Below are 67189 nucleotides of genomic sequence, written 5' to 3' on the forward strand. Positions count from 1 at the left end.
AGAACTTTAGCGGCTGTTTTCATACCACTAAAATGGCCACCACACTCTTTGTCATGGTAGAACGATATAACTTCATTATATTTCCACCGGGAATGCAACGATGAATAATCGATCCGCCAATACTTAAAAAGGTAGGGCTCATCCCAAGGTATAGGCTTAACTCGCCAAGAACTTCTTACGTTCATTTCTTGACCAATTATAAGGCATAACATCAGCCGCTAAATAATTTACAATGTCGGCATACCATGGTCTTTGAAAAAATAGCATCTGATGCTCATCGGGGAAAGGAGTCGGTATGGACTCGGAATCACTATTATCGCCGGATTTTGTAAGTCTAGATAAGTGGTCGGCAACTTCGTTTTCGACCCTCTTTTTATCCTTTATTTCTAATGTGAACTCTTGCGGGAGAAGGATCCATCGGATTAATCTCACATTTAGCATCCTTCTTTGCAAGAAGGTACTTAAGAATTGCATGGTCCGTAATAAACTAAAGTTTTAGAACCAACCAAATAAAGGCTTAAACTTATCTAAAGCATAAATGACAATTTAGAATTCTTTTTCAAAGTTGAATAATTCCGTTGAGCATCGTTTAAGGTTTTACTAGCATAATAAATAACAATGGACTTATTATCTAGTTTTACGTCCCCCAAGACGGCACCAACCGCATAATCACTAGCATCACACATGAGTTCGAAAGGTTTAGACCAATCGGGAGGTCAGATAATTGGTGCAGAGAGATTAGGCGGCTTAAAAGTTTCAAAAGCACCTGCTTCAGTTAAAATTAAAATCAAAGATTGTATCTTTTAAAAGCAGATTAGTTAAAGGCCTAGCTATTTTCGAGAAATCTTTAATAAATCACCTATAAAAACCTGCATGGCCTAGAAAGGCTCTAATATCACGGACAGTCCGTGGTTTGGCCTTATCTACTTCGATGCCATTGCTAGATACAATGTGACCCAGTACAATGCCCTTTTTCACCATGAAATGACACTTTTCCCAGTTTAAAACGAGGCTCTTTTCTTCACACCGTGTCAAAACCTTAGACAGGTTAGATAAGCAGTCTATAAAGGAATCTCCATAAATAGAAAAATCATCCATGAAAACTTCCATAAAGCGCTTTACCATGTCACTAAATATATGAAGCATACACCGCTGCAAGGTACCAGGAGCATTATAAAGGCCAAAAGGCATTCGTTTATAGGCATACGTTCCAAAGGGACATGTGAAGGTAGTTTTTTCTTGGTCATCAATATCAATAATAATCTGAAAATAGCCGAGTAGCTATCCGTAAAACAATAAAAACATGACCCGACTAGGCGTTCGAGCATCCGATCTAGAAAAGGTAACGGAAAGTGATCTTTTTCAGTGTCATAGCATTTAAACGTCATGTAATCAATCTGATTCTCCATTTCATAGGACCTTGTGTGACAACATAGTCACCCTTTTAGATTCACGCACCATGGTAACTCCCGATTTCTTAGGAACTACATGAATGGGGCTTACCTATTCGCCATCGAGAGATTGGGTATATGATACCGCGATCGAGTAATCGTAAAACTTCTTCCCTAACCACCTCTTTCATGGCGGGGTTCGACGATGACGAGGTTCGCGAGAAGTCTTCGTGTTATCCTCCAAATGGATGCGATGAGTGCAAACATTAGGGTCAATTCCCTTAATGTCGGCTAGGGACCAACCAATCGCAGACCGATGTTCCCTAATCACCCGGATTAAACGTGTCTCTTCACCCTTAGTTAACTGAGAAGATATAATTACCGGATGACTACCATCCGGATCAAGTTGAATATATTTTAACTCCGGGGGAAGAGGTTTAAGCACTGGGGTGGAAGGAAAATCAATAGATGTTTCACCAGGGTCCCCATTTTGCATAATGAATACTTGCTTAGGTAGCAAGTCTTCATACTCAGTATATGGAGCAACCGAAGGGTCTACAATTGGTGTGGACTCAAGGATGGTGTTGACTTCCTCTAAGTAGGAGTCATTTATAAAATCTGAAGTTCTGAAAGAAAGGAATTTATACATATTGTTTTTGGGAAAAGTGTTGTTAAAATAATCTTGAGCTAAGCTCTCAATCATGCTAACCTCCCCATCTATAGGCGATTAAGTAGCTTTTTCATCATTTTAAAAATATTTACTTCAATGAAAAAGATGGCCAAAAGATAAGGACATCTTACCATCGCGCAATTTATAAGCGTTTGCGGTTGCCAAGAAGGGCGCTTCTAAGATGATCGGTGCAGAGTCGTTAGCGACTTTCGTATCGAGGATAACAAAATCGGAAGGATAGTAAAATCCTGAACCTTAACAAGCACGTTTTCCACTACACCCTTAGGATACTTAATTGACTCGTCCGCTAACCGCAATGTTATTCTTGTAGGTTGCATTTCCTGTAGACCTATTTGCTTATACAAATAATACGGAGTAAGTTAACACTAAGCCCCCATGTCTAATAAAGCCGCCGTCAAAGGGAATCTCCTAAGGTGCATTTTACTGATGGGATCGACCGAGGTCCTTGTACTTAACAATTCCATTATTTTCGGATAAAGTTAGGAACTGCTCGGTTAGAAAGGCGCCTTTAGGTATGTTGGTCTTACGCCTAGTAGTGCACAACTCTTTAAGAAACTTAAGCGTGGTTAGGTAGCTTTTAATAGCTTCGAAAAAGGAAGGCTTATCGTTAGATTCTTGAAAACATTCCTAATCTCCTCAAAGTTTGTATCCCCGTTTAGCATGGCTAATTTCTAAGGAACGGTGGTTTAGCTTCATATTTAAGCGTGATGGCTCGACTTGATGTGTAACCCGCTTTTTCGTTTCTTAGTTTGTTGTTTAACCGGGTACCTCTACAAATTGGTAGGCTCTTCAATTTCTATTTCAAGATCTAGTTCGATATCCGGTGTAGGAGTATCATGGGGTAACTATAGGCATAGTTACTTTGTTATCAACCACTCTTCTAGAACGGAGAGTGATTATGGCATTTAGGTCACCTACTTATCATTGTAGTTTTCGTTTCTAGTATTACCGCTTACCTCAAAGGCCGTGTTTGCTATTTTAGGATTTGGTATCGCTTGTCCGGAAACACGCCTTTTGGTTGGAGCTTTCTCTTGGGCTAACGTTGTATGCCCTGATTTATGGATTGTAAGATCTGTCGGTTTGATTGAGTCATTGATTGGAAAAGTTGTTGGGTAACCTGGATAAAGGCGTCGATACGATCCGGTTGTGTAAGTGTAGTAGTCACAGGTGGTGCGACTGGAACTATCTCACGTTGATTATTTATGGGTAGGTTGTGATAGTTACTATTGTTAACCGGAACGATACCTCTATTGGTATTATAACTATTATAATTACCCTGACCTTGTGTTAGACCTTGTCGTGGTTGCGCTTGGTTGTTATAATTATTATAATTCCTCTGACCTTGTCCTTGTCTAGGTGGAGCTTGGTTATAATTGTTTGCTTGCCTAACATTTTGGTTATTAAACCCTGGAGGTGTAACTTGTTGATTGTTTCGCCAACTAAAGTTGGGATGTTGTCTCCATGGGGCATTAGGAATAGGATAGCTATTAATGGAGCAAACATTATCTTGCTCTAATTGTTGTTGTTCATAGGCTTAGAGGACAATAGGAGTCGGGTGCTTTCGGGACTCAAACAAAATTACATGGGTTGGAGTTGACATTCATGACGGGGATAGGCTTTTGTTGAGCAGAAAATAGCCTCTACCTTTTAAGTTAGATATTCGATTAAATTTTTAAGTTCTAGATCGGGTTTCATCTCAAATATACCGGGCGCCTTAATCATTGAAGAAGAACTAGCGGGCGGGGGATATCATCACTACCCCCAATTATTATTAAGCTTTAGTTTGATCTTCTAAAATTTGTAAGCCTCCGGGCTCCCTTACTTAGAAAACTACCCCATTCATTATGTCAAGGACTTCTTTATGGTGGTGTAGAAGTCCTTTGAAAAAGGCACGAACTAACGTGTCTTTTGCTAGGTTATGGTGTGGACACTCTATAAGCAGATCGGTGAAACGATTCCAAGCCTCAGAAAATGATTCATGAGGATTCTGTCGAAAAAACTGAATCTTGGAAAGCATCTCATCCGTCTTTAGGGGTGGGTAAAAATGTTCCATAAACAGCTGAACAAGTTAGCCCACGAGTCCACAGAGTTAGGCGCTTGGGCAGTTAACCAAGATGCTGCCTTATCGGCTAAGGTGAAAGGAAATACCCTCATTTTAATTTGTTCCGCACCAACCGTAGGATGATGAAATGTTGTAAGGACTTGTTCAATCCTACACATGTGTTAATAAGGTTTTTCATGGTCTAAACCATGGAAAACGGGTAACAAATTAAATATGTTTGGGGGAATTCGAAAATCCCACTGGGTCTGCTAGAACGATGCAAGATTTTGGGCTATCGCTCAAGGCTTTGTAAAAGTCGGAGAGAGGAGTCTCTCTTTCTTCAACCATTATGTCAGGTGTGGTGGGTTGGATAATAGCTAGAGGTGTAGTGATTAGTATACTCGATAGACTTGTTTGTTGACGTTGACGGTTAATTACGTTCGGTGTTTTTCTCCGACCAGACCTTAATCTCATACAAGTCTAAGTCTAAACACGACAACCCTCCAAACAATCTTAATTTATCAGTATAAACCTCTAACTGGAGATGCGAGGTATGGAAGAAAGGAATACCTGATTGCGACCTTGCTTCGCTTATGAATAACGCCTTGTTTACGCGTGTTCAGGTGTATATAACAAGTTAGAACACCTAAAAACTTAAAAACTCAAAGTTCAAAACAAACCCCGGGAAATCGGCAAAATTCAACTTAGTTAGCATGGGCCACTTTGGGTGCTGGTCGGCTCCGTGTAACTCAAGTTCTACAGTGTTTTAGGGCGGTCGCTCTCAAGGTTCTAGGCATTTAAGCAGGTCACGCCGCTTTAGTTTTTTTTTAAACTTTTCAATCTTGAAACGAACAACCACGGATGAATCAAACAAGGGTGGGTGGGTTTAATGGGACTTAAAAATGACTAATTATACTATGAAAACAATACTATGAGGTAACTAAGATGGCGGTAAATGGCATTTGATAAATGATAAAATGATAGTTTACCTACTAAATGAACGATGAAACTTCAAAACACAAGTAAACTAAAACTTATAATGAAGTCATATTTATCAAGTTTTCTACTCTCAATTTTATCGAAATAGAGTGGAGTAACAAATTGCTCCACTCCTAGTTCTCTAGCATGGAATGATTTCATAGTTAGTTAATCGGTCTTAAGTCTAATGAGAGTTTTACGAGGGGAATTCTATTCTACGAGGTGAATTAAATTAACAAGTTACTTAATAACTAAAAAGAGAGAATGCTAAGGGGTTGAATCTAGATAAAGAATTAAAGGGAATTGAATCCACCTTAACGCTTAATTTAATCCTACTAACAAAGACTCGTCAGTGGATCCAAATTGAATGCTTAGCATATCAAAATAGTAATCCTAATCCCTAATTATACATGGCATTTCTACCAATTCATAACTAGCATGTGAGCGATTAAACCCATTCTCATGGTGAATTAATCGTTTCTAGAGTGGAATAATTATCACGACGATTCCTAAGTTTAACAAAGATCAAGCGTCATCAAGGCTTCTTCAACCCCTCTAATGGAGGTTTAGCCTTGATTCATACCACTATCATTTCCCATTGATTTAAAACTAAACATCATACCAAAATTCTACTCGGCTAATTTAACTAACAATACTTCAATCTAATTTAACAACTCAGAAATGATACTCAACAAGAATTAAAATTAGATCTATAATTGAAATGACAAAAATCGAAATTAACAAACTAGCTATTTTATTTATCAATACTAATGAAGAACAATGATTCTAAGAGTTTAATCTAAAACAAGAATTGAATTTAAACTAAACTTAATTTAATTAATGAAAACTAGATCTAGAATTATCTATTGTTTTAGGTCTAACTAGCTACCATTAACAAAGAGCTAAGCTTTTGTTTTTATATGTTCAGATCCAAAAATCGTGCATGGGCTTGGAGCCATGTTTTGGGCGAATGAGAATCGTGCCCAAAACCCAATACTTTCATTCCAAAAAGGCCTCTTCAGCTATAGTTGGCTTCAACAGACTTTTTGTCCACTTCTGCTCCTCTGATTGGGTCAAGGCTTAGACCATTGGAAAGCTCTTTCCGAGCCGGTCGTTTTGACATAAGGTAGGCCCAATTCTGAGGTCTGAGTCCAAAGATACGGCCTTCTAAGTTCTCACTGACTTTGTGTCTTTGTTCTGCCGCGTTGACTTTGACTTTTCAGCTTTGACCGGGATTTAGAAAGGCTTTGTCTTCTTGAATCTTGGCCTTCAATCACAGAACTCCTTAGCAACCAACCATTGCTCCTTTATCTCATCGAAGTGGCACATTTCTGCACATAATTGACTTTGAAGCCTGAAATGTATAAAAACACGTAATCAGTATTAACTCTTACTTATTATTCACATAATTGGTCTAAAAGTACAATTGTTAAGGGGTTAAAACTACAGTTTTGGGCTCTTATCACTTTTCTTGAAGCAATTAAAAAGTTACCTCACCATGCTAAGTTTCTCAAAGAGTTGTGTACTACTAGGCGTAAGACAAAGATTCCTAAAGACGCCTTTTTAACTGAACAGTTTCCAACTTTAATATAACATAATGGAATCATTAATTATAAGGACCCTGGTCGTCCTACTGTACAATGCACCTTAGGGGATACTCACACGACCACTGCTTTATTAGACCTGGGGGAGAGTGTTAACTTACTCCCGTATTATTTATATAAACAAATAGGTATACAGGAGATGCAACCTACAAAAATGACATTGCAATTAGCTGATAGATCTATCAAGTATCCTAAGGGTGTAGTGGAAAATGTGCTGGTTAAGGTTCAAGATTTCTACTATCCTGCGGATTTTTTTATCCTCGATATAGAAGTCGCTAACGACTCTGTTCCGATCATTTTAGGGCGCCCTTTTCTTGGCAACTACCAACGCGCTTATAAACTGCCGCGATGGTTCGATGTTCTTGTCCTTTGGCCATCTTTCTGTTGAGGTCAATGTTTTTAAAACGAGGAAATAATTTCCTGACACGAATATCGATGGAGAGGTTACCATGATCGAGAGCTTAGCTCATGATTATTTCAAAACCACGTTTCCGGATGATCAAATGCACAAATTCCTTTCCTTTGGAAGTTCCAACTTCGACGAGAACTCCCTGGAAGTTGAGGAAGATTTCCTTCATCTCTTTTGCAACTCTTCCTTGCCACCTCGCGAGTCCCACCCTGCCAACATTCCTTCATCCCTTGACACTATGATGGAAGATGAATTTTTCACCCTCTATCCCATTGATTCTTTTGACCCACCTATCGAGGAATGTCTTACATATCTCAAGGCTTCTAATGATCTAGACCTGAGAGCTCTAGCTGACACTCATTCATCTTCCATCACCAATTTTCCCCACCTTCCATCTTTTCAAAGGAACCTGGAGTTTGCGTTTGACCTTCTTGCTTCTTCTGTGCTTAATGATTTTCTAAATCCTCTTAATACAGAAATAATTCCCAAGGGAAAGGCACTTGACACCTTCATTTTCAGAATTGAGACAGTTCCCACCTACACCATGAATGATTTTTGTGCTAAACCCACATTCTCATTTCTTCCAATCCTTACGTCTAAAATTCATCCATATCTACCATATCTTCCACAAACATCCATTTTCTCACGATCATTCACTTGGACACCCTCTCGTTCAAAGATGAAAAAGAAGGTGCATGCACGGTTACATTCTAGATCTATCAGACTTCGTTTCCATTTCATTAAGTTGCGTCGTAGAAAATCTTGGTGTTTGATTCTGTTTGGGGGTGCATTACATGTTATTTATTTATGGAAAGACCCACAACTCTTTAGGTTGTTGATTTATGGAAAACTCCAGGGTATATATATATATATATATCCAATTATTTGTTAAAGTCTCGAGTATCTGACTATAAACGGCTCATTTTGTTGTTTGGTGTACTTACTTATATTCCATATATTGGTTAGTGCACCATTCAGGTAACCGGGTCCTCCCTATGGAGTGTGTGGCTGTAAGTACCGGATCCTAAGTCTACGTTTAACATAATTCACATTTTCCACTCTTGCATGTTTTCTCGATTTTTGGGTCATGTTCCTCTATGGTGTGAATTATGTCCTCATTGCTTTTCATTTTTCTTATAGTAAACATCATGCATAAAATTTAAAAAATTCTAAATCATAAAAATAGTAATTTAGGAAGTCTCGGGAATCTGAATTTAAAAGACCCACGTTTTAAACAAATTTTCTAAACTCTGTTGTCTAAAATTTGTTTGGGGGTGGGCCTTCGTTTTTCCGTCCTTGATTGTTCAACTTTCCATTTGTGTTGCTTAGGCCGTTTAATTGTATTTCGATTCGGGTTGACATTATCTATGAATTTAGATTTCATTCGTTCGAATAACTTACGTCACGCACACACTTTGAGGCATTTTCCATCTTCTTATATATCACCCATAGTTGGAATAGAGTGTTTTATGGATCATTGGATTGAAAATTCTCTTTTGATCATTTCCATAGGTTATTCGCAAAAATCGAACCGGTAATGAAGTGGCAATTTTAGTTTGAAGTTGAACGAAAAATCGGCAGATTTCGAAAATTGAATTGGGCTTGGGGCCAAAATCTTGCATGCACGTGCCACGCATGTGCGTCCGCTTTCTTTAACCCAAAACAGATCGCGAGTTTTCCCCTTCACCTCCGCCATTAACAAAGCTTATAAACCCTAACCTAAAAAAAAAAAAAAAAAAACGTAAACCCATCCACGCCCAAAGTTAAACCAACTCCAAAAACTCCTCCAAACCTCTCCCACACCATTTCAAACCTTTCCCACTACTGAAAACATCCAAAAATCCAAAAAAAAATTGCACTGCCACCGCCATCACAGCGCCTCCTCCCATTACTTTTAGTGAGTTTGTTTCAAAACTCGTCTCCCTACCTTATTCAAACCCACAAATCCTATCAAAACTTCAATGGCTCAAAGATGAAGAATTTTGCCGGAACAAGTTTTTTTTGCCCACCACTTTGCACCATTTTACAGGATGACGATGATTAAATTAGGGGGATTGGAATCATTTGTAGTATCTGACGAAAGTGATTTTTACCATGAGGATTTGGTCTAACAATTTTATAAGACGAGGGAATTGGTTGGGAATAAGATTTTTGTGAAGGTGAATAAAGTAAGGAGAGAAGTGGATAGAAATTTGTTGGCGCGTATCTTCGGTATGGAGGAAGGACGCACTCTCGTAACTACATTGCAGGAATCCCAAGTTAGTGGGATCGAGCCTTTGATGAACGAGACGATTTTGGAGGGTGGTAAATACAATGTGAGTTCGCATTATGTTCACCAGTCGTCTCTGCGAACCAACCAGTTGGCTGTAGCTCAGTGGATTGGGAGGAATGTCATTGGAAAGGAGAAAGTTAGTGACATCAGCCTGAATTGTCTTCACGTTCTATGGATACTCCAGACGAAGGAATATGGCTTCTGTATCCTCGAGTTTTTTATTACTATGATTAAAGGAGTCGGGAAGAGTATTGCACCTCTCCCTGTTTTGATAACAAAGATTATGATGAGGTTGAAAGCGACTCCGAAGTCTAATCGGATTAGGCTGAAGAGGCACCAAAATCCTACTATTTATACGGAGTGTATCCAAAAGACGTGGAGGTTGCCTGAAGATAAGGTAGTTGAAGAGGATGAGTCAGAGGATAAGGAGGACACGACATGTTTTGATGTCGATGCCTTGGAGAGATGTACGTCAGATGCAGAACACATGTCGGTGCTTCATTATGGCATGCGTTCTCTCAATACTATTTGTGAAGATCTCCGGACTCGGCAGGCTACCATCCATCATAACTATGAGACTCGTGCACAGCGCGAGGACGAGCGTTGGGAAGAGATGAAGGCCGAGATGGAAGCACAACGCAAGTTCCGAGAAGAAATGCGAGAACGCTTCCCACCCCACGGGGGTTCTTCTGAGGAGGAGGCGTCTGTGAAGCACGAGTGTCGTTGCAGAAGGACGGATGGCTCAGGCCCATCAGGAGCTCAGGGCCCATCCTCATCTCATGCTCCATCCTCTACCAGCAGTGCGTGGTTTAGGGATCTTATGAGTTGATGTTGTTTTTTATTTGTTTTTATTAGTTCAGATGTTAATTTTTGAATTCCGTAGTTAAATTTGAATTCGGTAGTTAATTGTATTTGAATTTGAATTTAATTTGGTTATTTTCAAATTGTGCGTTGATTTTATTGTTAATCCCACCTTCCCAAATTGTTTGGGGGTGGTATTATTTATTCTAGCATGATTTTTATATGATCCTAAATTTTAGAAGTTGTTTTGGAGTGATTGTTGAGAATGTTGCCGATATTGGCATACCTATGATTAGATGTTGTGGTAGGATGAAATCTAAAAGAGCTAGAAGTTACTATTCTAAATTTAATCTAAAAGATATTAGGTTTGTTTTAGAATCAAGAATATGGGTTGTTTCTGTTTTCAGTTTTGAAATTTTTTTGTTTCCGGCAATTGTCTTAAAACTTTTTGGCAACTTTCCGATTCGTTTTGGAAACTCAAAACCTATATAAACTTCATTCATTCCCCACACAAAACTCACATCTCTCACTTTCATCTCTCACCTTTCACTCCCAAATTTTCCTTCTTTTGCTGCTTCACTTCAGCACTCAGCAGCTCGGAGCGCGCCTGCGCCTCAATTGAGCGCCACCCACGCCCAAAACACTGTTAGTCCATTTGCTCCTGAGCGCGACCCGCTCCCAAAACACTGTAAGTCCGATTGCTCCTGAGCGCGACCTGCACCCATACAAGGCTTAGGTTGAGCGCATCCCTCACCATAATAGAATATTTGCAACACGCACCTTTTTTGATTTGCAACGCTTATTTAGCGTTAGTAAGTTTCCAACATTAAATAAGCGTTGGTAATGTTGTAAAGCGTTGCTTTATTTGGGTGAATTTCCGGAATTAATTGCTAACGCTTAAAAAGCGTTGGAGAAGTGTTACAAACTTAAACATTTCGCGAATAGAGAGAAACCAAAAATATCGAAATATAAAACATAATTTTTTTTTTCTCTCCTCTCTCTCTCTCACCGCCGCATTATCTCAAGATCCCTAATTTTCGCACTCCTCAATCAAAGAAAGAAGAAGAAGAAGAAGAAGAAAAAAAGGAGTTTGGAAGTCCGTTTGACACGGTCGTATTTTCTTGCGGTTTGAGGTAATAATCTTTCATTTTCTTCCTTAATTAACTAGTCCTGATTATCGACATTGCAAGAAATGGATGTTTAGCTAGTGGTTGTTTTTGTTAGTGTCCACAGCCCATATTTTGTCTCAAGTTGCAGCGTCACTTGGTATCTAATTCCTCTTCTTTGATCCGGTGGTTGGTGTTTTTGTTGGCTGCCTAATTTTTCTTCTTCTCTTTCAAGTGGGACTGTGTTGTAGGAGAAACATACTGTTCATCAAGGTCTCATGATCTTATTTATTTTGGAGAGTTTTCACACCCCCTCTTGTTTTTCACTTTATATCATCTTGGAATGTTGAAAGTTGTATAAAACAATTTCCAATGAGATCTAAACGTATATGCAAAGCTGCATTTTCTTTTTCAAACAAATCTGTCCTATTCTTCTTCTTATTTCTCTGAGTTCTCTTTCAAACTTCCTACCTACTTAGCTTTCTTTTGTTGAGCACTAGAAACCTGAAACTGGGTAACTTTCGAGACAGACGTGGGTACAATAGAGAGAGAGAAAGGGTTCAATGAGAATGTTAAGTGCTATTGTGTGGGTGCATGTGTTTGGAATTCAATGATAAAAGCACTTTTTCCATTTTCCACGCTGATCTTTCTCTTTCTCTAGTCCTCTATTCAGTGTATGGTATGTATCATTTGGCTCTTATATATATATTTGAAATGAGCTTTTGAGTTTTGAGTTGGTTGGATATTGTCTTTGGAGTTCTGATGAAAGTATGATGTTTTTGTTTCATGGTATATTATCATTTGGTTCTTCTGAGAAATGGGCTTTTGGAAATTTTTAGTTTGATAAATTATATGCTAGTGATGACAAATAAGCAGAGGTTTTGGATAATTTGCTATTTTAGTTGCTTTTGCTCACACACACTCTCTCTCTCTCTCTCTCCTCTTTTTTTGTCTCACCCTCTTCCTATTTCTTAGTTGTGGTCTTTTGTTTTGGTAGAGTTTGTCTTTGCTATTCAATAACATTAGCTAAAATTTTATTTGATGTTTTGTTCGGTTTCAAATAGTGTCCATATGTTGCACTATATTAAAGTTTGTAAACAGAGAATTTTTATGAATGTTGAATCAATGATTCTTATTGTTTATTGTGATTTTTCTAGTTCCAGTTGTTGTTTAGTGAGATTCCATTCCTTTTGGGGGCTTTTCTTTGCTTATTCAAAGTATTTATACATAAAAGCACTTTTTGAACATTTCATATAGTTGGATACTCTTGGGTTTTTCTAGTTCTACTTCTCTGCGATTGGCTTTTAGCTTTTTCCTTTTGGTATTACGTTCGGTTATGTTACAACCGCAAGTTTGCAACCACGATTTTGGATGATGCCATTTCAGGTTATGCTTTTTTTCTTGTTATGATTTGGTAGCCTAATATGTTTTTTGGCCAAAACATCAGTTTCTTAATAAGTATCTTTCTCTCTTGCGGCAACATTAACTGTTTGACTCCATCATAGAGAAACCTCTTCAAGGCAAGTGTTTTTGCATTGGAGATAAGAAGTCGATAACTTTGTTTGATATCTGTTTTCCTAGGCAAGGTAAGAAGGGGTTTCCATATTTTCTCGTTATATTGCTAAAGTATCATAATACACCAATCTTCATTATTGACAAATAATTTTCCTCTGCTTAGGTTTGAGTGACTTAGATATGGACAAGAATGTAACAAGTGAATCCTCTCCAAGAGGAGTTCTAGATAACTGCACTAGGAGCTTAGAATCGAAAGGTTCTTCCACGCCCGAGACTTCTTGATTGTGAAGCTCAACCGAACCGTAAGAATGTTTTGCACTCGGGCGTTCATTCCTCCATTTATTGAAAAGTCCCGTGAAGAAAAAATTAAAGGGAAGTTTATAATGATTAAGGGCATGAGAGGAAGAGCCAAGCAACGGGTCCTAGGCCAAAGAGAAATGCCCGTCATACAAGGATCCCTTGGCAGATTCCAAATTGGAGATGATAAAGAATATCAAAGCACAGAGGATGGAAAAAGAAACCAAGAAAATAGAAGCCATGGAATGGGCAAAGTAAGTACACTTCTTTCTTTTTTTTCTCATGGAAGGCAATGGATATATGAATGAAAGGCAAAGCCTGGTCGATTGTAGCATATTCTTTTCATACTTGGCTTTCCTCGTCTGATTATAAATATCTTATTTTCCATAGTAAAGTAAAAACTTTATTCTTAGAGATAGAAAAAAGCATGTCAAGCTTTACGTCCCTAAGTGTTTTCTTCTTGTTTTGAAGCTTGTTGTCGATTCTACGAAAAACCGCACCGGAGTTTGGTCCGTGATATCCTTTTCTCTTTCTTTTTCTTTAGAATGCTAATATTCTTTCCCCACACACTAATAATCTGAATAGAGATGGCTTTATCATAAAAGATGAAGACAATATATTGGATATTGAAAATTGAACTATTGAGCACGGAGTGCGTATGTCCTGCGATTCTCAAGCATGATATGTGAACTTCTTTTGTTTCTGACCTCTTCTTTTTGACTATTCTTTTAGTTTTTGTCCGAATAGTTGTATGTCCTTTTGGCATTCTATCTGTTATTTTTGAACTCATCTCATCTTCTTTGCTCCTTTTTACATTGGGCGTGTCAGGAGGCCATATCGTGCTTGGAAAATGCAAATGAATTGTTGTCTGCAGAAATTGGTAGACTAAATATGGCTGCAAGACACGCAAAGGTGAAATCCCTATATTCTCGTTAAAAATCCATTTCATGTCTGAAATTATAAAGTGTGGGCTCTAGATGCATAACTTATCCTATTTGGTATAATCCTATGAAATTTTTTATTTTCTATTATGCTTGAGCGTGGGACTCTCGAGTTTTCACAATGAAGTGAATATGCATATAGATAGATATTTAGGATTGATTTGATGTAGTTCATAACGCATGTGAGTTTAAATGTGTGTAATGACACGGAAGCACATCTTTGTGCAGGAAATTGGGGAGTTATATGAGACCCTAACAAGATCTTCTTCGTGCTATTGCTTACTTAGAACGAGCAAATGATCTTTTTCAAGTGAAGAAGTTACCACTTCGCAAACCCAAAGTCTGTGAAAAGTTGCACTTGTCGCTCAATTGAAACAAGAAATTCCTTTCCTTAATTATGATATTGATTATTGAATCCTTGTATTTATTTATTTTTTATTCCTCCCGTTGATACTCTTCATTCTGTTTTGTTTTTGTTTTATACTTGGCTTTGGGGTTCTTTGTATTCCATGATTCACTTCCCGGTAAGTGATTGTGAACCCTTTCTATTCTCGGTGTTATGGAACAATACCACATAAAACCTTGTCGATCAATAGTAGTTTGACCATGATGCTTAGAGACCCTATCCCCTTGCGGGGCGTGGATGTGTCTCAAAAGATTGCACCGTTAATAGAAAAACTCCGGTGGCCACCAACTTAACCTTGCTTTGCTGTCATGCTAAGTATTAATAGTCCTTTTATTTGTAGGCATCATCCGGGTATCCACATCGCCAAAAACATGTCCTAAAGGGACTCGGATGCCTCATACTCAAGTGTCGGGCTTGCGGTCGTTAGTTGCATGTTTGGCAAGAGTAAACATTATTTGAGAATGTTTGCCCCTGATAATGACCAATTCTACTTGTGAGAGAAAAAATTAACTAAACAAATATATGCACATACTTGCAAATATGCAAAGGCAAATTGAGATTTATGAAGAGATAGTCGTCACTCACTCAACAATAACCTTCTAAAGTACAAAGGTGTCAAAGGGTATCTTCTCAATCTTTGGTCTCGCCAACTCTGTAAAGGCGACGCCATTGCAATAACCAACGACCGGAGAAATATCAGGGTTTATCCGGCATCTCTTCATTTTCTTTTAATTCCTTATTATTATTATTATTATTATTATTTTGTCCTTTCTATAGCACATTAGTAGAATTTAATTAGTCATTATGCCTATGCTATGCGAGGATTTGGATCCGACTTTCTCGGGGGACACGTGAATACAAATTTTTAGTCATAAGTTTTCATAGAAACACCACAGGACCCTCGGTCGTATTTAGTTTATTGTGGATTTCTTGAGAGTGAGTTTAGTTTCACCAATGAGTTACGCTTTGTGGAAAGAAAATTTACAGTCGACTCCTCTGTTAATACAGTTCTATATCTTGGTCTTAGTCTATTCAATCAAAGGCTTGCCTAGATCCATCTCCTAGTCTCACCCCAAAAGCCTAGGCCCCATCGCATATCCCCTAGGCTCACTTCCAAATCGGACTTTTTTTACTACATAGGTCTTAATTGCAAAATGACCATACCATCGAAGATATAGCTCTAATTATACACCGGTAGTCCCTAGTACGATATAGGTTCTTTTCTCATGTTCATTTGTGGATTCTTAGTATGTGCAGTGATCCGTCTATGCAAGCGAAGTGGCGATTTAGAGTAGAATAATGATATTTAAAAGTAATTAAAATTTGTTTGGTTGGATATATATCTACTTAAATACTACTAATAAGATTGAAATGAATTTGATTTCATTTTATTCCTAGAAGAAATTCTTACCGATAGGATTGAAATGAAGTGGATTTCTTTATTTCATTCCCCGGTTGTGTAGTTTTTATGTATTGACTTTCTTGTGCCTCTACTATGGTTGCATACTAATTATATATATTGTTTTCTAAAATGTGTTGGGTTGTCCATGCAATGGGTGGTGCTAAGAAGGTTGTCATTTACGCCCCAAGTGCGGATGCTCCCATGTTTGTTGTCGATGTCAATGAGAATGAATACAAGTCGACATCAACATTGTCTCCAACGCAAGTTGCATTACCAACTATCTTGCTCCCCTTGCCAAGGTTTGTTTATATTTCAATGGTGTTAAGATTTTCTGAAATTCGGGATCTCTGGCTGTTAATTCGGGATCTCGAAAGTCGCTTGCTACCAATGTGTGCACTTTAGAGGGAAAACGCCAAGAGTAACTCCCTCCTCTCGCAGAATTCGCACCCTCTAAAGTTAAATACTCGGTGACTCCCTCGAAGAGTGTTTCTCTGCGGTGTTATACTCCCCTTCGACGCCGCTGCGGTTATGACACTCGGGTGAGATTTCTCTGCCGATGGAATTCCGGTTGCCTTCTCCGTAGCTTTCTCCGAGCTTTCTCTGCGGGTTGCGCTCGCATCCTCATGGACAGCCGGTGCCCTCATGTACCACGAGCCCTCATGGACAAATCGCAAGATCGCCCTCATGCTCGTGCTCAAGATCCTCCTCGATCCTCAACCACCGCTAAAATTCGCAGCTGACCCCTCATCATGTTCGCCAGAAAGCCCCTCATGTTCTTCACCGCCGCTCATGTTCGGCAAAGACTAGAAATCTCAGCAGCCCCCCGTGTTCGGCATCAGCTCCCTCTTGATCAAGAGCACCCTCATGCTCATGGGATTATCGCCACAAAGGCATCTATTCTTCTCAAGTAAGACACTCTAAAAACAAGATATTAGTGGTATGGGATGTAAACATGTGTTGCTTAATTGCTTTGTTTGCCTTACTTCACTGAATCAATCGATGAGAAGAGAAGACAAACTAGCGAAATATAAAAGAATATAACAAATGCCTAATAGCGGATGGGATTTAAGCTGCTAAAAACAAATGGGTAACTAACTATTCATGAATATCGTCTATTTAAGGTATTTTAACTATTTAAGGTATGTTAAGTGCTTTTCTTGGATTCACAAGAACTTTCTTATGTCGATTGTAATTTACTTGTATGTAGGTGCAACAATCAAAAGGTATCCCAAGGGCATCGATTATCGGAATTCCATGCCAAGTGTCACTTGCGGGTAATTGCATTTTAACAAGGAGTTCACTAAACCTTATTTTTAACTTCAGGTATTGTATCTGTTGCCACACATGTTATGATTGTTATCTATGGAATTATCACACATTGAGTGTAATGCGTGCTTAGTTTGCAACCGATATCTTGGGGCTTCACTTGGGTTGATTTGATCTTGGGGTTTAACAAAGAAAGAATGGATCATTGTTTCGCTTATTGCCCGCTTTTGAGAGGTTAGAGGCTTCAACTTAAATATTTTTCTCCTCCTCGTGTATAATTAAAGACAATATGTATTGCAGTGGAGATAGTAATTAAATTTTAACTACTTTTCTGACATCTATTCTTATACGTGTTTAGGCTTTTGCTGATGAAATTGGAATTCCATTCATGGAAACCAGTGCCAAAAGTTCTACAAATGTAATAGTATTAGTAGTAGTAGTAATAATAGTATTAGTAGTAGTAGTAATAATAGTAATAATTATCTTTCTTTCTTTGGCGTTACTGGTTTCTTGAATAGATTTGTATTAATTTCGTTGACTTTGGCAGAGTTATTTGGCATTAAGATATGAGGCATTGATTCTTAGAGAGAAAATCCGTGGATGAGAATTGACTTCAAGTTTCATATCAAGAGTGGTTCAATTTTGCTAAAGATTTAGTGGGAAATGGATTTCACTACATTGCCGTCAAGGTAATTAATGAAATATTATTGTTTGCTTATTGGTGTTGTTGTTAAGCTAAAACTTTACTTGTTTGTTTGTAGGGGTGTGAAAGTGCATTTTCATGCATTCAGGCAAACAATGTCGTTTGCTGCTGAGAGATAAGTTCGTGCTTGATAATGTGAATCTTTCATGAATCTCCATTTGGGTTTTGATGTAGAGGTGAGAATCCCTAGTCCTTCTTTACTGTTAAGCTCAATCCACTATACCTTAGATTATCAGTATTTAGCGTTTGAATTGGTCTTGATCCCCTTATTGTCTGCTTCATGATCTTTTCTTGGTCGACTATTTTATCTTAATGATAGGATCTCTTTTGGAGTATTTGTGGAAGTAAATGGGCGTAAGATTTTCCACAACGCAAGCTGTTATCTCTTGTTTAGGATCATATAGTATGAAAACTTTTTTTTATGGTGATAGTTCAACAATAAGTTTGTGAGGTTTAGAAAATCGCTCAAAGTTGTGAATGTATATGGTTGGATTAGTTTTGTACTTTTATCGGTTTTTTCCCATATATATTATGGTTTCTTTGTAAAATAGTATGAAAATGTATTGTGTACAGGATAAATTTAGCTTAAATAATAATTTATGATTTATGTATATGGTGCAAGAGGGGGCATCTTTTTGTAGGTTTAGCTAGTCGCCACAAAATATGAGATTTTTTTTTTTTATCAGCAACCCATCAGCAACGGTTCATAACCGTTACAAATGATTTTTAAATTAATTTTTTTTAAATTAACTAACAACTTTGCAACGGTTAAAAACCGTTACAAATTACCAACGCTTAAAAAGCGTTTGTAAAATAAAAAAAACTGTTGCAAATATTTTAAATTTGTGTACAAAATAGTTATAAAAAGTGTTGCAAATCATTATTGCAACGCTTAAAAAGCGTTGGAATATATAAGCGTTTAAGCGTTGCAAAAATTTCCAACACTTTACCCACGCCATATTTGCAACGCTTAAAAAGCGTTGCGAAAATTATTCGCAACGCTTTTTTGACGTTGCAAATAGCCTGTTATGGTGTAGTCCCGCCATACGACCTCCGTGACCGCGAAAAATTCCGATTTTTTGTGGGTTATTCAAGGATTGTTTGCAGCTATTCTAGAGAGTAGTTTTGTGATGACATCTCCTACAGTCATACCTGAACAATCTTTCGGAGACTTGTTGGGAAGCGAGACTTATGGAGGTTAGTTCCGCGACAGGATCTTGTAGTTAGGATGGCAGCATCTACTGGTAAGTGATGATGACTCGTATTCACCTCAGCTTACTGCATTTTTCTACAATAATATTACTTTCTATTGTAACCAAGACGAAGAACAAAAAATTTCCCTTGCAATTAATGACAATACAAGGGAATTCAGTAAGTCTTTGGTAGCGTTAGTTTCGAGATTGCTCTTGCCTGATCTTATGCACACGTGGGGATATATGACCGATAATGCATACCTCTATGACTATACATATTTCCATGAGTATTATTGGGGAGGAGTGTTTCGGGTGATGAACCAAGGGCGATATAACATATCCCTTGGTAGCATGTCCCTAAATGTAGGCACCATCATGTTATTCATCATGATAAATATTTTAGGGGAGTGGCAGTTTAATTCTGCAAATAGTACCGCTGGTGACATCTTCCTTGCTTTAGCTGAGGGACGTCGCCAATATGACATTCCCCAAGTATTAGTGGCTAGTCTAAAGAAAGCCCATAGCATGAGGCATAAGTATCTTCTTATGCCTGTTTTGGTTTGCCGCATCATGCGCGGTTGTTTACCTAAATTCTGTACCCAGTTCACGGATTGGAAAAGGGTTGAAGTCATGAGACCCACCAATTGGGTAGTTCGTTCATTTCAAGTTATGACTTGGCCGGGATGGCAGGTGCAGCCTCATTTGGTTGCCCCTTACATCCCATCAGACATAGTAACACTCGACAGGTTAGCACGTGTTGATGACACCCGGCGACGAGTTTTGCAAGTTATCATGGTATGGCAGGACGCGAAGGAACCTCATCTCTTTAAAGAGGATGAGGAGGAGGAAGACGATTAAGCGGGAGAGGAGGTAAGTTTTTAGTTTCAGTTAGTGTCTGCTTATGTCCCAAGCAATTTAATTCTTATTAACATAACGGGTGGAGCTCCTATAGAGTTGCATCAGTTTTTATTTTCTATATTAGTATATTTTAACCTTGTTTTGCAGATGTTCTAGAATTTCACTCGTTTCCATGGTATTTTCCTACACTTTTTATTTAAATACTTTGAGGACAAAGCATGCTTCTTGTTTGGGGGTGGCATAAAAATGCGTGTAATTAAGGCATCTGTTAGGATATATATGTACAATATGCACTTGTTTTCTAGTAAAAATTCAAAAATTTCAAAAATATAAATAAAAAGTTATGTTATACACTTAGGAATATTGGTATTGTTTTCTTTCTCTATGTTCTGAATAATCTAGAAGTCTCACGTAGCTTTTTCATTAGAATAATTTTTAGAAACTTAGGTTAATATGTAGGTAATAATCTTTGCATCTATCTATAAATATATTACATGAGTATCTATGATTGTTTGGCAGTAAGTTTCTGAAATCTAGGCTAGAGTACTTATTCTATAAATTCTGTGAGAATATAGCCTAAAGCCTTATATGAGTGAAACATTTGAGAAATGACACAAGGGAGAAGTAAAATCCGGTAGAGAAATCACATGTCCACTTGCTTGATCACTATACCATATCCTAAGCTAGAATTTAGGCCCTCTTTGGATCGATATAGCCAGAAATTCAAACCTTATGAAATTATATTCTGCTAGTCGCCCCTCTGAGCCTTTCTTTAGCCTTTCATAAGCCACAATTCCTTTAACTTTTTACAAAACAAAATAAAAATAAATCAGCCTACCCATTCTTTGAATGAGTCTAAGAATAAAGATGAAGAATAGAAAAGAGAAAGACCTTTGAAATCAAGAATTGTTAGTCGCTTCAGATAAGAAAAGAAAGTTTTCATCCAAATAAAAATAAATAAATAAATAAAAGAAAATAAAGAGTTAGAACTCCAAAAAATAGAATCAAATGAGTCAAAAGCCAAAGAAAAAGAAAAAAAATATATATGGCTAAGGATGGAAACAAAGTGTAGAAGCAAAAGTAAAGAACAAGGTTTTCTCTAGTTACATAATATGAAGACTCTATTATCTCAGACTTGTCTTTTTTGAATATCTATTTCCTTCATTTTTAAACCATCTCCTAATCCCCGCAACACCTAATAAAGACCTCTAGCTCAATTAGGAATATGTTAATGTGATAGTAAGTGACAGATGTGTTTGATCGACTCCGGCTTCCTTGTGTGTCATTGAGATTGTAAGGTAAAGTGTGCCCACTGCACACTAGAGTAGCGAAACTTGAGTGGAAAAATCAGAGTGGTTTTTGTCTTGACATTTATGTGAGGACCTACTTAAAGACGTTATTCTGAGTTTTCATAAACGGACCTGCTAGTGCATTTCATAATATTACTCATTGTATATATGCTTATTCATAGATTATTGATTATTATGCATATATTAGCTTAGGTTTCGACTTGATTATTCTGTATTCATTGCTAGTAAGATGTATAAATAGTTGGGGCATAAATAAGGAAACAATAGTTTTATTTCTTAGTCATTGTAGTATAAATGAAGTTTGTGAGTACTTTCACTAGAAAACTCTCATGAGGCTATAACTCGTCCACTATGTAATTCCTAGTGGTTTAAGGCCTTGTTGCATATGGTCAATGCAATCGCACTCGGCGAAACGAGAGTAGTTAGAACTCCATTTTTGGTCACTTATTATAATTTCTCATATTTGCTTGAGGACAAGCAAAATGCTGTTTGGGGGTGGTTTGATAAGAGCCCAAAACTGTAGTTTTAACCCCTTAACAATAATACTTTTAGACCAATTATGCGAGTAATAAATAAGAGTTAATGCTGATTACATGTTTTTATGTATTTCAAGCATTGAAATCAATTATGTACAGAAATGTGTCACTTTGGCGAGATAAAGGAGCAAGGGTTGGTTGCTAAGAAGTTATGTGATTAAAGGCCAAGATTCAAGGAGAAAAAGCCTTTGTAAATCCCGGTCAAAGCTGAAAAGTCAAAGTCAACGCGGGCAGAAATAGCACACAAAAGTCAGTAGAACTTCCGAATATCGTATCTTTGGGCTCAGACCTTGGAATTAGGCCTACCTTATGTTAAAACGACCGGCTTGGAATCAGCTTTCCAATGGTCTAAGCCTTGACCCAATCAGAGGAGCAAAAGTGGACGAAAAGTCTATAGAAGTTAAATCCAATTGAAAAGGCCTATGTAGACTGAAGAAATTGGGTTTTGGGCTCGATTTTTTGGCCCAAAACATGGCTCCTCAGCCCATGCACAAAAATGTGGATCTGGTCTCCTCCATTTCAAGACACAAGACTTAACTTTTAAGCATTCTTAGCTTTAGGTAGCAAGTAGTCATAAAATAGTTTAGATCTAGATTTAGTCTCCATTTAATTAATTAGTTTTTTATCTTGTTTTAAATTCAATTATTGAATTATTGTTATTGCTATTCATTAGATCAATAAAATTAATTAGTTCTTGATAATCTAGTTTCATTTTCATTAAATCATTATAGTTTCAATTCGTAGATTTAGTTATTTATCATTATTAGTTTCAATTAAATCTAGCAAATTTAGATTTCCATTCGAGTTGAAATAAGCAAAATTATAATCTTTATATCATGTCTTGCTTAAATTTATATATTAATGATAGCATAATGATTCTAGGCTAAACCTCCATTAGAGGGGGTTGAAGAAGCCTTGATAAAGCTTGATATTTGTTAACTTATAAATCGTCATGATAATCTATTTAATTCTATAAAGTAATTAGTTCACCATGAGAATGAATTTGATTGCTTCACATGCTAGTTATTATTTGGTAGAGATTGTCATGAATAATTAGGGATTAGAATTACCAATTTGTTATGTGAAAGCATTTTGATTTGGATTGCGACATTTCTTTGTTAGTTGATTAAGTTGAGTTAAGGTGGAATCAATCCCCCCTAATTCCTTATCATAGTATCAATTTAGTATTCCGTAGTCGTATAAAATCATATCTTGTTAGTTAAATTTCCATCGTAGTATAAATTTTATAATACTCTCATTAAATTTGGATAGACTGATAACCTTAGAAAACGTTAATATTAAAGAACTAGGAGTGGAACGAATTCTCTATTCCCACTATATTGCTATAGAATCGAGAGTAGAATAACTTTGATAAATTAGACACGAAAATAGTTTTAGTTTTACTTGCGTTTGAGTTTCATCATTTATGCGTAGGTAAAACTATCATTTTATCTTTATCAGGATATGAATATGTCAATAAAACAAATGTGGTTATGGCAAAAAAAAAATTAGGAATGATAAGTTAGTAGGTTTCCAAAGTATACTGTATAATTTTTTCAGGAATTATAAGTTGCATTTTACTCATTTTTCAGGCTTGGTTATGACAGAAATTTTTATAGGAATTATAAGTTGCATTTCACTCATTTCCTATGTTTTGGTTCTAACAAGAATTTTTTCATAATTTCATTCATTTTTTTAGGCTTGGTGTCGATGTGTTTTACAGAATATCTTGTATGGTGTGTAATCGGTGAGACGAATGTAACATCCCCTGGCCCGTCATTTAAAACCGAGACGGAATGAAACATCCCGTCCGTAACAAAAATCCATGTCTCTGCGCCTTTCTCTCATTCCATACATTGGAATTATTAATGGTGGACCATATATTGGAATTATTAAGGGTACGTGTTGATCACAATGGTACATTTGGATAGAATGTGTTGTCACTTGGAGAGTGAACAAAATTTTGATAAAATGTGTTGTCAATTAGAGAGTGGACTAAAATCTAACTATCACATGTGACTTACCTTATATATTTTGTTTTACTCTTCTTTCTTTTAGATCAAACAAACAACGACAATCTTCTTCCCCACAACCAAGCTAAAAAATTGAAAAAATGTCTAGAGAAGATAGAATTGCATTCAACCAAAGTTTATGAGGAGGATCTAGTAGTAATAGTTCATCTTCTGGTTTTACCGGGTCTTCTTCTGGTACTTCCGCTGAAGATGATTACATGGAAAAAGTAAGAGATGGGCATAATAATATGATGAGGCGAAGGAGGAGAAGGAGGCAGCAGCTATTATACACTACTGGGGCATTAATGACTCAAGCAGCCATTAAAGATGTGGATACAGACAAACGCAGTGGATCTGTGATGGGCATATCATATAAGTTTAGAGATGGTGGTGATTTACGTAAACAAGCTATACTGAGGGATTACTTCACAACACCTTGTAGGTGGTCTCCTCATAAGTTTAGGATAAGGTACAGGATGCAAAGAGAGTTTTTTACGTATATGTTGAAAACTGTTTCGACGACTACTTCCAAGACAAGGTGGATGGATTGGGTCAGCAAGTAACTTCTGGGTTGCAAAAGGGATTAGCTACAGTTGAACAATTAGCAACTAGTTGTTCATCTGATTCAATGGATCAGTATTTTCAAATTAGAGATTCCACAGCAGTTGTATGTATCTATGAAGTGTTGGTACGCTGGAATAATCACGACATTTGAGGAAGAGTACTTGAGACGACCAACTGAGGCAGACACAGCTAGGATATTAGCTGAAAATGCGGTAAGGGGTTTTCCAGGAATGGTTGGATTAATCGACTGTATGCACTGGACAACATGTATGGTACAAGAAGGAACCAACTTTGGTACTTGAAGTCGTTGCAGACAAACACTATTAGATCTGACATTGCTTCTTCAGCTTACCAGGTTCACATAATGACATTAACGTGCTTCATCATTCTCATGTTTTTGAATCATTAGAGCAAGGTGAGGCTCCTACTGTTAATTTTAATGTGAATGGTAATGACTACGATATGGGATATTCTCTTGCTGATGGTATTTACCCAAAATGGGGCACATTTGTTCAATCCATTCGTTATCCAAGAAATAAGCATGAAAAGATCTTTAGTCAACGTCAAGAAGCTACAAGAAAAGATATTGAAAGGACATTTGGAGTTTTGCAGGCAAGATGACATATTATTAAGGCTTCTACGCGTTGTCATAGTGTTGTTGTTCTTGGAGACATAATGAAGGCATGCATTATAATGCATAATATGATTGTTGAGAATGAACGTACAAGTGGAGTGTGGAATTGGAAAGGTCATAGGAATGAAAAAATACCTGAGTTCTTTCAGGAAGATGATGGTTATCATTTTGTCTATCATATGATTTAAGCAAGAAATAAAATTTTAAAAAAAATGAAGTTACACATACTAATCTTTAAAAGGACTTAGTTGAGCATGTGTGGAATTGGACTGGTATTGAAGAAACAATAGTACTAATTAATTTATGATCCAAATTGGTCGGATCTAGAGGGAGAAGGAGAGAGAAATTAAAATGGAAATGGAAGTGAGTAAGCTATTTAGTTCCAAAGTATGATGTATTTCCTAATGTGAACTATGAAGTTCCTATGTATTTCCTATGTATTTTCTATGTATTTCCTAATGTATTTCCTATGTAATTCCAAAAGTGAACTATGAAGTTCCTATATGTTTTATGAGTTGTGTTTTAATGAATTATATTACAATGTATTTTAATTTTATTAGTAATTGTATTTCTATGAAAATAATTATATTGAAAAGAACATACATAGTGCATTAATTAAAAAAAACAGTGAAATTAAAATACATAGTTCATTAATTAAAAAGATAGTGAAATTAAAATACATAGTGCATTAATTAAAAAGACATTGAAATTAAAATACATGGTGCATTAATTATAAAATACTAGATATTACATAAGCTTAATTAGAGCTAGAACCACCTCTAGTCCTTGCCCATTCAGCACATATTTCAACTTGTGGTTGCTCGATTATAAAAGCGGTATCGAGATGGAGGACACTTGTATCAGTCGTTAAAATCTTAGCTTCATATTGCACTTTTGAAGCTAATTTTTTTCCAATTGAACCCAATTTTTTTCCATTTGAACCCGATTTTTTTCTTCTCTCGCCATCACAGTTCTTTGACCATATGCAAGCTCCATTTCCCTAAGTTCTAAGCACTTTTGTGTTTCATTTGCATTATTTACAAATGTATCCTCTAAACGTGTAAAGTAACCCTCCAACATACCAACTGATTTTTCTTAGTTCCTCTTGGACTTGGCTTTATTCGATCCAAGAGGATGCTCCATTTCTTGAGAACCCTCCATTCAACTCCACCAACACTTGGTGAATTAGAAGTTGAATCTTCACCATCACTTTTGCGACCTTTTCCCTTTGTGGAGCGGCTTGACCTTGTCTCAAAAATGCTACTCCACTTTGGATTATCCTTGAGTATAACATAACAATGATCAAGTGAAAAAGACGATTTTTCTTGTTGTTGGTACGTCATCCTTGCCTCGAACAACTAAAAAATAAAATGGAAATAATTAGACTAAGATAATAATTATACTAAGACTAAAATGGAAATAATAATTAGACTAAGACTAAAATCGAAATAATAATTAGACTAAGACTAAGATGGAAATATAATTAAACTAAGATAATCAATAATTGACAAATTGACGAAGTTGTAATTACCCGGATTTGTATTATTGTACCACTTGCATGTCGAGCCTCCACCGCATTCACAATTGCAACAAACTTGTTCATCATTTTTTAAATATATTTTCATCTACCGCAAATTGAATCGGAAGACCTGTCTGACCCACGTGTTTGATTGAACTCGTTTGTTTGAGTTGTTTGAGATGCTTGAGATGTTATTTGATATTATTTTTTTGAAGAACTGATTTTGAAGAAGAAAAAATATGATTGTTGGAAGTGTGATTTGAAATGGAACAAATGTTGTATATATATCAAAGTTTTTATTTTTGACCGTTTTTTACCGTTATGACTTTCTGATCGTTGGTGAACTAGCCGTTAGGACTCCGGATGGGATGTTTGATTCCATCTGGAAAAAAAGAAATATAGCGAGACGGGATGTTGGATTCCGTCTGAAGAGTTTTGTAATCTAGACGGAATCCAACATCCCGTCCGAAGTTCACAACTCAACCACTATCTCGGTTGAAGATTTCACTTTCGTTTTGATTTGGAAAAATAGTCACCACCATATTTACCTTTGCATTGGGCAAAGGTTTTGAACAATGCAAATGTTTTGAACAAAAAAAGGGTGAATAAAGTCACATTCTCACCATATCCACATGCAGTGGGAATGCTATGAGCCTATGAGTATTGTATTTTACAAGACCAAAGTGTGTAAAAAGTGCACGTGTGATTTTTCTTTTATAATAACTAGCATCTTTGTACGTGTCTCCGCCACGTTAACAATCTCCGATTTTTATTTTATTTTTCATTAATTTATGGACGTAAAACTACCATTTGACCCCTGCAAAAAGACAATAAAAAAATAAAACAAAAAACGGCATGAGCTGTAATATTCGTGTTTGGCAAGGGACAAAATCAGAAAATAAAAATTAATGACGTGATGACTTTACTGTTGAAGCCCTCGTTTTCTTTAAAGAAGTTAGATAAGAATTTCGAATATCGGCATATCGTCAAAACCGATATTTCAATATTTTCTGCTAAAACCTCCGTCAGTTTTTAGGGGGCTTTAGTTTTATACGGGCAGCAGCTTTTCCACAAATTTTCAAACGAAGCCTTAAAAGTGTTCACAGTAATCGTGGGTTTTAAGTTTTCTCATATTGGGAGATTGAATTCATACATATGGCTAAAAAGAAAAATCTGCTGATATTTTTTTAAATAAATGCACTCCCTGACTTCCCTTTTGCCCGTGCTCTTCTGCTTGAAATTTTTGTTATTTATCTCTTCCTTTTGGGTATGATTCTCTTTACTGTCACATTGTTGGTATGCATGCAAATATGCAATGTTGATTGAATTGCACAAATAAGTTTGCTGTTCTTTTTACGTTAGTAATTTATTGACATATAATGTCTTTTCTTTTCTTTTTTGGCTTGGTAATTTATTAATGACATATAATGTCTATTCTCTTTTACGGATTTTTTATGACAAATAACATGTCAACTCGTCCTCTATCAGACATTGTTGCCCTCACATGTAAATCAAAAAGTGTTGACCATCTGAGTCCTGTGAGTTTAAGCCTCAGGTTTCAAATTGAGTCGGAGGCTAAAGTTTCCCCTATCATTATTTGTAATTGTTTAACAGTGTTAGGAAAATGAGCTGATTAACTTCTATTACATCATATTATTATATTAATCATATTGCTTATCTATACTGGTTGTGGAAGACCTTTCCCATGGGATCCATACCTGATCTACATATATTCTCATAAGGTGTCTATTTTCCTTCACATTTTTTTCTTAATAGGTGGCAACTCCTGGGAGGCTCATTGACCACTTATCCAATACGAAAGGTTTTAGTTTGTGCACATTGAAATACTTGAAATGTTTTCTGTTTTCTGCTATGAGCTTTAGTTATTAACTTTTCTTCCCCAATATGATTTTTTTGAAGGTTAAATCATTAACCCGGATAATCAGTTTCATTCTTTTTTCTGGTATGTCTGAGGCAATTGCTCCCGCATGAAGCTGATTTGGTTATTAGACGATGCTCTTTTGAGTTATGGATCTCCTTTAAAAGCTAGTTTACGTTATCTCGAGCCAAAACATGTATCTACATATAGTCGTATTGAAAACCCAATGATTTAATGAACAGTTCTTGTTGATTGTGAACTCTAACGAGCTACATCTTAGGGTTCAGATTTGTTGATAGTATCACCAGATTTAGTTCTTGAAAATTTGTTGAGCCTGCTGGAGTATCTTTCAACACCATTCTAGGAGTGCCCCAATGGTTGTTAAGTCTCGTTTGGAAATGCATGCGCCAATGAGTGATCCTCACTACTTTGCACAAATTATTTTTGAACTTTTTTAGTTGCAACCAATAATGATTTGAATTGATGATATTTGCAGAAAGTCAAAGAGCAAGGTAGCAAAAGAAAAAGAAGAGGGGGTGATGATGATGGCGAAGAGGATGCTGACACATATGCAAGTCTGAAGCGTGGGAACTCTTCGAAGAAGTCGTCATCAAAGAAGCCGAGGAGGTGATGGTTTTGTATGAGTTCATGCGGTTTTGGCAGGATTCGAAATTGTTTGTTTGCGATATTTACTAGTGTTCAAAAGTCGAGGCTCTGGGGCAGTTTTGATCTTGTGGTTGTATTTACAATTATCATAACAAATGTAAGTGCATCTTGTTGATATAAATTCTTAAATTATAAGTGTGGATGGGTTGTTGATTCCGTAGCAGCTAATGATTAATTGTTCTGTTTGAAGATGTCGAGCATGTGTTGTTTGAACTTTGAAGATGCAAGTGTTTACCATGGAAACCTTAAGGTGTGTAATTAACTGATTAGCAAGCAGGCGCCAATTAGTAAAGTCGGTAAAACCTTGAGTGATGATACCAAAAGTCTGGAGTTCAACCCACCAGCATCAAAGAGTTACAAGTGAACATATTCCAAAATATGGCTGGATATGTGGTTATTTGCTGTGGCTTAACTCTTCAATTGGAAGATTAGACTTAAAGAGTATACGTCACCTGCTGCATTTCAACAATCGAGCAGCCATAGACTCCCTTGAAAAAATGCTAACAACTTTTGGCAAGTAGTGAGACATCCTCTCAATTAGTTACTTAGTACGATGGGTTGATTTGCAAAAACAAATGGTAAAAGCAGTACAGAAAACAAAGGCGAATTTCAATTTCGAGAATGCAGTAAATGCAAAAAGAAATGTCTCTGTTAGACAGCTACTCTCGTCACGCCTTTTTGTTGTGTAACATGATCTCGACATCTTTTTGTTTTCAGGCTCGATTTGTCTTCCCAGTTCGAACACGAATTAGCTAGAGTGAGCCAAGTCCAAAGGCTGGGTGGGACCTAGTCAGTAAGAATGTAAAATAGATATGATTGTATTGTTGATAGTGGGTGCCTGGGTGGTAATTATTTCAGTAAATATAATATGTCCCATAATGAAAATGATATAATTGGAAGAGGCAAAGTCTGCAACACATGATAGGAATTAATAAATGTTCCCATTTATTATAAAACAATAAATAAATTCCATCTCAGAAACTATTATATATATCTCTATTAGTAAAATACACCATAATTAACCCCTTTTAAATTTGACCAGCCTTTTTTTCTACCACCTAATACCCCTGATTAAATACAAAAAAATATTATTCAATGTCTTTAAAAAGGACTATTTTGTAATTTAATTTTTTATTTCTATTTATACCCTTCAATTGCAACACACAGACAAAGGAGTTTTATGTCAATTCAGGGCAAAAACCAAATCCACGCCTATATTGACATGTACCCGGTGTTGCCTTGCCATTAATACCCACTTAAATACCATTAATACCCACTTAACTTCCAATTAATACTGAGTTCTTTCAACTTCCCCTCCTTTCTTCATGAACTCTTTCCAATACTGGTTAGATCGAACAGAACTAAAAAAGGACTTCAGTTCTTTCAACTTCCAATTTCAACTTCCAGTTATTTCAACTTCCAATTTCACTGTTATGCGTGGTGGTTTCTAGCGTGGTCGTCGAGGAAGGAGCCCATCAAAAGCCTACGGTCAAGACAATTCAGGTAGGCCTTTTTGTTTCCAAACACAAATCCGGACATCCTTGACACTATGTTCCTCTGGTTGGGTTTCTTCTGGCAATCAGAGATAGTACATTTATCTGATAATACCAAATATTCATTTTTTAAGTTGTCGATTTCAGTCGCGTCGGATTTGTGTATGTGTTTATAATTGTATATTCTTTGACTTTTGAATAATCCAATGTATACAAATAGAATCTAGATAACGAGTTTGTTGTTCGCTTTATGCCAAACCTCATGGTTGAATCTTAATTCTTTATACTGCACAGTTATGGGCATATATTCTTGATTGCCCTCAATTGCTTACGAACTTTAGAGTTGCATGTGTTTTTACCGTGTTGGCTGGCTCTTTAAGGTATTGTCTTCTTTGTTGAAAAGGTATTTGGAGGCTCTTCAACAAGCATTTGTTTACACCCTTGATCGTGTGGGATGCCAAGAAGATAGATTTTCATCTCTGCTGCTCATCAAACACTCTGAATTTCAGAAATGGAAACTTCATGAGCAAAAAAAAAAGTAGGGCGTGCTTGGCCACATTTCTGGAACAATGGGTTCTGGCTTTTGTCAGGAATGAGTGCACGTCTCTTCTCTCTCTGGCCCTTTGTCTTTTTTTCAAAAATGGTTAGTTTTATTTTTTTCTTGTAATATTATCTGTTTGTTTGGTCTTAGTTATGTTGGATCTGTAGTTGTAGGATGAAATGGGCTGTTTATAAAACTAGATCAGATCTTATCTTGCATTGTGTAGTTCATGGTCATGTTACACTTAAAAAAAAAGATTTGGTTCAGTGATGTGAGTGTTTATTTTGTGTGTGTGCAGTTTGGAACTAGGATTTGACCATATCATTGATTGATAGTATAGAAATTATAAAGGCGGGGACAAAGAAGGGGTGGAAATCTATTGTTCCTCTTCATTTAAAAAACAAATCGGCAACCCCGTTTCTGCATCTTCCCCAAAGTTCGCTTGGCTGGTCTTAGTCCGGGGAACTCTCCTGTTTATCTCAATGTGTATGATTTAACCCCCATGAATGGCTATGTTTACTGGGCTGGCTTAGGCATCTTTCACTCTGGTGTAGAAGGTACTTTGGATTCCGTTATAGTTTCTGTATCAGGAATGTGTTTAACTCCTTCATTATCTTCTTTTCAGCATTAGTGTGTATGATAGGATGGTATCTTTCAAGTATCTAGAATTTTCTTCTCCTTTTGCAGTTTGGGAAGTAATCAATTGAGAATTTGAAAATGGAAACGGACCCTGAGGCTTTACATTTGTGGTGAGGGAGGTTCATAGTCAAAGGAATATGGAGATCATATGTCAATGCAACACAATTTACATTCTAAGTTTTGTGAACCGGTTATTGACGATATTAACTTAATTAGCATCGTTGTGTGATCAGTGATTTGTGAGTCATTTAAATTATGGCTAGGTCAGTCACTTAAAATGATCTCTGAGGAAGTATTTGGAAATCTTAGCAATTGGAATCTAAATAAATTACAAGTTCTTAAGCCAATCGCACCCGATAAGAAGCCACCTAAAAGTCATTATCGCGGCAATTGCAAATTGTCTTTTAATTTTGGTATGATCCTATATGCTTTATTTTTCATCAAATTTAAAAAGCTATCATTGCAAATACTAACAGTTGTCTTTTTTAATCAGGACCAAGCAATGTCAAAAAGCAGGGGAAGAACTCACGATTCTAAGGACATTGTATGTCCCGGGGATTTTTCACTAGGGTACCTTGAGGTTAGTAAAAACATTTGAAGACATTGTATTTGTCCCGGGGCTATGTCACAATTCTAAGGACATTGTATGTGTTGGGCTGTTTAAATTTTTTTTGCCAAGTGCTTATATTGTAATACTGGTTTGGAGACACTGGTTGTTAATTATCAGGTTTAAACAATATTTATGTTGTAACCTCTGGTCTATCTCTTTCGCACTTAGACATGAAGTGATGCTGAGTTGTTGACTATTTGAAACACATGTAACCTTCAGGATATCCCCATGTCACTTGGTCGTGTTTAGCATCAAATTTTTCTTGATATGCTCTTGGTTCAGTTCTGCTTTTTGACCTTCAGAATGTAGAGACCTTCACTATGACAGTAAACAGTCTCTTTATACACTGTGTGGAATGTCTCAATCTATGTGGTGGGTCTGGCGACTGGTAGATGTTGTTAAGGCACCATGATAATAGGATATCATTATGGCATCATTTCATTGTAGTTAAGTTTATGATTGATGGGTTGATTGAATCGTAAAATTCCAAACTGCATAACACTCCCAGGGTATGACAAACTCCAGTACAAGTCTGAAAGATAGTTATGTAGTTTGTCCATAAGTTATTGCTGTATTTGAGTAATCAATTTGCTTTGCATTATTGGTGGTCAACTTTTATTTTAATCAATATGAACTATGAATTACAAATTAGCAACTCATATGCTAAACTGATCTCATTTAAAACAGGCTTGCATTGCCAATACAAAAAAATGAAATTAGCAGTAATTAGTTCATTTGTGTACTATTTTCATATGTAAATTTGGTTCAATGTTTGTAGTTGCCTCCATTTTTCGCAGGTTGTTGTGGCAGCACTCATGACATGGTTGGACTGGCTCATTTTTGGGAAGGCGGTGTTTACTCTAAAGCTATTGATGGATTTGAACTGCCACTGCAGTTTGGTATTTCAGTACTGGTAGTTGCCTACCCATGTGCACTGGGTTCAGCTACCCCAACAGCTGTCATGATTTCCACATGAATAGGTGCTTCCCAAATGTTCTCATCAAGGGTAGAAATGCTCTTGAAAAAGCACACAAAGCAAGAAACTGTATCTAATATCTGTTAATAAACATTCAAAACTGTTATATGTAACTTTTTATATCTTCTATTTTGTCTTTGATTCTAAACACATTCTATTGACTAAATGCATAGAAAGATGATTCATTGGATTTCAACACTCTTGCTCCAGGTGAAATGTGTTGTGTTTGAGAAGACTGGAACTTTTCATAGTAGAGAAGTCTTTGGTAGTTAGTACGATGCTGTTTTCAGACATGGCTATTCAAGCATTTTGGGACATGGCTGCTAATGCAGAGGTAGTCTCTGTTTCTAGCCTGAAGTACCACGTTATGTCATTGTACGTCAAAGCCCTGGTGTACTTTTCTTTCTTTAGACTGTGATATATCGTCAGCTGCTTATTTTATTATGTTGTTAGACTCTCACGTTTCTGATCCATTTTCCAGTGTATATTTAAGGTGTTCATGTTAATAGCAGAATATTTTGATGTCCTACATCATTGAACCTCATATTAAACCTCTAGGCAATGTGATCTTGTGTTGTTCCCGTAATGGAAATGCTGCTGATTGGGTCAAAATCCTACCTGTAATTCCTTTGAAGTTTTCTTTGTGATGTGTGGTGATGGCAATTTGTCCCTGCCATCCCGATCTGATCGTGGTAGTTCAGATACATCTCAAATGAAGAACAAGTTTTCTGTCGGTCTTTGTGTAATTACGATGTTTGGAGCTCAACTTTTATATTGCCCCTATATGTGTATGTATGTGAGGTTGGTTTTCTTATGTTCTATTCCAAATACCAACTAAAAGCAAGTGAATACTCGTGACAAGTATACTCAGCTGCTTGTAAATACACTTCAGAGTATTCAGACAAATATTCGGAGTTCAGAATGCCATTCCAGGATATTGTTTCAAACTTTCAATTCTATGTAAATACACACTTCATTAAAACTCTGTACTTCATTTGTAGATGGCTTTGGTTCAGATGCAGCTGCAGCTTGCAGGTGTTCCAGACACAGCTGTGGTATGTAGAGAGAGAATGTTTCACTCTTTGAGGCTTTCTTTTTACTCTATAAAAACAATGACGAAAGCTTCAAGCCTTATCTAGCTTCACGCTTCACTCAAATGAAAGAGGTTAGAAAGCGATAGTAAAGGGTCTTCATCTGTGAACCGAATACCAGCGCCGCATCCATCGTCCTTTGCACCCTGATGTTAGAGTTTTTGTGGTTTTTTTTGAATTGGGGTGGATCTGAGATCCTCTCTCCTCCTTTCTGTCTTATATCAGATACATCATAATAAAGAGTGTGCTCACCCAAATTATGTTTACACTTTTCAGTAAGTTTTGTTTAACATCGCGTGCGTAGCACGTGTATAAATACTTTATTATGTTCAAATGGATTCTTGAGCATAAGGTGTAAGATTATAATAGCACGTGTATGTTTACACTTTTCGGCAAGTTTTGTTTAACATCGCGTGCATAGCACGTGCATCTTGCTTAGTAAAGTTATAAACCATTTCCCCCAATCCAAACACTCTGTCAGTCAGTCTGTTCACCATAACCAAAAATAAAAAAAACTAAACTCCGCATTAACCGATCCAACTCATTCTCTCTCTTCTTTCACAATTCCCATTACTCTTTTCAGGTAAACTAATAATTCTGATTGGATCTTGTTTTGTTTAGAGATCTACATTTTGCAATTCATGGATCTGTTTTTAATATTGTTAATTGCAGGTGGTCATTCTTGAGCTGAATTACACTGATCTGACCATAAGATTGTAGTTGAGATGTTAGTTGACTTTTTAGAGGAGGAAAAAAGATTGTTGCTCCAATGCTTATAAGAAATTTTGTTGGATTGTGAATCTATGATTGTGAGAAAATTGTTGAGGCTGAATTTTTAGTCAATTTGGAAATGAGAAGTTCTGGGTCTAGCCAATATTTGGTCAATTTGAGACGTAGACCACCGCTTAACTGGATACTATTGTGTTTTATTAGTGTCCTTGCATTGATAGCAGTTTTCGGTTCGTCGTCTTCCAGGACTTTGGATTCGGTTGTTTCATCTTCGGTTCCTGATTTTTATAATACTTATAGAAGGTTAAAAGAGCAAGCGAGGAGTGATTTTTTGGAAGTAAAGTCTCTTTCACTTGGGGTAACTCATCCAAAGGAATTTGAATTGTGTGGAAAGGAAAGAGAGAATTATGTGCCTTGTTATAATGTATCTGCAAGTTTGACAGCTGGGTTGCATGATGCTGAGGAATTTGATCGTCATTGCGAGGTATCAATAGTGGGGTCGCGCTGTTTGGTCCGTCCACCCAAGGAGTATAAGATTCCCCTGAGGTGGCCGGCTGGTCGGGACGTGATATGGAGCGGCAATGTGAAGATAACCAAAGACCAATTCCTCTCTTCTGGAAGCATGACCAAAAGGTAAATTTCTTTGCCAAAGATAAATGGTATCTGATTTTATTATTGGACTTGTCTAAAACATTTTGGTGTCTGGGGTGGGAGTAGGGCGGGGTTGCAAGTGTTGATTATATTGCATCCTATAGGGGGATAAAAATGAATAGATTGTAAACACGCAGAAGATTTTATGTGTTCTTCATAGTCTCCATTGCTGCTTTAATGTTCAGTCTTCTTTTGCAACTTCATAGATTAATGCTGCTAGAAGAAAACCAAATTGCATTTCACCGAGGATGGAATAACCATCGATGGCGTCAAAAGATTATTCTCGCCAAATTGCAGAGATGATAGGGTTGGGAAGTGACAGTGAATTCCATCAAGCTGGTGTAAGTCTTTATTATTCTTGTATATTTTATCTTCAATTTTTAATCATGGTTCTCTTCTATATTTTTAATATAAGCCGTTGATTTTAGCCTCCAAAATTGCTTGTAAGAAATGGTTAAATTGAGGAAACGTTGTGTCGCTTGTCATACTCGTCTTACTAAAACTGAATGTGTTACAATGGAAAAAACAGAAAAATCAAATCTTCTTCGTTCAAGTACTCATTTGAGTCTTCTCTAATGTAAATCACAGGTGCATACTGTGCTGGATATTGGTTGCGGATTTGGTAGTTTTGGAGCTCATTTGATCTCTTTAAAGTTAATGACCTTCTGTATTGCGGCATATGAGGTATTTGGGAGTCAAGTTCAGATGGCCCTTGAGAGAGGTCTTCCCGCAATCCTTGGGGACTTCATTTCCAGGCAACTACCATACCCATCCCTATCGTTTGACATGGTTCACTGTGCTCAGTGTGGTATCTACTGGGATGAGAAAGGTACTTGTAGAATTTATTGGTTTAGGTTCCTATACTTTATTTTGTTACTTATGTTTCATCCCTCTGATATAAGATATCTCTTTTGTTGATTGAAAAAGTAGTTTTGCACTGTAAGTTGGTTGTGTATCAATTAGTACGGCTCTTGTCAAGGTATACTTTTCCATAGGAGTAAAGATATTAAATGGTGATGTGATCAAATTGGAGGGTCGTAATCTGTTTAGTTGTGAATATAGGTCAGTTATCTAATAACTTTTGTCGATATGGTTATCTACATTGCACCTTTATTTAACTCTTACTGTGGTTTCATATGTTAGATGGGGCATTCCTTATTGAAGCGGACAGCGTGCTCAAGCCTGGAGGTTACTTTGTCTTGACGTCACCCACTAGCAAACCCCAAGGAAGTTCGTTAAATGCGAAGAAGAAGAATGTCTTTTCGCCAGTTGAGGATTTGCCCAGAAAATCTGTTGGAGTCTACTAGCACAGCAAGATGAGACCTTAGTTTGGCAGAAATCTGCAGATGTTAATTGCTATACTTCACGGTGAGACATTATTGTATAAAATTTTCCTTCATTGGTTTAGGAAAAGTGTGAGCAAATGGTGTGTGGAGTCTATCTGATTAATGTCTCTCCATATTGAACTTAACGCCTCACTTGTTACTTTTATTGTAGCACGCAGGGTGGTATACCTCCTCTCTGTAATGAAGATTATGATGCTCAATCATATTATCAGCCTCTCCAATCATGTATAAGTGGAACCACCAGCAAACGCTGGGTTTCGATACAGAATAGGTCTTCCGGTTCCCATCAGAGCTCTGTTGAGCTTGAAGTTCATGGAAAGTATTGTTCTGAAGCAAATTGTTTCTTTAGCTCTAGGTTTACAAATTTCATTAGACTGTAAATCTTTTAAAGCCAATAGCTGCATATTGATTATCATGTATTGCTGCAGGAGTGCATCTTGAGGATTTCTTTGAAGACTTACAGATTTGGAGATCAGCTTTAAAAAATTATTGGTCTTTGCTCACAACATTGATTTTTTCTGACCATCCAAAGAGGCCGGGTGATGAAGATCCGTTACCTCCATACAACATGTTACGAAATGTAATGGATTTAAATGCCCATTTTGGGGGTTTAAATGCTGCATTTCTTGAAGCAAAAAAGTCATTATGGGTGATGAATGTTGTACCAGCCAGGAGTAGTAATACACTTCCTGTCATACTTGATCGAGGTTTTGCTGGTGTTTTGCATGACTGGTGAGATAGCACTCTGTCTCTTCCTTCAGATTGTTTTATGTTTTGAAAGATGCTTTAACTATTGTTGAGATGGTTAGTATAGTCCCACACGGGATGTTTAGTGCCTCGCAATACAGTAAAAAAGTTCCTGGGCCTCTCCACTCATTACAATTGGTTTTGAGTTGGATGCTCCTAAAGTTTAAGAACTATCTTTTTACCAAAAGCTCCCAGTTCGCTTGTTCTTTTATTCTTCTTTTTTTATTGGTAGAGGTAGACATATATTTTGTAAACCCAATTGAAAACAGAGTTGTAGGTTGAGGATATCCTACATAAATCAAGAAGTTAAAAAACGTAATCCAGTTGGCTTCGTGGCATTATCAAAGATCTAACTTCTACTATTTTATTGAGTAAAGCGTCACCGAGTTTTGGCGTGTCAACCGTGTCTATATTCACTGTCACGTCAAGTTGGCCAGGAACTGGTGGAACTGTGGAAGCACTTTTAGGGGAATTTTATGGATGGTGGTGCCTTAGGCATAGGAAAATGAGTGTATATATTGGTTTATCCACCCAACACTAACAAAATAAGTTATTCTTATTAAAAGTCTATTTCCACGTAAATTGGGTTTTATGAAAATAAATTTCACTGGAAAACATGGAAATAGGAATATCAAGGATATTATCCTAGTCTATCGGAAAAAAAAAGATATTATCCTAGACAAAATAGATTTATTTACTCATATTAAAGTAGGCCTCATGAGCGTTAGACTTGGTGTCATGAGTATGCAACTATGGAATAATTTGAATGATGGCCTCTGCCCATGACAACAAGAGAAGTAAATTTGAAGAGGACCTACCCTGTTGTCTTACTTGTGCTTCTTTGTTGCAGATTTTATTGATCTGACATCACTCGGTATCTTAACAAGTTGAAAGAACATAAATTTGCCTTAGAATACGTAACAGACATACATATACATATACATGCATACGTAATTGTGCAGAGGTATACTCTATGGTTTATATCTTTATAGATTAATATTCCATGTCCTTGGCCCTTTATGATGAGGCTTGTTGAACTAACTGCATGATATTTGTTGTACTGTAGGCCTTATAACATGAAAAAGGCATTCCTGAGATTACCTTTTCATTTATGCGCAGGTGTGAGCCCGTCCCCACATATATACCCCAGGACGTACGACATGCTTCATGGAAATGGACTCTCTCTCACACCATCTTACTTCAATGCATTGTGACATAGCGGACTTGTTCTTGGAGATGGACCTGTGACCTGTGAGTGAACCTCTAGGCAAACGGAGATGACCTGTGAGTGAACCTCTAGGCACCACGCACACCACTGGTGCCAGCAAAACATGTAAGCGAAAATGAAACAGGTTTATCCATACATATGAATCTGACACAGGATATACATATCAATTAGTCTGGTTATTCCATGTAATTCTTCTATCATGTTTTTTTTTTATAGCAAAATTCTTCTATCATGTTGAATGCGAAAGTATCACGAAGTTTTTCTTTCTCCCGCATTTTACTTGGCCCCCCCTTGTGTTGTACACTCTAGTAATACAACAAAATTCCAATAAAAAAAAATACAACAAAATTAAAGCACTGTCTAAGCACTATGAGAGGAGAAAATCTTCTGGTATAGCTCACTTTATATGATAGACTACCCTTCTCGATCTTGATGATAAGTTCACCATATTACTTGGTACACAATTTTTGCTGTACTGAAGTTGACCAGCAATGGGCCATGGTTTCATCTAATCATAATCAAAATCTAGATGCAACATTTGGAAATGAACGCGAATCCGGATCATGCTTATGCGCTGTGGCCTGTGGGCACAGAGGGCCGTCGCGCCTACTCTCCATTGCTATAGTATGACGTGTCACCGAGCAGATAACCACCTCCTTCCTCGGATGTATAACTCATTTAATAGTGGTCATTATATAACTATGTTACATGGATCAGATCCTCTCAGTTTCCATGTATCTAAACAGGTATTGTGCCTTAAGCTGGAAGCTTTATGCCGAAGGCACGATTCGCCACAGGAACTCAACGCAACAATGGTCTAACCACTGAAATCTTCAGCTAATTGCTTTTCTCCCTCCCTTTTGGTTTACTCTGTTTCATTTGTTGTTGTCACTATGGAGAATATAGGCATTCTTAGACAAAAAGTAACGAAATCCCCCAACTTCAAGAGTTTATATTGGTAAACGGCACAATGAACATGCTCTCAGTCATAGATGCATTGCCATAGAAAAAGACCATGTTATGGATGAGATACACGTTTATCTGAGTTTATTGTTAGTCCATCGCCCATAAGAAAATTTAGTAGTAAGTATAAAACAGCATATTGCTACTGCTGGAAGGCCACTGAACATACGACGTTACAAGGATAATCAACTAGAATTAGGGGAAATAAATGCGTGTTTGGAATTAGGGGAAATAAATGCGTGTTTGGTATAATCGAAAAAAGGGGAAATAAATAACAGAAAAATATTGCAAATAACTTTTTCCATCCAAAAATCTCCAACGCATTCAGTAGCAGTTCAAAGAGTTGTTGAGATTTGAGAATGTAAAAGAAAACAAGAAGTTCTATTAGTAAAGAGTCCGGATTCAGTGAGGGTAACGCACAAGTCAACTTGTGTGGGTGTAGCTAATCCCATTAGATTAATTTTGAGATTAAGATTAGATAACGAGACTTTTAACAGTTTAACACCGTTTTCTATTACATAGCTGTCAAAATCTTTTATTTTGGTAACAAGATCTAAACCAATCGACACAAATCTAAAATCCAAAACAGAGCCCACAGAAAAACCAGATTTTGGATTTAATCTCCCTGGTTGATACATAACCAGCATAAAAACCCCCTCATTACCTACTAACCCATAAAAACCCCCTATTTTTTTAAAATACCCAAACAGACCAAAATACCCCTGTAAAAACCGGGCTGACGTCATCAATCTTTACTTATAATTTCGGCTTAAGGACAAACCGGGCTGACGTCATCCTATGTAAATTTGTATTTACATATGACAATATAAAATTACACAGTCTTCTTAACCTATTTAAAGTTAAATTTTCATATAAATTTTTTTTTCATAAGAAAATTTATATTTATATTTACATATAAAAATTCATATTTACATAACCTGTGTCACCTGTCAATTGTCAGAAAAAATGTCTATGAAATTTCATATTTGCATATGTAAATTTGTATGCACATATGTAACTTCATATTTTCATATTTCCAAACCATCTTGATCATCCATTTCAATTGCCTCCTCATGTACATCTTCAATCTCCTCTTTTATAGGAATAGAGCTCACATTTATTGACCCATCGACCACAGATATGGACATACCATTGCTGACATTATCTTTATGTTCTTCCTTCAAACTTTTGGGTTTTGATGAAGTTTGAGGAGATGATGAGCTCTTTGAAGCAACATTGTTCTTTGGTGGCCGTGTTCGTGTTGAGCCGACAAGTGCATTTCTTTGTGTTGGCCATGGGTGATTATGTTCGAGGTATAGGTGATTACCAACATGTTTGGATCGATTCGACTTCGTTCTACTTGTTTCTGGCCGAGCAACCTTTTCGAGTCTGCCGCATCTATAATATCCCCCGGATCATAGTTAAGTGATATTACAGCTTAAATTAATGAATGCCCGAATACTTTGTAATAGATGATCGAAAAGTAGTTACGTCTTAATTCATGAACTTAAGAGAATAGTAATAGGCGGGTGAATGAGATGAGAATGCATGTTTGGTGTTTTGGTCACAAGAAAAAAAAGCAAGTATATTTGTTCATTGGATACTTTACAAATTAATTAATGTGACATTCATAGGATATACATACCTAGGATAAGGAGAACCTTTGATTGGTTTCGACCATACTTTCTCCATGCCCGTGAGGTCGGATGGAACAACTTCTCCACTTGGCACCCATCATTAGCAGCAAATTTGCCGGTCTTTGGAATACATACCACCTTCTTTGCCCGGCTTTTTCTCAGAAAATAATTACAAAATAAGTTTCTTCGCATGCTATTTCCCACAAACCACAGGGAAAAACGAGAAAAATTGTTCATTGAGCATTTGAGCGGGCACAAGAAGAATAGAACAAGCAAAACATCGCGAAGATTTTTTTTTTCCTTTCATAATACCGCTTCACAAAGGTTCAAGACGATACTAGCAAGATTTTACTTAGAGAATTGAAGCACTTCGCAATCGGTGTATGTTTCTAAAACTACACAACAAATAAGTGAAATGAATCAGTATCCTTCTATTTACTCTTAGTACTCGATCATTATTATTCGATTTTCCATGGATAATAATTCTAAGGAAGAAAAGGAAAACCAAATAAAGATGAAAGTAAGGCAGCATCCAATATCAAAGAATGGTCCTCACTTACGTAAATCAATATCAAAAAGCTTCTTGAGACCAGGCCTCTGAACTTTCACAACCACTATTTCTCCATTGTGTAAAATTGCACGATGTACCTAAGGGCCACAGTTTCAAACCACACAAGAAGAAGACCACAACCTCATATGCATTCACAACAAATAGATACAAAATCATTAATAGCAGGTTACTCTTAGAACTTTAGATCAGTGAGATGCTTAAGTTTTCATTATCTGCTACTTATAATAGCATGGAAGTAAGGGTGGAATTCGAGCTAAACAAGCCGAGCTTTACCATGCTCAAGCTCGGCTCGCTAATTACACGAGCTTTAAATTGAGCTCGAGCTCGGCTCATATAGTTAACGAGTGAGCTCGAGCCGAGCTTAAACGAGCCAAGCCCAAGCCGAGCTCCGAGCCCGCGGTTATTTTACACTATAAATATGCTATTTGAGCTAAACGAGCCGAGCTTCATCAAGCTCATTTGTTACACGAGCTTTAATTTGAGCTCGAGCTCGGCTCATATAGTAGACGAGCAAGCTCGAACCGAGACTAAACGAGCCAAGCCCAAGCCGAGCTCCGAGCCCTCGGCTCAAATTCCACCCTTACATGGAAGTAAACTAAACAACAAGAACTGTTCTTCTCCATTATTTTAGACACATTTTTTGCAGATTTTTTGTGGAATAATAATTTCTCTTATTTGAACACGACATCTCAAGTAGCTTTGTTCTATTTCTGGATTATTCAATTTTTTCGCAATGCCATACTGAAATTATGATGGACTGTAAAATTTAGTTGTAGATTGTATGCTTTTTAGCTACTACAATGTTTGACAAGCATATGTGCACCTGAAACCTTTTATTGAAGTATAACGCAACAACAGCACATTTTGGGCATTCTAAATTCTTTCTTTTCTGTTACTGGCGTTTGCATAATTGAAAGGGGAGGCGGCTTGCAAATATGATATGCTATCCTCTATAGAAAAAGAAAATTGTGTACAAGATCTTGTTTGTGAAGCATATAAATGCATCCTTTACTTGAAAAATGGAGCAAATACCTGGCCAAGACTAGCTGCTGTTGTTGGTTGATCTTCAAACTTCTTAAACAGGACATCAACTGGTGTTCCCAATTCATTCTCTATAAAAGCTCGGGCTTTCTGTGGCGAAAAAGCAGGGACTCTATCCTGCAATATCAGATGAAAACCACTTCAAATTACTTGAACAAAATCACGATAAGACATACCAGTAATTTAACTACAAATGATTGTGGTTCATACAATTGTATTCCACATGAGCATTTCCACAAATACACTACCAGCAATAAGTAGATTCAACTTCTCCCCCAGCCCCCCACTCAATTTTGTATCTATAAAATGGTTATCTATAAACCCATTTTTTGTCACAATGAAATCGGTGTTCTTTTTTAGTGTAAGGATGAAGAATCTTTGTTGTTTTTCTGCTTTATCAGAGAGGTGTTCTTCAATGTAAGGATCTCTAGTTAATTTAAGGGTTTGATTTAATGAAAAGGGTAGAATGGGAAATAGAAAATTTCGGGGGATAAGAATTAGACCGCAAATTGCTCATAATCTGAAAAACAGGGAGGTTAATTAGCAAGGTGTAAATAATAGGGAGGTTATATAGGTATGTTCCTAAGGGAGGAGTTTATATATAACCGGATTGGATTGAGGGGGCTGGCGCCCATTTCTTGGCGGAAAAACTCATCTTCTTCCCTCCTATTTTTTTACCTCTATTCTCCAATTTTTCATTCAATCTTTAGTTTTTTGAGGAACTAAATCTAACCAAATCCTAAAGACAAAGAGAACGTGGTAATTCACCCTGCCGAAAACTCAATTTCCTAACAAAAATATAAAATATAAAAGCAACCACTTCTGTTGAACCATCTAGTTGTTCCTTGATTGCAGAATCCACTGTTGGTATGACCACCACCATCATCTCGACCCAGAACACTCACATCAACAGCTCTGTCCCTCCCATCGATTCCGTTCCAATTTGAAATTCCACATCTTCATCTGGACTGAGACTTTTGAATACCTTGGATTTGATTAATGAATAATGGACAAACACATCTTCGCCGCCACTGGAAGGAGTGATGAACCCGTAACCCCCGAGGTTGTTGAACCACTTCACAATTCCAAATACCTCCCCGGGCACCCTTGGTCTATCCAACCATAGACCTTAAACTCAACACATCCCTTCCCTCGCTACAGAAAGCATGGGGAGTGTTTGAACATGAGTTTGTGTGTAGAAACATTGCCACTATTCAAGGGTTCTTCAATGAGTCGGCGTTGGATGTGTGGTTGGTGCCACGAGGGAGTAGTCTCGTGATGTTTTGATGCTGGTATTTGTGCCATTTTCCCTTGTTTGAAACATTCTCTGTTCCCCATGTTTTCTCCTTGTCGGTCGAATGGCAATGGTCACCACTGAACCGCCCAAGTGCCCGGTAGACACATGGAGCACGGTCACGTGAACATAACAATGGCATCGCGATTCTCCGGATGTAATTATCCAATCACGGTAGAGAATTACGTTCAAGGAAGCATTACTAGCAAAAATACGAAAAGTCAAGATAAGTTCCACACATCGGTGATTTATCACACCGATCCGCTGCTTCTCTCTGACAGGATTATTGATAAGCTCTTTCAAGGTTCATAGCATCCAACAATAGATAATTAATACATGTTGTGCTAGTTATTTATGGGTTGACTCTCTTCTAGTTAGGGGACAATTCACAGTTGCAACACCTTAGTATCAGACGTGAGAGTTTACTGATATTTGGCCAGCATTTAATAACTTATACGGGCAAGGAGATATGATCAGTTTTGTACGATTGTTCGGTTACACCTACGTGTACATGCCTGCTAGCTAACTTGTTACACAAGTGCACCTTCTCATCACATGAGAGACAAAGAGCAGCCTCATCAGCAACACGGAAAAGAGAAGCGACAGCACTCTCACAAACGTCACAAAGTGTACGGCTGTACGCATAATTTTCTCTTCTCACCACAATCTCTTTAAACAATATAAACACTAATAAAGGAAATTTGCTCTTTCAGCAGTAGCACTCTCACAAACACTAACAACATGTACTAAATTATTGAATCGCTACGTAGAAGAAAAAGTCTAAGAAAATCTAATACGACATTGAAACAAATTATCTAAGAGTGTGGGATGACTTCTTCAGATTGTGGTGGGCAATTCATTGTTCATAATGATTGCTCCAACATGAAAGGAAGAACTGATGTTAGCATATTTAAGTTTGTAAAGAAGAACATCACGTAAAACATGATACATAGATTGCAAAAAAAAAGAGCACTTACCGGTTTGGGTCATTCAAATCTAGAAAAAAAAATCCATGACCTTGATGCGAAATTTCGTTATGCTTAAAAGTTGTTCCCTGTGAAATACAAGCAGTCTACGGTAACCATTTCACCAAAAGTAGTTTAAGAATTAAAGGTTCAAAGCATACCAGTCCATAATGGGGATTTTGAGAAAGAATAGTAGTTCTTTGGTGATATGCATCACTATTCGCAACGTAATACTGGTTATCAACAGACCTTCCAAGTTGTCCAAGCATTAGAGACCCCTGTTCATTCGAACATTACTAATTATATTTTGTGAAAACATATTGCAAATATTTGATAATGAAAGAAACAAAAAATAAAAACCTGATTGAATTGGTGGAGTTGATTGCTAGGTGCAACAACTGAGAATGGGCATTGCAAGTCATTGTCACCCAAAGTTGTAAAACTATGCCCATCCATAGTTGAATATGTTTGCTTGTCTCTCAGGTGGGAACTCTGAGAAGTTCATCAAAGTAGCAAAGTTAAACGCAACACAACTATTGTTAACATCATATAATGTCAGCCTAATAATATTACCTCACTCAAAGAACCAAACTCAAAATTTGTTAATTTGGATGGACGATATTGATGGCTGCCACAACAAACAAATAATATTGATTAGAAAGAACTAATAGTGTAACCAATTAAAGATATGATAGATCAATACCTCCTCCCTGGTTCATCAAGTTTCTGACATTTAATTGGTTGCTCCAAAGTCTCCAGTTGATCATCAATTCTTATAGGAGAGTCTTGCAGACCTTGTCCTACACAAACTACACACCCAAAAATTTCATAATATGTATTATCTTACAACATGAACCAAGTAATAGGACTGCAAGTATTTATTCAGTAAAAAATATAGTTACTTACCACCAATCTCTTGCTTTATTGGTCCATTATGAGGTAGAGCCCTTGTACTGCTACTTGTTGCAACCAAGGTTTTTTATATATATTAGCCAGTATAAAATGTTTAATGGTTCCATCAACGTGAAAAAAGTAGTGACTAGCAAATACCTGGAAAACACCTTAGATCTTTTTGATATCTTCAAGTTAGGACTTGGCCTTTTTGATGTCTTTGAGTTAGGACTTCTCTTCTTCTTGGGAGGCTTGTCCATACATGATGTGATTCGTTTTTTTCTACCTTTATGCTTAGCAACAAGTGGATCGAGCAAAGGCTTTTGGTTGTGCGAACGAATCTCTGTATATTCTTGGATTTTAGTAGCTTTTACTTCTTCGATAGAATCCTTATTTGATCCAATTGACATTTGTTTATATGCAGCTTCCACTTCTTTTCTTGCGTTCTGCAAAATCTAAATTGCTACCAAATACATTTCTTTTGATGTTGAACCTTTTGCTGCAATATTAATTGCCTCTTGACAAAGTTTGCTATACCTAACAGTGACAGTTTCATGACAATCAGCTTGCATCTCTTCACCATGAGCATCAATTACGGACCCTAACTTAGCGTCTCTTGTCCACCTTTTAATAATGTAATGTGTTGGAAGTTTACGAACATCTTCAACTAAGAAAATCTTCAACATGTGCCTACACAAATAGCCTGCAAACTCAAACAACTGACAACTACACTTTACAGTTATGTTAGAAGAATCAAATGTGACTGTACGAACTGACCGTTCATAGTCTTCTCTCCATACATTGTAAACAACCTTTGAGCCATTCTCTTCAATTTTTTTGTGACGATAGGAAATGTTGGAGTTATCCCTCACATGAGGAGAGAAACAGAGCTGGAGAGAAACGGAGCAAATTCGGCGTCGGATTCGTCGAGTCGCCAGCGCTCGTAAGAGCGCACCAGCTCGAGTTCCAAGACGAGGCGCGACCAGCCTTCGGCTTCCAGTGTTTTAAGCGACCAGCTCGGAAGAAAGCGGCCAGCCCAGTGTCTAATTTCGTGGGCTTCTGCATATAAAGAATCAGAAAATTTGGTTTGTGGAGATAAAACCAAAATCAAGGTTTTGGAAAACCAAACTAACCAAGTCAGAAGGATTGGAATCCAGACTAAAAACAAAGAGAGAGAAACCCAATCTTAAAAGCTATCAAGATTGAGAGATAACCTTTACAGAGATACAACCCTGTAAAGAGATAAGAGTGATCTAGTAAGGTGAGAGACTGAAAGGAGAGATTGTAATCTTCCTTCCCACTTTATAAAGAACTGCTCTTGTGGAAGTAGGCATCATTGGCCGAACCACGGTAAATTTTTGTTTTGTGGTTTGCTTTTACTGCTTTACATTATTATCTGTTGTTAATAGTTGTTTAGCGAGTTGGGCATGTTAGTATAGGTTGTAGTTGATATTTAGAATTTGTCTGGAGTTGAATAGTATTCAAATACAAGTTATCTGTGTAGTGGGGGAATCGATTGGTATTGGTTTAATCCCCAACAGGAAATACTTTGAACAAATTGATCTTGAAACATTTTAAAGACTGACCTTGTGTAAAACTCAGCTGCGTCCTTTTCAATACCAACTGAAAACTTTAAAATTGGTTTCGTATAGTTTGTTATGTAGTCTTCATCATTTTCTTTCTCCCTTCTGTCTACCACAACTAGTTCATATTGTTTCACAAACTTATATAAAGACATTGTTCCTTCAACATAGTCTTTGAAATATGCATTTATGCTTTCACTTCTTTGCGTTGTGTACATAGATCCACAAAAAATATCACGCGCATAAACTGATGCCCACTTTTCTCGTTTTCCATACAAATTATCTAGCCATTTGTTCTCCCTCAATTCGTAACTCTCAAGCAGTAACTTCCAGTTAGATTCAAACTCTTCCACAGTCTCATTTCCATACAAAGAATTATTAAAATCACGAGTAAAAGTAGAATTTCCCTTAACCGAAGGAGGCAAATACTTAGGAGCATTTCGTGTTATGTTCCACAAGCAGTACCTATGGCGAGTACCCGGCAGAACATATTCTATAGCTTCTCCAATAGCTGACTCTTGATCTGTGAGAATTACTTTTGGTTGCTTACCACCCATTGCCCTCATCCATGTTTTCATTACCCAGATAAAAGACTCTTCTATTTCTGAATAAAAAAGTGCGCCACCAAATAATACAGTCTGAAAATGATGATTGATACCGACAATGGGGACAAATGGCATACTGTATTTATTTGTCCCATACGTAGGATCAAAGCAAACCACGTCACCAAAATGGTGGTAGTCAATCCTAGATCTAGCATCAGCCCAGAAAAAGTTAGTCATACGACCTTCTAAATCAGCCTGCATTGTATAGAAAAAGGAGGGATTCTCTGATTGTTGACGCTCAAAGTAGTCAAGTATAGTAGCGGCATCTCCATTTTCAAGCTCTTTTTGACGTTTTGAGCTTTAAAAATTCAACGCATCTCTCCTATTGAAACCGACATTACGACTCCCACCAGCTTCCTGAGACATGAACTTCATCAAGAGTTTTGCTTTGACACCAGCGGCACTCATATTCTGAACTACTTGTTGCTGCCCACCAGTCATTTTCTTATGAGATCGAAGATTGTGTTTTTTGCTTGGAGTCACTAGATTGTGATTGTGCTCTTGAACTACTTGTGTGACAACCCATTTCTTATGTCTTTTCCTTATTGACATCATCGCTTTGCATCCTGTTCTTGTATCCGCGCGAACCTTCATTCTTTCTCCCAAATCTCCTTGAGTATTACGTAATCCTTTAAGAGAGCAGCAAAAAGTTCGTCCAATTAACTCATTCGAACGAGACCTAGATTTACATGTTGATGATCTCTGGATGCTAAATCCCTCCTTTTTCGCATATTGATTGTAAAAATCATATGCTTCTTCTTCAGACTCGAACTCCATAGTAACGTAAGGACAATACTCATTCACCATCTCGTCGTCTTTGGCATACCTACTCGTGATGTCTACTACATCTACATCTTCTTCTTTCATCCCTTCATCTAGAATGTCCATCTCATCAATTTCTATATAATTCGTGGGTTTTTCTTTTTTTTAAAAAAAAATCAACAAATGGTTCGGTTAGATTTCTTCGTCCATATAAAAGAAAAATTGGAGAATAGAGGTAAAAAAATAGGAGGGAAGAAGATGAGTTTTTTGCGGGCTCTGTTTTGGATTTTGGATTTGTGTCGATTGGTTTAGATCTTGTCACCAAAATAAAAGATTTTGACAGCTATGTAATAGAAAACGGTGTTAAACTATTAAAAGTCTCGTTATCTAATCTTAATCTCAAAGTTAATCTAATGGGATTAGCTGCGCCCACACAAGTTGACTTGTGCGGTTACCCTCACTGAATCCGGACTCATTAAGATTCAGTGAGGGTAACCGCACACTTCATTGACTACATGACTCACTCCATTCAACAATAGTCTCACACTTCCCTTTCCGACCACACTCATTCTACTATTATTTCCCAATTTAACTGAATGTTGAAAGCTCTCATCTAGATTGGCAAACATACCTCGATCGCCACACATATGATTAGAGCATCCTGGATCGAGGAACCATGCATCATTCCGTTTTATCTCATGCAACTCAATAGATGACATTAGTAGCATATCATCTTTTTCATTCAGCTCTACGTAATTTGCTTCCTTGTTCAAGCTCGGACATTCATATTGGAAATGCCCAAGCTTGTGGCATTTGAAGCATTCCACTGTGGCTTTGTTGAACATTTGAGTTCCTCTCCCACGACCTCTTCCTCTACAGCTGCTCCTTCCTCGACCTCTACCTCCAATTCTTTCATCATAGACTCTTAGTGCATGATCATCTTCTCCAGTCTTTCGGAATTTCTGTTCATAAACAAGTAATGAACTCTGTAGCTCATCCACTGTAAGAAGATTGATGTCTTTTGACTCCTCAATCGAACAGACAATGTAATTGAACTTCTCAGTGAGTGTGCGCAGGATCTTCTCAACGATCTTTACGTCAGTCATGTTCTCTCCAAAATTCCTCATGTCATTTGCTACCAACATCACCCGAGCAAAACAATCTGTGACAGATTCTCCAAGTTTCATTTCCAACACTTCAAAATTCCTGCGGAGGATTTGAAGTTGAGCACGCTGCACCCTAGCATTTCCTTGTGTTGTGAATATATAAGTGCGGAAACAACATTACCCACAACAAACGGATCAATCCTACACAAAGATCGATCCTTCACACTAGACAAGACTTCAACACCCTCCAAGCAATATCCCAACACTTCTCAATATCAAATAACAAGCATATAAAGTAAAACAATTAATGTAAAAGAAGAACAAACCACAAGACGAGATATATCGTGGTTCGGCAATTTGCCTACGTCCACACTGCGAGTTCCAAGCTTTACTAGATGTCCGGAGTAACAGATTACAAGTCTCTCAATTCACTCACAAAGAATGAACACTCAACTCACAAAGAATTGCTCTCTTATAATCTCTCTCTTTCTTGGTTTTGGAAAAGTTAGGTTTTCCACAAAACCTGATTTTGTTTTTATACCAAAAACCAAAACCGCTGTTCTTGTGAATAAGCCCACAAACAAAAGGCCTTTGGCTGCTTTCTCGAAGCCCTGGCCTGAAGGCGTGGCGCCGGCTTCGTCGCGCGCAATTCATCGGACCATGAGCGCGAAGTCGCGCTCTGGCACTTGGAAGGCTGGCGAGCGATGCAAAAAAACGAAAAAACTTCGTTTTTCTCTACATTCTCCACCTCGGTGAGGTTTTAACACATAAAACCAAGCCGAACACATCCAAAGAAGATCACATCCAAGTAAGAACACCTCCAGCAAGGAAGACTTCGCGATCAATCGCCTGGCGGCTATGCCCACACAGGGCTCTTTCAAACATGTAGGATTTGGAGCAAGCCCAAAACGGTGTTGGAACTTAACTCCGGTGACAACTTTTGTCGATATCGGCAGGGGTTGTCATGGGTGTCTACTTTCTCAAGTGCTACATCACCATCCTCAACGACATCCCAGGTATAAAGTGATATCGGACATCAATATGCTTGGTCCGACCATGATGAACTTGGTTCTTCGCCAAATGAATAGCACTCGACTATCACAATACCGAACACCGTTACGCTTTCAATACCCAAATCATCTAGAAGACCTCGAAGCCATAGTGCCTCTTTCACATCCTCTGCCATTTGCCATATACTCTGCCTCGATAGTAGATAGAGCAATCAGAGCCTGTAGCATAGACCTCCAACTAACCGTGCACCATGCATCATAAACACATAACCAAGTGGTCGATCGTCGTCTATCTAGATCACCGCGCATAATCGGAATCCACAAACCCACCGACATAACAAGTGCCTCCACCATAAGCTAATCCCACATCCAAAGTACCGCTTCAAGTACCTTAGTACCCATTTCATCGCTGCCCCAATGCCGCTTCCCAGGATTTGCCATATACCAACACAACACTAATCACTGTGGAAATGTCCGGGCGTGTGCACACCATAGCATACATCAAACTACCCACGGCTTGCATAAGGAACATTAGCCATATGCTTTTGTTCCTCCAATCAAACTAGGAGAGAACTTAGGTGAAAGCCTAAAATGCCCAAATAAAGGGAGTAGAAACCGACTTTGCATTCTCCATACCAAATCGAGAAATTACTTTCTCGAATGTATTCCTTCGGAGATACAACTATCCTCCGCTTCTTCCTATCTCTGTCAATCTCCATGCCCAGTATCTTCTTGGCTCCACCTAAGTCTTTCATCTCAAACTCAGAGCTAAGTTGAGATTTCAACTTGTCTATCTCCACCATGCTTTTGGAAGCAATAAGCATGTCATCCACATAAAGCAGGAGATAGATGAAGTCATTACCACGCGCCTTCTAAAGTAGACACAACAATCCATACTTACGCTTGGTGTACTCATGTTGCATCATGAATGTGTCAAAGCGCTTGTACCATTTCCTGGGCGATTGCTTTAACCCGTATAGTGACCGATTCAATTTGCATACATAATCTTCTTTCTCAGCAACGACAAACCCTTCAGGTTGTCTCATATAGATCTCTTCTTCCAAGTCCCCATGCAAGAAAGCAGTTTTCACATCAAGTTGCTCTAACTCCAAGTTGAAGTGAGCAACTAGACTCAATAACACACGAATGGACGTATGTTTGACCACCGGGGAAAATACCTCATTGTAGTCGAGTCCTTCCTTCTGTGAAAAACCCTTTGCTACCACTCTTGCCTTGTACCCGATCTTGATCGGACTCGGGGAAGGACCTCTTTCTTTCTTCAACACCCATTTATTTGCCGATAGTCCTTTTGCCCTTTTGGCAATAAAACTAGGTCCCATGTGTGATTTTTATCAAGAGATTCCATCTCTGCTTGCATAGCTACCAACCAATCTCTGTAATGAGCATCTCTAACGACTTCCTTTGAAGCTATCCGCTCATCATTTTCGATATTCAATCATATGCCACTAAATCCACCTCACCATAGTGTTTCACCGGCTTCCGTGCCCATACTTGTGCACTTCTTTAACTTGTCTCGTGGCCTAGGGTCACCCACTACAAGTTCGCGGATGCTCTTGCTCTTCTTCCTCGTTGTTGTGTGGTTCCATGATTTGGTACCTCATCATGATCTAACCGGTCATCTGGCTGCATCGGACAACTCAAGCTCGGTAGCTTGAACTTCTATAGACTCACCATTCTCGCCTACTTCGAACCTCGGCCATCGAAGATAACACGGAAGTCTCATCAAAGGTAACATCTCTCACGACCGGAACTTGTAGTCTTCTAGACACCACAATCTATATCCCTTTACCCCATTTGGCGAAGCCTAAGAATATGGCCTTCTTAGCTCTAGGATCTAGCTTGATGTCCCTTACATGGTAGTAAGTCGTCGATCCAAACACTTTCATAAAATACTATAATCACCGGGTTACTCCGGACCACACCTCATAAGGTGTCCTGCAATCTATAGCCGGGTAATCGGTGACCTATTGTATGCAGTAACACGCCATGGACACGCATCGCCTAATACTCTTTGCCTAGGGACCGGCATTAGACAATAAACATCTTGCTCTTTCAAGCAAAGTTCTATTCATCCTCTCTGCCATTCCATTCTGCTGTGGCGTGCCCTTTGATCCGGCCCATGCGGCAATTCCCGATACGCCTGCGGAACTCTTGGAAAGGTCCATAGGTATATTCAAGACCATTGTCGGGGCGTAATGTCTTTACCTTCCTATCTGTGCGATTCTCAACCCTTGCCTTCCACTTCTTAAATGTCTCAAACACTTAATCTTTCGATTTCATCATATACACCCACACATAGCGAGTATGATCATCAATGAATGAGACATAATAGCGGTTACCTCCCTTGGAAGCCACCCTGGAGGGTCCCCAAACATCCGTATGCATATAGTCAAGGATGCCTGTTGTCGTGGTGCTTTGCTTGACTTGAACTTGACTCTGACCGCTTCCCATAGACCTTGATGCTCACAAAACCCCATACTTGGCTTCTTCAAGTTCTTCAAGAATCCTCGCTTGCACAACTCGGACAAACCCTTTTCACTCATATGCCCTAAACGCGATATGCCATATCTTAGTGCACTCCGGAATCATTACTACATGCACCCACGCTACATCGCCTATCACCGCATTTACTGCATCCAGTATACAAGGTTCCATATTTTTGACCCTTCATAACAACTAAAGAGCCATTAACAATATTTAGGACTCCACCTTCGCCCACAAACTTGTGGCCTTTGGAATCCAAGGTACCAAGAGAAATAAGACTTTTTAGCTCGGAACATGCCTCACATCGGTTAAAGTCCTCACTACACCATCATACATCTTGACTCGTTATAGTTCCAATTCCTACCGCCTTACAAGCAACGTCATTACCCATTAAAAGCGGAACCACCATCAATGCTCTCATAAAGAAGTAAACCACTTGCCTATTCGGGCACATATGATAGGAACATCCGAATCAAGAATCCACCTTTCGGTCATATAGTCTTGTGTGGACACCGCGATCGAACTCATCCTCTTGAGCACGAAGCATAATTTGCCTCAATTTTTGCTTTACCTTTCTTCTTCGACCATCTCTCTTGTTCTCTTTCTTGGTGAGGACAATTACTTCATGTAATGTCCATTTTCATTGCAATTGCAATTGTAGCATTGTACATGTTTTAAAGGCTTCTTTGACTTGGACCTAGAATTCTCATTACTTGAATAATTACGTTCATACTGAATTTCCTCTTGCCACTAGCCCCGACTGCATCAATGCTATTCTCTACACGTCTTCTTCATCAACTCATAAGAAAGAAGTGCACTCAACTTCGTCCAAGATCGACGACTTCTCTCGTTCATGAATGTAGTCATTAGATGCTCATAGCTTTCTCGCAAGGAGAATATTAAACATGCCGCTTGATCCTCATCATCCATCTTCATACCAACATTCAAATAATCCGCTAGACATCGACGGAACTCACTAACGTGCTCTTGCATCGTTGAACCATCGACCATCATGTACCGATAAAGACGCTTCTTAAGGTACATCTTGTTCGTCATGCTCTTGGTCATATACATAAACTTTAGTTTGAGCCAAATACCGGCAGCGGTATTTTCTCCCATCACACTATACATGACCTCATTAGCAAGACATAACCGGATTGATGAACAGGCCTAAGATCGAACTCTTCCCAATCATCATTACTCATACTACGCCTTAGATTTAATCCCCTTTAAAGCCTTTAGGCAAACCTTGTTGGATGAGGATGTCCTTTTACTGGACTTGCCAAATCCCAAAGTTATTTTTCCCATTAAACTTCTCTACTTCAAACCTTGTGTTTGACATCTTGGGAGCCATCTTTCAAGTTACACACAATAACCCAAAAAATTTTCACCTCGAATTTAATCGAACACCTTGTCTACACAAATTTCGAAAGCACTAAACTCAAAATCCTAGTCGTATACCTACGCTCGATACCAATTGTTGTGAATATATAAGTCGCGGAAACAACGTTACCCACAACAAACGGATCAATCCTACACAAAGATCGATCCTTCACACTAGACAAGACTTCAACACCCTCCAAGCAATATCCCAACACTTCTCAATATCAAATAACAAGCATATAAAGTAAAACAATTAATGTAAAAAGAACAAACCACAAGACGAGATATATCGTGGTTCGCAATTTGCCTACGCCCACAACTGCGAGTTCCAAGCTTTACTAGATGTCCGAGTAACAGACATAAGTCTCTCAATTCACTCACAAAGAATGAACACTCAACTCACAAAGAATTGCTCTCTTATAATCTCTCTCTTTCTTGGTTTTGGAAAAGTTAGGTTTTCCACAAAAACTGATTTTGTTTTTATACCAAAAAACCAAAACCGCGGTTACTGTAGCGAAGCCCACAAACAAAAGGCTCGGCCGCGGAAGGCTCTTCGAAAGGCTGGTGAGCACGGGCGCGCCGCATCTTCGAAAGTCGCGCAATTCATCGGACCATGAGCGAAGTCGCGCCCTGGCACTGGAAGGCGCTCTCGAACGTGAAAAACAGAGAAAAACTCGTTTTTTCTCTACACCTTGGTACTTGATCTTCATGGAGTCCCATAGCTACTTGGCCGTCTCCTTCGCAATTGTTTTCAGGATGAACTTTTCAATAGATTGGAATAAGTAATTCTTGGCTTTTTGATCCTTCAACTTCGTCTCTTCCAAGGTTTTTCTTTGCCCTGCAGTTAAAGCTTCTCCAGATACAGGTTGTACATACCCTGTCTCAACAATACTCCAATATTCCTTTGAACGTAGGAGATTCTCCATAAGCATATTCCAATGCTCATAATCCCCATCAAACTTAGGGATGTAGGGTTGTGCAAAGCAACTCGACTCTGCTGCCATCTTCACACTCTCACTTTGTGTTTTGAAATCACTCAAAAAAATTGTTGCTTCTTTATCTCATACCCAATGGCTCTGATACCATTTTGTTGAGAATGTAAAAAAAAACAAAAAGTTCTATTAGTAAATTACTACTTTTCTGAATAACTCTGGCTTTTAAATTGCCATACAATGCAACAAACCCTATCAAATGCAGCCCACAATAATAGCCTTGTGGTAACAAACTTTGAATGAATCAACTACTAACGTTAATCCTAGATACTAGGACATTATTAACTAAATAACAGAAAGTCTTAACAACTTGGAATCAGCAGCTACTCCTTCAAGAGTAAGAGAGCAAAGACAACAAGACTACGAATTTTTTTCGACTAACATCCTCTATCAGTACTTCTGATCTTAGTTCACATCTTTGTCATTCAACTCGTCCAAATCTTAATCACTGGCATGATAACCTAATTCAAATTGAAAAGACACAAAACAAAGCCAACGATCAACATGAGACAAAACAAAAGGAGAGAAACAAAAGAAGGTCGGGGAAACTCACCTGGACGTTTATAGCTAAGACGACTTTTCCAAGCTCTTGTAAAGCAAGCTCTTCCCTGATTACAATGAAAACAAATTTTTTTTTGGGAATTGCATCGAGTATGATTTGCTAAGCCCAAGATCACTTAAAATGTAATAAAAACCAGAAAACCTTTAAAATAAAAACGTTCAAGCTGACCTTACTTGTATCTCTAGAAACTCCATAACAGTTGTAATACATCTGACCCACCAAAATCTGCATACTGCTGTCTCCATCCTTCGCCTCCTTGAGTGTGTCTTGGAAGTTGGAACCACCGCCTTGCATAGTCAGAGACCACATCCGACAAAGAGACTCTGCTCTGCTCATCCGTATATTCCATATTCAAATTTGACGGCTTAGAATTAGCAGAAGTACTGCAGAGCTGAAACGATTCTGAAGTGAAAATTCGTTTTTCCTGTACAAGGTTTTGGTGTTTTAGATTGTTTAGCTCATGTCTTGTAAGTTGAAACCCCAGTAAATCTTTGAAGAATAGCTGCACGTGAACATGCATATGAACAAACAATATTTTCTTAGTTTATCAAGTATAGAAATACCAACCACTAAATATTTTCCATGTGTGATATAAGCTCTGAGGCTTGATTATTGTTGTCCCAGTCAAAAGCTTCGACAATGGAAACTATTAACCAACATCAGTTACTAAATACTTGTAAACAACTTTATCTTCATCAAAATCTTCCAAAGGAACTAACAAAATATAGGTCTCTTGTTTATACCTAATCAAGTGATGTTAGATGCCCAAAGAAATTCTCCCTGAGATTTTGAGTAGTTATGAATTAACAGCAGTCTTTCTGCATTACAAAATCCTCACAATATTGACTTGATGCTGGCGATCGAAGACAAAATGTTACAAGAGAAGGTCCAACAAAAAAAAACTAGTATACATTTTCTGTTCAGGAAAACACAAAAAATATTACCTTGACACAGGCTGTATAGTGAATAAAAATCTAAAGCAGCAGGGAAGCTGAAGCTGAACTTGATGCAAGATGGATGTAAAACTTGAACAAGCAACAGTGGACGTTTGGATCAAATGGAGCAGCCATATAACAGTTCACACCCTTGCACAAAATATGACAAAACCAACACGATGGAAGGCGGGAGATGAATAATTGATACCATTTCATGTTTAAATTCCAACTAACGTTACCAATAATTGTTACAAGAACACGAGCCGCCTTTGAAACAATGAAACCGGTTGTTGTCTTGTACAATGATTTCTCGACCTGTAATTTTTTAAATAAGTGTAATCGCTGTGTGACAATCACCACAGACACGAAGGTTCTTTACGACTCGTATCAGGGTTCCTGGTGCAGTACTGATAAGTCCGAATGAAATAGCTAACTTCTCACTATGACAGCCAAGGGAATGCTCCTCTCTTCCTCTTCTATATCAAATAGTACAAAATCCGTCTTAGGCTTGTAGCCCAAAGGCCTTAATTCCGTACTTAATTCATCAAGCTTCATATAGATTTTCGCAGATAATGGATGTGACTGGTCCCCTACACGGAACTCGTGAACAACCCCATCCATTTCAATCCAACTACATCCTGGTGTCTTTTGAAGCCCTCTTTCGTTCATGATTAACCTCAAGTTTTCTGCGTCATCCCATCTACCAGTAACAGAGAAGATATTGGATAAAAGGACATAATTTCCTGAGTTCCATGGTTCTAACTCAATGAGTTGTTTTAATACGTGTTCAGCCAACTGAGTGTCCTTGTGTAACCTACACCCTCCCAACAGTGCACCCCAGACAACTGCATTAGCCTTGAACGGCATGTCTAAGATTAACTGATGAGCCTCAACTAATAAGCCGCCACGGCTTAGAAGGTCTACCATGCACCCATAATGTTCAATCCTAGGGATCAAGGAATAGATGCATTGAATACTATCAAAAAACCTACGACCCTCATCAACTAGACCGGCATGAGTGCAACCACAAAGAATACCAATAATAGTGTTTCCATCAGGTCGAATCCCCATCTTCTCCGTTTGAGCAAAAAGCCCAAATGCAGATTTAACATGCCCATTCATTGCCAGTCCAGAGATCACGGCATTCCATAGAACAAGGTCTCTTTCCATCATTCCTTGAAAGGTTCTCCATGCCCTTGTAATGCTCCCGCATTTGGCATACATGTCAATCAATGCAGTACCTAAGATTGGATTCACTGATAATTCATTTTTATCAATCAAACAACTAAACTTCTCCCCTAATTCCAGCGCTCCTAACCTTGCACAAGCTGAAAGAACTCCGACGAAGGTGAAACAATCAGGTTTAACTTTATCCCTTTGCATATGGGAAAACAGTTCAAGAGCCTCTTTAGGGAGTCCATTAGAAGCGTAGTCATTTATCATTGCACCCCAACAGACCACATCCTTGTCGACCATCTCATCAAATACACCACGGGCTCTGTCCATGCTTCCACACTTGCAATACATATCCAGCAAAGAAGTAGCAACAAAGACATTCGTTCCCATTCCCATCTCCCTTATATAACTGTGTATCCATTCCCCAGTTTGCAAATCCCCTAACTGAGAAGACGTACAAGGGTAAAACTATCTGGCATCAACTCCATCTCCAACATCTTTTTAAACGAGTCAACTGCCTCACTAAATCTTCCAGCCTTAATATATCCACTAATGATAGCAGTCCAAGAAACAACATTTCTAGTTGGCATCTCATTAAACAGTCTATGAGCTTCATTTAAACATCCACATCTAGCATAGATACAAAGTAAACTAGTTTTAGCAAAAACATCAGCTTTCAAAACATGAGTATGAATCTTCAGCCCAAGTTGAAAATCAGAAAGCCTAGCACACGCCTTTAACACAAAAGGAAAAGTCATATTGTTCGGGGCCAACCCATCTCTTCTCATTAGAGTGTAAAACTCAATTGTCTCAGTGTGACAGTTATTAGAAACAAAACCTTGTGGTTGGGATTTCCAAATTGAAATGTTGACCTTAATATCATGTTCACTAGATAATTGTCCACCAAACCGGAAAACATGCTTGAGTTGTAGGAAAGTATTACATCCTTGAAAAAGTAGCTTCTTAACCTCTAACGCTTTATAGAACAAAGGAGAAGATTTTTTTTTCCTCAAACATTTTCATATTATTTAAACTAAACGGGGCGTGGAAATACCCAAACAGTCGAAAAAGAGATCTTTACAGATGATATCTGCCAGCTTATGTGACGAGCTAAAGAAATGCCATACTGTGCCAGTGTGTCAGCTGTTGCATTTCCTTCTCTGTATATGTGGATGATGGATATGTTTTCGAACAAAGAGAAAAGTTGGCGAGTATCCTCAATGATCCCAGCTGCCTCCCATGGACTATCCCTGTCTTCTCCCTTAATGCATTTGATCAAAGCCTGGGAGTCACTTTGGATATGTATGTGGGTGATGCCATAGGAGATTTCTAGGTATAGACCTAGTCTCATGGCCAAAGCTTCTGCTAGGAAAGATGTTCCGAAAGGGACGTAATCCACTGATGCAGCAATAAAACCCCCGTCATAGTTCTTTAATACACATCCCATACCTGCAGGGCCTGGATTTCCGTGACTTGCACCATCAGTGTTTAGAGTTACGTATGGGGCTGAATGAGACTTCCAGCAGAGATGAAGGAGTTGTTTCGGTCTCTTGGGTTTAAGGAGTAGTGACTGGGCATCCTTTGTGCTTCTCCAGAAAACAAGACTAGCTTTGATTGTGCCTTGAGGAGTGATCCTTTTTTGTTCAAAAATCATTTCATTTATGCTCTTCCAGATGTTCCAACATATGATTGCAAAGAGTTCTATAGCAAAGGGTATATCTCTGTGTTGATTTCTCAATAATTGTTGAGTCTTTGATATCCATCTCTGCGGTGTCATTGAAGGGTGCGTTAACAATTTGGGGATTGGGTTTGAGTCTCCATATTGTCCGAAAGTGAAAGGGCATTCTTTGAATAGGTGTTGTGAGGTATCTGGGTAACTTTTACAGAAGACACAGTCTGGGTTAAAGTTTAAACCTATATTGAATAGGTTAGAGGATGAGTTTAAAGCATCAAGCACAAGTTTCCACATGAATACCTTTACTTGTGGGGGCACCGGGTTTCCGGATGATTCTCCAATCAAAGAGAGTGGGGTTTTTGGTGACGGTTATAGCTTGATACCTCGATTTCACCGTGTATTTTCCATTAATTGTTCGTGTCCAAATTCTTCACGTCGGGTTTCTCAAGATCACGAAAGTGGAATGGAGATAATTTGTTTCGCAATATCTTCCCCCGCCAGTGGTAGATGATGTTGGAGCGCCATTTCCTTGTGTTGCTATCAATGAGGTCCGAGACGAAAAATCGGTTTGACAGTAGGATTGGAGTATATTGGAGCCTTGATACCTTTTTTACTTGGGATCCATCTTTCTGTGAACAGGTTGATATTTGAACCATTTCCTATTTCCCATCCCAATCCTTTAGTGAAGACTGTACGAGCCTTTAGGATGTCTCTCCAGACTCTAGAGTCAAGTGGTTTGGGACACACAGTCAAGAAATCTTGATTTCGCAAGTATTTTGCCTTGACAATATCGATCCATAAAGACACGTCAACTTCTGAATGACTTCCCAACCTTTCTTGGCGAGGAGAGCTAGATTTGTATCTTTGAAGATTTCGACTCCCGTGCCACCATATAACTTTGGCTTTTCAATCGCTTTCCCGCTTAACCGAAAGTGAACTTTCTTAGTGTTTACTTCATGTCCCCGGAAAAATGCACCGATGTACATCAATAGGATGAGTAATCACTTCGGTAGTTTAAAACCCCATCCGATGATTTGGGATTCATGGACCAAACCGCGTTAATAAGTGTCCTACTACCGAGAGAGAGGGTAGATGCCTTCCATAACCCGAAAATCGCTTTTGTAGTCTCGGCGAAGTAATCAAGGACTTTTTTGTTACTCTCTGAGAGGCAAGTTGGGCTCCCCGATAGTTTGAAATTGGTCTGTCTTTTGATGTCAAAAATTGTGCGAGAGTTTTGCTTAAAATCTCTCGTCGCATGAGTACTAAAGAGCAGATCAAAGTTTTCAAAATTGATTTGATGACCTGATGCTTGACAGAATAGCTTCAAAGCCTCGACCATTTCATTAACTTCTTTGAGCTCATTATTACCAAAGAGTACAAGATCATCTGCGTATAGCAGGTGGTGAATCGAGGGGACACCCCGGCCAATAGAGATTCCTTTAATGAGTTTGGCCTGTTGAAGTTTTAGGAGATGGGTGGACAGACCTCCATGCCTAGAATAAAGAGGTATGGTGAGAGCGGATCTCCTTGACGTATGCCTCTCTTTGGATTAAAGTAGCCGCATGGTCTGCCATTGACGATAATAGAGTAGGAGATAGATTGCACACAAAAACATCACCATGTTGCACGTGTTCATTGAAACCAAATGAAGAAAGAGCTTTCTCGGAAATTCCGAACAACACGATCATACGCTTTAGATAGGTCAATTTTTGCTCCCCATTTTTGTTTGGCTTTTTTGTTTCTGGTGTTGAGGTGGTGAAAAAGTTCGTTGGCTATAAGAATGTTGTCATGGATGCATCGATCTAGGATGAAAGCGCTTTGGAAAAGGCCTATTATCTTATTCAGTAGTGGTCGTAAACGATTCACTATAACTTTTGACAGGATTTTATAGGCCACATTACAAAGGCTGATTGGAAGAAAATGTGTAGGTTGTTCAGGATTTTTTGTTTTTGGGATTAGTACGATGTTTGTGTGATTCAGAGGTTTTGTGAAATGGGCAGTGAGGTAGAATTGTTGAATGAAGTTTGTGATGTCCCTTCTGATGATATCCCAATAGGTATGAAAGAACTTTCTTGTAAATCCATCTGGCCCTGCGGATTTGTTCGCCCAATCTGATAGGGTCGCTCTTCTAATTTCGTCCTCCTCCGGGGTTACTGTTCATGTCGATGTTGTCTAGAGCAGTGATCCTTGGTGCACAAGAGTTGAAAAATCTGGCTTGTCGTATCATCATCCGACCTTTCAAAGTTTTTCTGGAAATGGTCCACAAAACCTTTGAGATGGCTTCTGGATCCCTTTGCCATATGCCGTCCTTGTCTTTGACTGTAGTGATACCTTTGGCTTGTCTGTTGATGATGACAGACATATGGAATTTTTTTGTATTATCATCCCCTTCTTGGTGCCAGCTGGTGTTTGCTCTTTGTGCCCAATGACTTTCTTCCCGTAATACCAAATTTGCAAGGAGCTTTGCCAATGCTTTTTCTCTGTGATCAATTGCTCTAGTTCTCGAAGGAAGGGGAGTTGGTGGATGTCCGCAATGATCTATTCTATTTCCGGATTTTTTTTTGAGTTTCCAAACACACGATTTTTCCAATCGAATGAAATTTTCTTTGGGCATAGTCTTAGTCTCTAAGAAAGTTGAAAAGAGCTAGAGCCTTTAAAGGTTTGGTTCCAGCTATTGTACACCGGGGACTTGTTGTCGTGGTGTAAAAGCCAAGCATTTTCAAATAAAAAACGATGAAATTTAGGAGAAAGTGGGCTAAGTTTGCTGGTGAAAATCAGGACTTTATGATCTGACTTTTGAGAGAAAACATAGCTCAACTGTGAATTTGGAAATAAAGATCGCCATTCGACATTACAAAATAAATGATCAATGGTTTGAGCCACTCTAGCTAGTCCATCTCTCTTATTTGTCCAACTAAAACATTTTTGGCAAGGTGCATAGTGCATTAGAGTACATCTATCGAGCATGTCCGTGAGAGGCATCACTTTTGCTGGTGTAACAGGTCTTCCTCCCACCTTATCTTCCTGACACAGAACTTGATTAAAATCTTTGAACATTGCCCAAGGGCCTTGTACCGTATCACCAATAGCCGCTAACAGCTCCCATTGAATTTTCCTTCCATGATGCTTTGGGTGGGCATGTACAGCAGTGATAGTCCACTTAGCTGTGGTTGATGAAAGGCATTGTGCCATACCATGTATCATCCAGTCTTCAAAATTTTCAATGTGAACTAAAAGATTGTTTGTCCATAAAAGACTCATACCACCAGACCTACCATTTGAGGAGACATGAAAATGGTTTACAAACCCTTGTCTTTGGATTTTTTGGGAGATTTTTGGAGATTTCACTTGGGTTTCGACTAACAGAATAATCTCCGGTCGATATTTGCGGATTTTCTTCAGCAAATCTTCACCTATCGAGGGGTGACCAAACCCTTGACAGTTCCACAAGAATAGACTCATTGTGAGGGGGCTGTTTCGGCCAGCCGCCATCACTGTTTCAGTGGTTTCTAATATCTCAGTGGCCGAGGTCTCATCTTCCTGTATTTCAGTTATGGTAACTGAAGCTTTTTTGGTGGAGATGTCTTCTGACAGTTGCATGAGGTTGAATTTCCGTTTGAGGTTGGATTGGTGGAAGAAGCAACAGTCTAGGACTTGGTTAACATCTAGAATGATTTTGTTTTGTGACTCATCGATTTTCTGTTTCTTCATTCCTTGTATTGGTATCGGCCATTTGCCTCCCAGGAGAAGTTCAAGCTCATTTGTTGGTGAGATGGGTGAAAAAGAGGGGTGTCGGGGTTGTGATGTGCTAAGAGGTTCTCTCTGTATTGCTTTGTATTTGGGTGAGGGTGTTGCTGTGAAAGTGAAAGGTTCCTTGTCCTGCTCTGTAGGTGGAGTGTTGTGTTCATTGTCAGAGATAGTTTGGTTGAGTGGGTTTGGGTCAGAGATCGGTTGTTGAGTCTGGTCCCCTCCTGTCCCTAACATAGTTGGTGAAGGGTTTTGCATGTTTGTGGTGATTGGTTTACCCAAGAGGATTTTTGGCATGAGTCTGGGTTTGTACTTTTTGACAACCAAGTGGTTTGAGAGGTTAGGTGGAGGTGGCAGACCCATGAAATCAGGGATTGAGAAAGACTGACCTAATTTGGGGAGTGGGTGAGTGTTGTCAAAGTTTGGTGGGTTGTGACAACTAAAGTATTAGGGAGTGTTAACATTGGTCGTCTGCATAGTGTCCTGGCAGTTTTGGTATTTTCTTCGCATAGGTGTAGTGTATCTAGGGTTTGGGATGCTTCGAGAGGTTGGTGGCTGCGGAGCTGATGTGGTGATGTTTGTTTGAGTTGAAACGGAGGTTTGATGTGAAGAGGGGTTTTGAGCCAAGAAATGGATCGAACCTTAGGTATCCCGGGGCGAATATTTTCAATGCATTGTTTGTAGCTATGGCGAGAATCCCACATCGAAAAGCATACCGAAAGATGTTCATAGGCATATTCAACCCATATACCTCCAAAAGTTGATGGTAGAGTCGCACCTCGCGATGGGTTTGTCGATATCAATCTTTATTTTGACTTAGACCATGTTACATGGCTTCTCTCCTTCTGCCTGCACATTTTGTGGGATGCTCACACAAAGGACCTCTCCACATTTTGGTACACTGCGTTGGTCCAGGATACTACGAACAGATTGTTCGTCATAATAGCAGTGAGGAAGATTGATAAGGTGAATCCAGAAAAAGGCTTTTGGGAATTCTCTGGTCAGAGAGAAATCTTTCCATGATCGTAACTGTAAAGTAGTACGTGCCGGATTCCACGGCTGGTTTTCCATGATGAAGTCTATATCAGCCTGGTTCCTGAAAACAAATTCAAAGAGGCCTCCAGGGTAGACCAGTGACTTAATTGGACGAATATGATCCCAAGCTGCAGTGAGATCAGCTTTGATTGTGTTGTATCCCGTTTTATTAACCAATATCTTACCCATTAGAGTGAAACTATTGTGTTTGTTAAAGAGTGTTTCCATCCGATTGTCCAGTGGGAGTATTTTTTTGCCATCAGTTGGTAAACAAACCCTATCATTTTGTGTGGCAGTGTTCTCTGTCAGAGGTTCCTTTCCCTTATTTATGGAGTCTTTTGGCAAAGGGGGAGTTGGGTGCTGAGTGTTTGTTGTGTTTGAAGACCCTAAAACTAGTTCAAGTGAAAGGTTTTGTGGGGTGACGTTTGTGATATTCATAATGAGTAAACTTGCTGGGATGTAAGGAGTTTGTGATGTTGATGTGGGTGCTGGTGGGAGATCGGAATTTATAGTAGTTTTTTTCCATGAAGAGATGGTGGTGGTGATGATTAGTTGATGTTGTGTGTTGTTATATTTCAGAACGGAATGTATAATACATAAGTTATCTTGTGGAATCATCTTAGCTCAGTGAAGAGTCTAGTGACAAGTTCTGTTTCGATGATTTTTTCCAGAAAAAAGGTTTATTTGTGCTGGAGTGGTTGGAGGGATGATGGAGTATCAAATAGGTGTCAAACCAAGGAGAATTGCAGAGTCTTTTGTATGGAGGAAGTGTAGAAATTTGGAAGAAAGAAAGAAAAGGTCCGATGTTTGATTTGATTTGTGAGAATACTTACAGTTGTAGTTTGGTTTTCCCACATGCTTCTTCCCTTATGGATTCTTTAGTGATTAGAAGCGGTAAATCTGGTTTTGCAATCATGAAGAACAGCTCAAAACTCTCTCCCACTTGAAAACACTTGCCGATACCCAAACTGGTGATGATCATGTAAAGACAAACTACAAAGTTTAGCTGAAAAGAAAATTCTCATTCTCATACTTCCAAGCAGACCTTCATCGCTTCACAATTCACTCCCAATGCTATAGCTTCACAATTCACCCCCAGTGTATTCATAGTTGAACACTTGGACCCATACTAAACTCGCAAAACACTTCAAATTAGATGGACATCTACAAAGGAGAAGATGGGCTATTGAGAGTAGTGTAATGAAAGACTAATAAAAGACAACCACAGTAATTAAAAATAGGGCTTTTTGCATTGGGTCCAACTTTTATCGTTTATTAGCTTTAGGCCCCCCCCCTACCGTGAGTTGATCACGTTGACCGTTATTGACCAAGTCTGGTCGTCCATCGTTGTGTGTCTGGCGTCGTGCATTTTCATAATGGCCAAAATACCCCTCGCACATGCCCACACCAAAAACCTCGAAATCGAATTTGAAATTTGATCGACACGTGTTCGAATCGTAGTTCCCCAATCCAACGGTCGCTGTAAAGGATAAGAACTCTACTAAAAAAAGCGGGAAAGTTTATTCATCTCATATTCCCCCTCTTTTCTCTCTCTCATAGATTAATCTCTCTGGCAAATTCACTCATTCTTACTCTCATTTCACCTCTCTCATCTCATTCTCCCATCTCTGTCACTTAATTAAAGTTATTAGAGCTTGGTGGAGGTTGGAGCTTGGTCGTAGAATCGTGGTCTTTGGAGCTTTTGC

At 38.2% G+C, this 67189-nt stretch overlaps 2 protein-coding genes, 1 long non-coding RNA gene and 3 pseudogenes across 5 annotated transcripts; 2 read left to right on the forward strand and 4 right to left on the reverse strand.

Annotated features, from left to right (window-relative positions):
• The first annotated feature begins 17431 nt into the window (after window positions 1-17431).
• On the forward strand, window positions 17432-18315 carry LOC147521971 (uncharacterized). The gene is made up of 3 exons (XR_015194811.1): window positions 17432-17809; window positions 17882-17999; window positions 18143-18315. It is a non-coding gene; the product is annotated as an uncharacterized LOC147521971 (long non-coding RNA).
• Window positions 18316-28277: 9962 nt separating this feature from the next.
• LOC147521972 (putative methyltransferase PMT5) lies at window positions 28278-39319 on the forward strand (annotated as a pseudogene). Its single transcript, XR_015211531.1, has 14 exons — window positions 28278-29091; window positions 30891-31130; window positions 31327-32080; window positions 32168-32247; window positions 33075-33257; window positions 33464-33587; window positions 34255-34927; window positions 35017-35706; window positions 35931-36065; window positions 36313-36553; window positions 36868-37092; window positions 37222-37384; window positions 37498-37802; window positions 38937-39319. The product of XR_015211531.1 is annotated as a putative methyltransferase PMT5 (transcript).
• A 2878-nt stretch (window positions 39320-42197) lies between these two features.
• LOC147521973 (protein ACTIVITY OF BC1 COMPLEX KINASE 7, chloroplastic pseudogene) lies at window positions 42198-43892 on the reverse strand (annotated as a pseudogene). Its single transcript, XR_015199273.1, has 3 exons — window positions 43468-43892; window positions 43249-43374; window positions 42198-42293 (listed from the first exon to the last, which is right to left on the reverse strand). The product of XR_015199273.1 is annotated as a protein ACTIVITY OF BC1 COMPLEX KINASE 7, chloroplastic pseudogene (transcript).
• Window positions 43893-44158: 266 nt separating this feature from the next.
• Window positions 44159-49483, reverse strand: LOC147521974 (protein FAR1-RELATED SEQUENCE 5-like; annotated as a pseudogene).
• Window positions 49484-49839: 356 nt separating this feature from the next.
• Window positions 49840-50544, reverse strand: LOC147521975 (uncharacterized). The gene has a single exon (XM_086566871.1). It carries the CDS (start codon window positions 50542-50544, stop codon window positions 49840-49842), a length of 705 nt encoding a protein of 234 aa, XP_086422997.1.
• A 7128-nt stretch (window positions 50545-57672) lies between these two features.
• On the reverse strand, window positions 57673-60512 carry LOC147521976 (putative pentatricopeptide repeat-containing protein At3g08820). Its single transcript, XM_086589806.1, is given in 3 exon segments — window positions 57673-58315; window positions 58318-59472; window positions 59475-60512. Coding segments are annotated over 3 exon segments (1725 nt in total). The 5' UTR covers window positions 59815-60512; the 3' UTR covers window positions 57673-58085.
• Window positions 60513-67189: the final 6677 nt, after the last annotated feature.

This window comes from Coptis chinensis, chromosome 1, assembly GCF_015680905.1.
Source record: "Coptis chinensis isolate HL-2020 chromosome 1, ASM1568090v1, whole genome shotgun sequence".
In the NCBI taxonomy this organism is placed as follows: Eukaryota; Viridiplantae; Streptophyta; class Magnoliopsida; order Ranunculales; family Ranunculaceae; genus Coptis; species Coptis chinensis.

Bases quoted from the DNA above. Each gene is read 5' to 3' on its own strand.
- LOC147521975 (XM_086566871.1), bottom strand. From the start codon at position 50,544: ATGAAACTTGGAGAATCTGTCACAGATTGTTTTGCTCGGGTGATGTTG.